The following is a 72,089-nucleotide window of genomic DNA, read 5'->3' as shown; positions in this document are numbered from 1 at the left end:
GAAAGAAAAGAAACTTAAGTGACGTGTTACTTTAACAGACATAGAAAATTCTTACTGCCAAAAGATGTATCTGTGGCCAATTCTCAGAAGTAAGTTGCAAGAGATCTCTCGTAACCAGCGCGAGTAAAACACGTTAGAGATAAAATAGTTCCATTTTATTCCAAACTCCGAGATTTAAGAACTTTATATTTGACACAGATGACCGAACTTTTAACAGTGTGAAAAATAATTGTGTTTGCTCGCAAACGAAAAAAAAACCGACTTCAATTACATCAACTAGTAATACAACGTAGATCGACGAAAAAATAGTCAAGTAACAACGCGTTATCAAAGATTTCTCAAAAAGCAGTTATCAGATCTCGATAAAATTTATATGTGACCACATGATAAACATCAGCTTTCGATTAAATTAAAAATTATCAAAATCGGTACACCCAGTAAAAAGTTATTGCGGATTTTCGAGAGTTTCCCTCGATTTGTCTAGGATCCCATCATCAGATCCTGGTTTCCTTATCGTGGTACCAAACTAAGGATATCCTCTATCCAACAAAAAAAGAATTATCAAAATCGGTACATCCAGTAGAAAGTTATGTGGTATAATACAACGTAGGTCGACGAAAAAAGCATCAAGTAAAAACGCATTATTAGATATAACTCGAAAAGTAGTTGTTAGATCTCAAATAAATTTAAATGGGACCAATTGGCACATAAAACCTTTCGATTAAAACAAAATTTGTCGAAATCGGTCTACCCGGTCAAAAGTTCTGATGTAACATACATAAAAAAAAAAAAAAACAGTCGAATTGAGAACCTCCTCCTTTTTTGGAAGTCGGTTAAAAATCTGATTTATTTTACATTTAAAATGTATATATGTACATATCGATGACCTTAAGCCAACTCTAATAACGCTAATAGCGCGTATTGTAAGATAATAAAAATCACTAGTTTCAATTGGCAACGTAACTACAATTAATTGTTAACCGCGAACTTAATATTTTTTAATAACTTAAACAATTACAATTTGAAATAAAAGAACAAAGAACTCTCTTCTCATTTACAAGTTTTTATGATACTAAATACAAAATCCATACTACAATACGGGTCACTTAGCTTGTACTCGTATTATTATCAATTTATCCTATAACTTGAAACGTATTCGCCTGCACTCATACTTTATCATTCAAATCTTTTAGACCCTAACCTTTGTTACAACACAATAGGGTTATCCGGATCATCTCTAAAGAAAGGTCCCAGTTGATATCAAAGGTCTCGAAATACATCTATAACATCCAAAATATTATACAATCAAAGATAAGCAAGATTAGTGTCTTTTGTCGTAAACCAAACAATTTTACAGTCTAGAGTTATAGCAAGCTCGCCTCAAAACTTTATACGGATGCTTAAAATTAACAAAATATGTTTGAAATATACTTACCTAAAACGACTAAAGTATAAACGTACTCTAATCGTGCATTTAAACAAGAGGATCAAATTATAAACATATTTGCAACAAAACGTCACAGCTACCAAAACATCTCTAAGCAAACGCTTCGCTTTGCTTTACCCTATAATATCCCACTGCTGGACATAGGCCTCTTTTCCCATGTAGGAGACGCCACGCTGCACCAATGCGGGTTATCGGATATATTCCCTATTATAAGTTACGATCGCTATCAGGTGTACATGATAACAACCAGAACCTACGATTTAACGTGCTCTGCGTGTGCGTGTGTGACTGCACAAACGCCTAGACCACGGCAAAAATTTGTATGGCCAATACAAATGTTTGTCATGTGCGGGGACCAAACCCGCAACCGTCAGCTTAACAGCCACAAACCTGCTGTGACCGTTGCGCCAACGCGTCGTCTTGTAGCAAGACATAGTTTAATTTTTCTTCAAGCCATAGCTAAAGCTAGAATTGACGATATTATTAATTGTTTAACTGAAACATTTGCCCAATTATAACCAAATATTACTCATTGTGAACATATTGTTCATGATAAACAACAGTGCAACCAAATTACGTTCGTATTTTCAGCATTGAATAGTAAATAATATACAAATAACAAATAGAAATTTGCACTTAAGAATTCTACAATATTCAACTTTAAACTGTAACTATTGTATAACTTTTCAAAATTAGGTACTTAAAAACAAAGAATATTTTTCTATAACGAGATATCGAAGTAATAATTTTAATATACTTATAATTTCAAAACTGAAATCAGCTTCAGTCACCCGTTTATTATTTAAATGAGTATATGTGAGTTCAAAGACGAAATGAAAAAATCCAACAGACTCGATTATTTCGCATCAAAAGTCAAAAGACAGGCAATTTAAATTCGCAAATGTTTATAAGAACTTTAACTGTAAGGTCTTATAACCTTTAAATTTAATATAATCTTCTTAGTCGTTATAAAACCACTTTAAAATTTCATTTGATTAATTATAACAGAAATATAATCAAAACATTCATTTTAACAGCTACTGAAGAGCTCGTCTCTTTTATTGTTAAAACGTATAAATAATTAATTTGTCTACTTAAGTTGTGAAAAACAACATTTCAATTTCAATCAAAATGTATGCTACATGTTCACGGTACTCATCGGTTAGGATAAATGAGGATAGTATATTAACTGTATTATTCAGTTTATTAGTTCTCGATTTTCAATCGCTTCCAGCCACTTTGCGTGTATAATAATTCTACCAAGCTAAAGGACATCCTCCACTACGCTTAAAAAGAATTTGAATCTAGATCATATTATCTCGTTCAATAGTTGTAGGTTCTGACACGTAGATGTTCTGTCTACTATCTTATAATCTTATGAATAGTATCGGTTTATCGTTTGGAATTCGATCCTAGAGAGAAACTCAAAGCATAGCCAACTCTGTAACCACTTAGTGACCACAAACAAGTAGAGCAGATGCACTACCAGTAACTACGTCTTCGCTTCAAAGGTAAAGTTAGGTTTAGGTTTGCCTGATGACATTCATTGACGACTTTAGTTTTCAAGCTGCGACAAGATATCTATGATAATGTCTTTGACGAGAAAACTCGGTCTAGTTTACAGAATACTGATTTTAAAAAAATAGTTTTCCATTGATTTCTTGGTTTCTAAGACCCGTAATAGTTATATCAATATTAACTTGTGGCTGAGTTTTTATTTTATGTTTGATCTATTTTATTTTTGACAAATACAACCAATAAGCAAAACATAAAGACCAATACATTTATTGGATTTGTTTTATTATGTCACATTTGAGACGTGAAGAATGTAAGACGAGGTTGAATATTAGAAAAATCCCGTCAGCTTACTTTCTTTTACGATCTCATCGCTATCACAGCGTGATAAGTAGCAAATGAGCGTTCCGTGAGAAAACCGTCATATTTTTTTATTGTGTAATATGCTACCCATAAATATAAGCATTTTATCTGTATTTACTACTTTATGTTTACTTCTATTTTATAGAACAAAAATACTACCTTAAATTCTATATATAATTACATACTCGTATATTTAATGAGCAGCGTACATAGTACCATTCAGCGAGTACCATCTTGAAAATATAAAATGGTATAATGAAAAGGGTGCAAGTGGTTGTTTTCGAATCCCACTCAAAGTAGATGTTCAACTTTGTACTTACATTTGTTTCTGGTCTGGGAGTGTGTTCTAGATTTGTCCAGTATACAACGCGTGTAACCAACGATCCCAGTTTTTGTCAATAGTACATGATTATGTATGGAAGAAAAAGCTATACGCTATTAATAATATTGGTTGTTTATAAGGTAATTAATCAAACACAGATAAATTAAAAAAAAATGTAAGCTCAAATAATTTACAAAAAAATAAAAACGATGTAGCAGTAAATATGTAAAGTCAAAATCGTCGGAAATTGCGTATAAAACGTACATAAAATAATTTAATGAAGCAGACATACGAATTTTAAACACTCGTAAAACACAAAAGAAGTTAAGCTTTATTATAACAATGTAATATAACATTTAAAACCTCTTATAAATTTGAATAAATCTTCTGAAAACAATAAAAATTATGCCGTAATACGCTTAAAGTTAAGTAATTTTCCTGGGTACCTTCGTCAACGCGTAATATACTCTTGAAGGATTAAGAATGTCGCTCAAGACGGACGCAACACCACTGAAACTAAATAAAACAAAGGAAACGGAAAAGATTCTCGGTTGGTTGGATTAGTGGGTAACACATCACATAGGACATTTTATCGCCGATATACAACTATGGACAGGCTGGAATAATCAATGAGACGGCCACTATTATCACATTTGAAATATTGAGACTTTAGTTAGTAGTTAAAAATCGCGTAATCGTCTACATTAATACCGACGGAATCTAAATATTACTATCACGTGCCTGGGTGGACTTAGCACTTGATATAAAAAGTACTACATAAACCAAACATTTTTTTAACTACAATGACATTGTTATAAATAAAGTAATCAATCATAATGTAACGAATAAATATTATAATAAGTGTTACTTACAAAAAAAAATAACAATGATCGAAATAAAAGAATCAGAGTACTGAAATAAAAGAAAATAAATAAATCTTGACAAAACAATCACAGTATCATTATATATTTTATTTATCATAATATTTATTTAGAACGGCAGTAAGTAATATTGTTGTTGACTATATGTAATTTTGTACCTTTGACTAACCTATTTATATTATAGTAACGCTTAAAATAAAATACACAAACGTTACCACTTCTCAGTTCTCTTTTTCCTTACCGCTTGACTGACTCCATTCTTTAAATATCCTGCCCTCAGACTGTCTTCGAGTTTGTATTCTTATTTTATCTAGTAACTAGTAGAAAAGACATTTTCTATACAATCTATATATTTAATACTGTTCTATATATTAATACGTGAAGCAAAAACTTTGTACCCCTTTTTACGAAAATTGCGCGGATGGAGGAGTATGAAATTCGCACACTCAGTTTTTATATAGGGAAGGAGTGCAGAATGCTAACATTTTTTTGAAATTATGCATAAAAATAAATTAAATAAATAAAAAAAAAACATTACACACACTTCTATGTTTTTGGCACACACACACGCTTATATACTCATTTGTTTAATGTTCAAACTTTTAATTTTAATTAATTATGGTCTAGTTTCTACCAGTGGGCGACCACTAGTTTATATATAATTGTGTTTGCTCGCAAACGAAAACAACCGACTTCAATTACATCGACAAGTAATACAACGTAAGTAGACGAACGAAACGAACGAACGTAGAACGAAAGAAAGTAACAAACGTACACTCGTCACTATGATTTTCGAGGGTTTCCCTCGATTTCTCTGGAATCCCATCATCAGATCCTGGTTTCCTTATCATGGCACCACACTTGGGATATCTCCTGTCCAACAAAAAATGAATTATCAAAATCGGTTCATAAACGACAAAGTTATCCCCGAACATACAAATTATATATATATATATATATATATATATATATATATATATATATATAATTAAGTCGATCTAACACTAAATTTATTAAGATTATTTTGAGTATTTATAGGCAGAAGTACAGACGTCATTTCGTCAACGTCACGTCAAAACGAACTCTGGAGAAACGTTACTAATCGAAAAGCAGTATATATTCTGGGTTAATATATACCACATATATAATTTGGCTATTTCATAGTAAAATCCGATGACTTCTCAAATTATTAAAATCAAATATAATATTATTTTTACATAAATAAACGTTTAATAACCAAATTTCATATCACTGAGAATACACAATAGCGTTGAACATTTCTTAACACACAGGAAAGACACTCATTCGATTTAATGTATCAATCTAAGTCCCGACTTGGCTACCTCAAAAGGTTCCCATTCTAAAAGGATACTGATTGCTGTCATATTTAATTACGTATTTTTACTTGCTATTTTTATTATGCGATGTTTATGGCTAGTAATATCTAGCAATTCTACCAACATACTAAACATTTTAAAAAAATTGTGGTAATTATAAAATTATATTATTTTATAAATATATGGGGTAACGATTAGTTAATGGTGGAGTAAGGTGTATAAGAAGGCAACATCAAACTAAGACAAATAGATGTGTAACACGACAAATAAAAACAAAAAAGCTGCGTGTGTTGTAAATTCATTCAATCATTCCTTCATTCATTCAGATTTAAATTAATTTCGCCAATGTCACGTAGAAGTGTTGTAAATTCTCACTCAAAGTAGACGTAAAATTGTTTTCCATGTGTATTGCCATTGATTAAATAATACTTATATATTGAGATCACTAAACTTTATTTCCAACTAAAATACCCGTATTACATTTACGTTTTAATTATATTCAGTCACAGATGGAACGGTGCAAGTTATGCAAATGACCTCTCGACATTTATGTAAGTAGTATATTTAATTTTTTTGTCTGTATTTGTTTATTGTAAATTATATAATAAAAATAGGTTTAGTATTATTGAACAAACTACTGTTTTCTCAATTCTACATAGTTATATAATGTATTACTATATAGAATTATGATAACTGGCTGCACCTGACGCGTCGCTCACGTTCCTAAAAATTATTCAATGGATGTAATTAGTATTTTAGACCCCTACAAAAATCTTCACAAAAAAGTATTTAATAACAGATTATATGTACAATTTTCTTGTATTTATACAACAGTTAACAAAACCGTACATTCATTATTCTATCTTCCATGAATTGTCTTCCTTCAAAGCCTTTTATTTCTACGCCTATAGGTATGTTTTAAGCATGTGTCGGTAAAAGTAATCACGTAGTATTAGAATTCATCGGTTCTCTTGTCATATATGTGTTTATGTATAAAAATAAAATCCGATAGTAGTTATTTATTATTCATTTTATTATAACGTACACCTCACCTGATGGTAAGCGATTACCGTAGCTTATAGATGTCTGCAACACCAGAAGCGTTACAAGCGCGTTGCCGACCCTCCCCAGGTGACCTAGTCGTCACCTTACTCACCACAGGAACACATCAGTGTTTGAAATTAGTATTATTTAGCTGTAGTTTTCTGTAAAGATATTTACAGCTGTGCCTTACCACAGTGAAATATTTTACTTACGGATATATAAATTAACTTAAAATAAACATAAATTGCGTCGAGAAATCAATTCTAATTTATTTGTAGATTTAGCCTGACCTAGGATGATAGTTCGCTTTCAGTAATTCGTATTATTTTTTCTAACAGTACGAGTAACTTTGGTTCAGTAGGTACTTGTTGTTACGGTATTTTCTCATATATTTTTTTAATCATAAAAATGAAATCTGTAACATTTCCGTGTCTTTGAATGAAATTATAACAGTTTTATATTTCTATACATTATGAATAATCACACGATGGAGGAGTAACCGGAAAAAAAGGTGATTCCTCAAGCAAAAAAAAAGCTTTAAAGCGTTTAATGACTTCAATGTGACTTTGTTGAACCATTTTAGGAAATTCCTTCAAAAAGAGATGGGGAACGTACAGTGAACAAGAAAATTGGTGTTAGGTTTAGGGACCTGGAGCATCGTTATAATGCAAGAACGCATAGAGTATGTTGGGGGACAAGTAATTTGAAACGGGATCGAAGGTAAGAGGGTGAATTTGGATCATGGAATATGTTATAAAGTAAAGAAAGAATGTGCATGTCACGGCGAAACCGGATTTGGAGCCACTTAAGTTCGGTACGAAATTGAGAGATTCGATAATATTAAAAAAAAACTTTCAAATATAGTTTATATTATTGTATACTTTAAGTTTGAGGAAGTCTCATATTTATTAGTCATTTTTGAGCAATAGCCAACTTATGCCTATGATTCACTCATTCTCTCGACATGGCCAAACCATCTGAGCATACCTTTCTCAATCTTTGTCACTACATCTTCTTTCAGACCACAACGTTTCCTTATCTCACTATTTCTTATTCTGTCACTCAGTTTAACTGCTATCATACTTCTTAACGCTCTCATCTCAACTGCATTTATGCTGCTTTCTTGTTTTTTCTGCCATACCCAACTTTCACTTTTTCTAAAATATTACAAGCAATTGAAAGGACTGAATGGAATTTGAAATATTAGGCATATTCAATATATTTTTGAAGTATTATGAGCACTGGTATCGAATGGGAAAGTAAGCCCAGATTTGATCACGTTTACCTCATAAAACCTTACGCCGACGCCCAATGGCTTGTGAATATTGAGGTTGAGATTTTTTACATAAAGACTTACGTTCGTTCTCTTATAATATCGATAATTACTATCTGAAGTATCCCTACTGAATAATATTAAAAGTGTATAATAATTAATGTTCATGTAAAAGCAGATACGAATATATAAATTTAAGATTTGCAACCAACAAAAATAATTTTAAACATATTGAGACTGTTCATAATTTAAATATAAGTGGATAAAGAAAGTATATGCAAGCATCAAATATATATATATGTGTGTGTGTTTTAAGCATTTTAAAAGCTACATTATTTTTATATTATGTTTTCTGACGTAATATATGAATGTTTTACTTTATTAAAAGAACGTAATTATGAAAGTATTGCTGTTGTGCTCTTCTGTCAATTTAGATTCTACTCTATCTAATTAATGAAACAACATCTCGATCCATTTACGTACGTTATAGAAAAATTGAAATATCAATATTTTTATCAAAGGGTCATCCAGTTTCAATTACTTACCTTCTTATTTTGTGGAACGTTTTTCAACTCGCTAATAGGTTCTCATTACGCGAACGAAATGAACGACATCAAAGCAATCAATCACTCATTTTTCATACAAAGCCATGACTTTAGCAATTTTCGGTAAAGGTAAGAGCAATTCATTATTAGCAAACCTTTAAATTACATTATTACGCACCAAAATGCTACTCTAAGCTTTTTATTACTTATTTGTATACATATTCAAAATGCTTGCTAGACAACTAATTAAAGAATAGAATTTGTTTTAATGTAGTGTATATAAGTATATGCTTCATTGTAACCATCAAATACATTTCGGTTAATTGAGTTTCATAAATTTTTTATCTCTTAGTTTTTAACAAAATAAAAAAAAAATCTCATTTAAAAACATGATAAAATAGATAGTATCAATTTTCAACATTGTTAGGCTATAGTTTTAAACCTAAACAAATAAAAATGATTAAGGTCATTAAACATATTTCGATTTATTATTATTTAATTTTTTTTTTTTTTTTTTTTTTTTTTTTTTTAAAATAGGCAAATTCTTATTCAACTTCTATTAAATTACTGAAAAGATTTACAGAAATATGTATAAATTATTACTTATTTATAATGAGTATTTATAATGTAATATAATATGATTTTCTACCTCCAAGTGTGAAAAGTTCGGTCATCTGTGTCAAATGAAGCTATTTTAAATCTCATCGTTCCGAATCTGTAAAGAAAATAAAACGGAACTATTTTATTTCTTATCGTTTTTTACTCGCGCTGGCTACGAGATATCTTGTGGAACTAAATTCGTAGAATTTGCCGCAAATGCAACTTTTGGCCATAGAGGAATTTCCTGCGTCGCTTTCGAGTTAAATATATATACTTATTTTTTAACTTTTTCTGGCTAGTAATTCCTAAATATATATTTTATGTGCAATCTTTATAATTATCGGTTAAAGTGTATATATAATATAAACTCGAGAGCAAAGAAATCGCACACCCCCTACACTTTCATTTTGACCGCAAGTATTTTTTTAATTTAATGTTGTTTGCAAATACAACTTGAATTAAATTGAAGTACACATTGTTAGCTTTCTAAAAACCCATTATGTGTAGCTTTGACCTTCGAAATCATTACAATAGCAACAAAACAATAAAATTACTCAAATTCATTCGTTCGGGTAGTTCGGTTTGTAAGACTTTGAGCAGGTATAAAAGGTTAAGGGATGATTAAAATGACATCATTTACATTTCAACTTGCAGTCAGAAAGGTCCTTTACCGAATACGTCATCATTCTGAACAAGAAAATGGATACCACACTAGAAGCAGCATCTCAAGTGGTTGCACAAATTGAAGCTGGACAGAACCAAAGTCAAGTGACTCGTCGGTTAAATTTGAGCAGATATGCTGTTCGACGTGTATACGAGCGATATCAACAAACTGGTAGCTTTACCAGGCGACCAGGATCAGGCCCAAAACGTGCGACAACTCAGCCCGATGATCGTTATCTTTTGACGACATCACTGCGAAGTCGCCGGTTAAATGCAGTTCGACTCGGACAGCAACTCCAGGAAGTTAGAGAAGTGGAAGTTAGTCGGTGGACGGTTAAAAGAAGACTAGCCGAAGGAGGCCTGATAGCGCACAGAGCAGCAACTGGCCCAAAATTGACCCCAGTACACAGACAAGCGCGCCTTCAGTTTGCACGAAATCACCTAAATTGGACAATGGATCAATGGAAGACAATACTGTTCTCTGACGAAACCAGGATTTGTCTCCATGGTAACGACGGACGGAGTAGAGTCTATCGAAGATCTGGTGAGCGTTTTTCTCAGTGTGTGAACTTGTGTTCATCACAGGGGCCGATACCGACCGTCAATCGGGAAAATTGACTGCCCGACGTTACATCGAGGAAATCCTGATAGAACATGTTGTGCCTCTTTCCGCATTTATCGGCGCAAATTTCGTTTTTATGCATGATAACGCAAGATCACACACCGCCGCTATAGTACGCCAGTACTTGGAGGAGGTTGAAATACCCGTTATGGCGTGGCCTGCTCAAAGCCCTGGTCTCAATCCTATTGAGCACTTATGGGATGATCTAAAGAAAAGAGTAAGGGCAAGAAACGCACCGCCGACAGGTCTAAGAGAGCTCCAAACCGCAATCAAGGAAGAATGGGACAGCATACCGCAAGTGTTTGTAAAAAAATTTATTTCTACAATGAAAATGAATGGAAGTGGTTATTCAGGCTAGGGGGGGCAATACCTCGTATTAACAAATCATAGTCTTCGAAAAAATATTGTTTTTTTAACTCTTTAATACCTGCTTAAAGTCTTACAAACCGAGCTACCTGTAACGAGTGAATTTGGGTCATTCTGTTGTATTGTTCCTATTGTAATGATTTCGAAGGTCAAGGCTATATCAAGGCATAATGGTTTTTTAGAAAGCTAAAAATGTGTTATTTTAATTTAATTTAAGTTGTATTCGCAAACAACATTAAATTTAAAAAATATTTGCGGTCAAAATGAAAATGTAGGGGGTGTGCGATTTCTATGCTCTCGAGTGTAGTATTAAACGCAGTAGTAGTAAGTGTAGTAATTAACGCTATTTAAAAATAGGGGTTGGTGGTAGAACGGTGAAAATTTAGGGTTCTATGTATTTTTAAACGCCAAGTCATAATAAAATAAAAAATAAATAATTTATCTAAAATTAAAAAAAAATTCGGGTGGACTACCCTTAACATTTAGGGGGATGAAAAATAAATGTTGTTCGATTCTCATACCTACCCAATATGCACACAAAATTTCATGAGAATCGGTCAAGCCGTTTCGGAGGAGTTTAACTACAAACACCGCGACACGAGAATTTTATATATTAGATTTATATAACTATATATTTTTTTTGTAAACAAAGTAATAAATATAACGTAAACTCTATAATTTGAAAACGCATACTGATGTTGTTGGATGGAACTTTAATCAAAACATTGTAGAATCGGAAACATACATTTTTGATAGCTATGCTTTGCTTGCCTGGTCTGAATTTTATTATTCTAGTAGGTACAAACTTGTGTTCCTGCACAAAGAACAATGGCTGCTTACGTGACATGGTTGCTATATGGTGGAGATATTGTTATAACAATAGCAAATAAAGTAAAAAATCTATATATTTTATGCATATTTTGTTTCTATTTTTGTCTAGAAATTATATAACAAAAAAAGGAGGAAAGAGGTAGATTTTGCAACCGCCACATCACTGTTACTTCTAAGCATGCATCGATGAACATTCCAGGGTGAAATTGAAAAATTGTGCTTGCACTTGTTTGATTTCTCATGTAAAAACGACGTCCATTATAATTACAAGAGCTATTAGCTTATTTAATATCTTATACTATTAAACGAGCAATTCTTGTATATATATATAGAATCTGAATCTCGGAAACGGCTCCAACGATTTTCATAAAATTTAGTATTTAGGGGGTTTCGGGGGAGATAAATCTATCTAGCTAGGATTCATTTTCAGGAAATGTCGTTTTATCCCTGTTTTTAGGAATTGAAAAAAATATCGTTAGAATACGAAGGTAAATTTCGCATAAGTCAATGTAGTTGCAATAGCTCGGTGGGAAATCTGCCGCTCGGGATCAACCGAGAAGATCATGGTTCAAATCCCCATGTCCGTGATCAATTATTTTTTCTTTTTCTTTTTCTAATTGCATTCGTTATTTTTTATTTAAATAGACTGTTCTTATTTTTTATTATTATGTCGGTAAAATCGAAAAATATTATTCATATTTTATCAATATGTAATTCGTATTTATACTTTATGATTTCCAAAAAACACGATTTACTAAAAATACCGAGCTTAGCTCGGTCACCCGGGTACTTTTTTATTATGTACAATGGACTATTTTTTAAATTAAATTATAGACAGAACAAATATATATATATAATAACAGTATAAAGAATAAAACTATTATTGAAAAATATATTCCATAAATAGACAAAGTTAAAACACGTTCCAAAAGATAAAAGACGACTAAGTATTCATGGTTGTCGACTCAGCTGATAAAAAAATTAAGATGCAAATGGTTGCCAAGTTCTGTAGATAATCCCAAAAATGTATTTACTCCATACATATACTAGTTAATAAAGGTATTTAAAACTTATGCAAAATTACTTTTTGTTTTTCTCTACATAATAATGTGACTTCTTAAGCTTTCCACGTATAACATGTTTCGTTCTACGTCGATGAAAAAAGTCTAAATATGATAATAACTAAATCCGGTGACTGGATCCGGTGATACATATTTTGGGATAACAATCGCTATGTTGTAAGAGGTGGCGTGGTTCTTATGTGTACGAATCCTTTTACACTTAGATAAAAATTGATTGATATTTTTAACAATTTAAATTAGTTTACGTGTTTTTGCTGAAGGTATTCGACCCTATTAAGAGCTGAAATGACACTGTAATTTCTTACTTATTTCACAGTGTTATCCATTATTTTATTCGCGCGAACGTGCGCAATAAAAAAATTCGTATAACAGTTATAGAAATATTGATATACTTGTTAATATAGTTTGTTTTGAAATGGAAATATTCATTGTTCTTTCTTTTTATAAATACTCGTAGGCATAAAAATCCACTACTATTTTTTTCACACTTCATTAAGGATTATGTTAGGATTAAAATAAGGTATGTCGTTTTGACGTCATCCGGATGAATAAAAATTTGATCGTATCCGGCCGGGTTAAAACTAGACCGGATTGCAATCCCTAATCATTTATACAGAAGGCACAGAATTAATATATCAAGAACCGTGAATTCTTACATAAAATTAATAAGCTGAAATTAATAATTCCACATACATTTCTACTTACCTTACATAATTTAATAAATCTTTAGTTTAATGGAGTTAAGAGTTGCTTGAAACGGTTCTTATACGATAACACAAAACCAATATCTCGCGGTCTCGTTTTTGTTTCTCGAAACTTGACTTTGACACACTCTCGTGTTTCTAAACAAACTAACAAAACTCAAGACGTTGATTTAAAAATGTGTTTGTGTTGTAGGTAGCATACGTCTTCATTACAAAGACGTTGAAGTATTTTTTTATAATTTATTTATTTAAGGTCGTTTTTTAACAACTAAGGTCATTAACGACCACAATTTATAACAAACAAAATATTATATTGTACTAATTTATGAACAATCATTCTAGGAATTTTAATGTTTGGTTACAACTATTTTCATTCAAGCAATCTTTAAGACAATTGGGTAAGTTATATACTTGTTTTTAATTATTATATGCCGTGCATTCTATTAAAAGATGAGTGACACTTATATCCTGCCCACACTTGCATTTAATTTTTGAGTTTTAGTTATCAAATGCATGTGTGATAAGTTAGTGTGTCCAATGCGTAGTCTCGTTATTATAACTTGATATTTCTGTTACTGAATGAATTGAGGATTTATCGAAAATAGAATTTCTTACATGGATCAATTTACTTGTATTACCTACGTTGAAGTATTATATTTCGAAAGAAATACAAAAAAGTATAATAAAGGCTACATTTCATTTTATCTTTAACGTTATTCTAGATTGCCTAAATTTCGAAATAATTGACAAAGATACAAAAATGTTTACTATAATAACATTAACATAATTTCCCAAAACATTTATTTACAAACTCATAAAACGCGACTGTTACAAAATCCTTCTATAATCTATATACGCACTATGTATACCTACATATATTTAAAGAATCATATCAATGTGCATTTAAGTCGGTAATTATCTGAAACACAGGTTAAGTTGCCTACCTGACGAAAAGTCCAGATACTCTTGTTAGAAATATACACCAGTAAAAACTTATGACATCTTTTTTAATACTGAAAAAATACAGTGAACTGTAACAATACGTATATTCATATTTATGTATAAATACCTCTTCTCCTATTGAAGAGATATACATAACAATAATTTCATCCATTAAGTTATTAAAAATATTAAAAAAGGTTATACAATGTGCATGACTATAAGATATGCATTGTTAGCGAGAACGAAATACATGTGAGTAAGAAATTTAAATGAAACCAACAAAGATATGAACACGGTCTAAGTTAAACAACATTGTTGTATGCATTGTGCACGTAAAACAAGACGGGCTACATTAATTGAAGTATCTTAGCTCCACAACAGTTACAAAGTTACATTTGTCATTAAATTTAATTACGTTTCTTACAATTTATATAAATATTATTCCATACATTGGTTTAACACTTTGTTGCGATCTAAAACTTCATTAAATTGATAACACAGTTGTAAATAATTAAAATATATATTTTTTTTTGTTTTTACCATCGAATGCAAGCAAGCGAATAAATATGCTTCTAGCGCCCTTACTCTGATTAACTAAAACAGTTGTGTGTTATCTGTGGTTGATTGCTCATAGCTTAACTTTTTAATAAATTTTGGCAAATAGTGTGTCTTTTGTTTTGAATAAACCACATATATCAGAGACTACGTTTTAAGAAGCCCGTCAATAACGGCATCAGCAGAACCTACGACATAGCAATTACGTCATAAAATAAATAAATAGAATTTTAAGCGTTTGAGATCTCAAACGAATTAAACCACGCTTCAGTGTCTATATTTGTACTATATGCTTGTTATTTTATTCATAAAAATATAAAAGGAAAAAACAAACTTGTGTTATGCCACCACATTGCTGCAAAATCATTCACGAGAAACATTCATAAGATGGTGTGTTTGATGTATATCTGCACTTATTAAATTTATATTGTTATAGGACTGGAGTTCATAATATGTAACTGTTGCAACAGCCAATACATTGAATACCAAAGTATCATCACCAAGACATCTTCATCAATAGACGAAAATCAAAGTTTTATCACTTTTAAATGTAGGAAACTGCAACATCAAGGTCGAACCTGTGCAAAATTCTAATGCGATAGGAAAAACAAAGAATGAACATTTTTTGAATATCATATCAAAAATTGACCGCTCCAGTGGGATTCGAACCCGCGTCTCCGACTGACCGTGTCGGCGCTTTAGCCAATTAAGCTATGGAACGATGTACCCACCAGAGCGAAATTCTTGATATGATGATTTTTATTTTCGGTTTAATTTCATTTAATTTTAGATTCCCTAATGTGTGGGTAACACAAAAATAAAATCGTACATATTAACAAAGAATGAAGTTAAATGAACTAGCCCTGAGATCCAAGAAATTAGTGATATTATGATATAAAATAATAACGTAAGCCTTCTTGTGGACGTAACTATTGCAAATGACAAGATCCTCGTACAGGGGCATATCAGTATCACATGGCACATACACTACTCTGAACTAAATAGTACGAGAGAAATTTTACAGGCAAAGTCCGTCTGTTAATATAGTTTAATAGTAGTGTATATAGTAATTTCTTTTTCATAAACGGACAGATAAGTCCTTCGACATAAAAAATAACATACTCTAACAAGTTAAATTAGCGTATTCTTTTTTATGTGTTTTAAGCTATTCATAAAGCGTTAAACATTAATATATCTTGATATCGTTAACGATTAACAATTGTGGATTAAGCATCCTTATTGTGTCTTCTCACGACAATTCAGGTTTCAACCAACTCTATCAATATTTCTCACAGCAAAAACAATCAAGTCTTACAGGAATAATAAACACTGACCGTTTGTAAAAGTTGATGATATGTATATAACTACCGTTTCAAAATTAATCGTGTCAACATTACTAACAATTCGTTTGCTAATTGTCATAAAAATGTTTTTGTGTTTTTTTTCTATGATCCTTTACATATTATTTAATATACGTTCATTTAATCATTTTAAACAGAGTTGACAGTGGTATAAATCTAGGTTTTTTTTCTATTTATCAAACCATTTTCTTCTACTTTTACAAAATCATTTTTTCTATATAAAAGCTTTTTTGTGTTAGAAAATATGAAGTGACAGTCGCGCCGTACATTAAACATTTCTTTGTTTTTGATAGATATAAAAGAAATAAAATATCAAGTATTTTACACTACTTATAATACTTAAACTTGAAACATTTGCTTTATTCTTATAACTGCGTGTATTAATACTATTATAGTTTTTTTTTATTTATTTACCCGCTAGTTTGCATGATTTTCCAAACCGCTTCTTTTAACTATTTCTGGTTTTGAGAGCCTGTTTATAACCAAAGATGGTATTAGACATTCTGAGCAATCTCGCTACAAGAAATTCGAGATTATCTGCGTTAGTTTGTAAAATTACTTTATCGTTGCAAAGCCTTGTCATTTTCGAAAAGCTTATGCTTATGCTACAAATCAGTGGAAGGAAAAATATTTATTAAATTAATCAACCGTGCCGGTGTCGGTGTGCGGATAAATCAACAATGATTTTTGTCACACGGTTAAATGCTAATGTTCTTAGTTAAGATTCTTTTGTATTTTAAATAAATAAATTTATTATAAAATAAAAATAATAAATGTGTGTCAGCTTCGACGCACGACTGGAATTTACTCCTTCAGATCGACTGTCTAATAAGGCATAAAAAAGGCTTACTAGTTTTAAAAAAAGATTAATACCATATCAAATGATAAATAAATGAATCAAATAAAACCTAATAGGGTTCCGATAGATGGCGCTACGAGAAACGTAACGAGGTCATTCGTTCAGTAGATTTTATTCCTCATATTTTTTTCATCCCGGGGCCATACTCGTATATGAAAGTCGATTCTTAAAGAGTAAAGTCCAAAAAACTAACCAATATTAACAACAACATAATTGTATTAGACCAAGTGTTCAATCTCAAAGTAGATAGATAAATCTGCGTTAAGCAACTTGTATTAAAAATATGACTTTCGTAGAGTAGTAAAGTTACATGAGACGCTTAATTAAATGGCAGCGACGCCATATTTCAGTGATGTACAAAATATTCTATACGTCACAGACCCTGTCGCAATTTTAAAATATTAGAAAAATATATATTGCTTAAAATGAAAATTATCACGAAATTTTTAGCAAAAACCTAGATCATTGCCATAAGAATAATTTATAAAACACAAAGTTTTTGTAAAAAAGAGATTGTTATTTATTATTATTGTAACGAAGCTCCTTACGGCAAGCTTGGAGGCGATAGAGATTTTGCTGGGCGACCGAACTGAAAAAAATGTGAGACTAAAACCGTAAGAAACATGTATAACGGAAGTGACGTAATATCAGTCACACGACTGTATAATATGACGTGTGTAAAACCGAACTCATTTAACATTAACAGCTATAAATGTTTGGAGTTTTTTGGTGAAATAATAAATTAAAATAGCTATCGTTGGGGTGTAGTTTCTATTTGTATAGTCCATTTTTACTCCTAAATGGTAAACAAATAGAGCGTACTTCCGAACACAGAAAATTAGAGTAATAGTGTAATTTAGTAAAGAGACACAAGAAGCAAAATAATGAACAACTACTAATAAGCCATAGATGAGAGTAAAATTCATTTTATATTCAAATATTGTTGAAATTATTTCAAAACCTGATAATATATTGAATATTTTTGTTAAGAATTACCAAAATTGTGATGCTTCTATACTATCCGAATGAACTTCGTTCCTACCTGGGTGCCCTATGACATTACATAATTTTTATTATTATTACGATGATGAGCTAAACAAAGTGTACATCAAATACATTTAAAAAAAAAACATTCCATTATGTAAACCATTAAAGTAATCTGAGTGTAGTTCCCTTTATTAGCTTTTAAATGTTACAGAAAGAGCTAAGCTCTTTCTTACTTAATGGATAAAGACAGTAGCAAAAACCACCACATTACTCCAGTACATATTTGGAGATATACATGTCTTGAACTTTTTATGGGTCAGTTGGATTTATTTCGGAAAATATCACATCATCCTAAAACTTAACTTTCAAATACTAGGAAAGTTGTATTCCATAACCAGAAAGCACTCTGCGAATAAATTTTGCGACTAAAAGTTTTATAAATGTAGTCATGAAAAGTCTATCTACAAACGAGGTAACGTCCTAACATATGAACTGAAAAACTAAAGTTTGAAAATGATTCATTAAGAGGAAAGGGTACCGGGTCTTTCTCCATACAAACGTAGTCGACTGTTTTCTCCCTGGATAATGACACTAGATCAAATATTTTTGTGACATAGAACTCTTTGCTGCCATGACCATGCCCCTATGTTTTGATTTTTTTCATATTCTTATTATCATAGGAATTAGGAGACTTCAAAAACTCGAAATATTGCATAATTTTTTGTACATTTTCAGACACTCATTAAAAAAAATATATGCATATTTTCAAAAAAATGAAAACATAGGGGCATAGCCGAAGTCTTCTTTTATTTTCTAAAAAAAAATTTTTTTTAAAATTGCCATGTTTTGAGGAGAAAACAGTCGACTACGAAACACTGTTTTGGTCAAAAATTATATACCTAAAACGGTCTGAGCTGCAGTTGTCCCTTTCTTGTTTTTTGGGGGATAGGTCTGGGGGAGGGAAGGGTCAAAGCAATACGTATATACGCCAGCGAAGTGATGCCTCATAGTCGACAATTATATCGATACACTAGTGATGTAATTTTTAGTCGATATTTTCTAAAATTCGTATTAACAAAATTAAATAATTTCTCTTTTCATAAATACAATAAAACCATATTTGTATATGCGATTTTTATTGTAACACTGTGCAAACCTGGGCGAACAAAGGGTTTCGCTAACAAATAACAATGATAATTATGGTAAATAACTGTGTTGTTTGTTTTTGGTATCAAATTAAAGGGCTCAATACAAGGATTTCAAAAAAGTATATTATGATTATTAATACCGTAATACTAATAAAAAATACAATAAGAAAGTTTAAAAAATTAGGACTCTGCTCTTTCCCATGCCTATGCCAAGCAAGCTGCGTGCCGCGCTTCTTCCTCGCCTTCTAGGCGAAAAACAACTTCGGGTTTTACTCTTCCCAATATATTTTTTTTTTATCAATTTCGGAATACTCTGTAAAAAGCTATGCATGGTCAAACATAAATAAATATAAGTACGTGGCGACTTTAGAACCTCCTCTGTTTTTTTTCATCGGTAAAAAATTGCTTAGTTTTATTTTCTTGACATTACTGAGGAGCAGATTATTAAATTTGGTCGAATCTATGTACCTATGCGATTCGTATTTGGACTTCGCAAATAGAATCATATTTCTGAATTGCGTAAAAAACTCAAGTGGCACCACTGGCGTAGCATTCCTTGGAACCCGGGAACCTTGGGGCCCTGTATCAAAATTAGTGGGGGGGCAGGCAAATGATGGGTAAAGATTTCTCACAAAAAAATGCTTGCATTGAATTAGAATAAATATTTATTGATTATAAGTTATAACTTCCTCCTAGAATAGACAATAGTGAGTGTAGTCTGCTGTAGCTGTTCCTGTTCCATCGAAATCCTTAGGTAATTTTTTATCAGTTTTAGTTTTGAAAAACATCAAGTTAATACCTCCGGAAAATTGGATGCAAGGCTATTGAATTTTATCAGTAATAATTCCATGAGTTCTTTAATGGAATGAATGTTTTGAATTTCGGATTTTAAGCTAATTTAAAGAGTTTGTAGTTCCAAGCTGGAGAGTTATTAGCCTTGACCTGAAGCAATAGATGCGGGGGATCGTTCGCTTCAGCCTGTGAGGCCAATACTATTAGTGAATTCCTATAAATCTTCCGCATCTATATGGGGGATTCACAGGCGCATAACATGAAGAAGAGATTCAACGCTGCCTCCAGGTCTTACAGGTAGTAAATCGTTAGGCCAAAGTTCAAACACAGCAGAATTGGCGAGAGACTATTGGGCTTTCCAAATGGAACCCGTGCCGTTTGTTTCTTACAAAAGCTGTCGAAGGTAACTTTTTTTAGTCTACACTTCCATCATTGCGCGAACCTGAAGGCTCTCTGGCATATTATGCGAAAAAGTAAGCGAAATTCTTTGCACTCTTTTTGCGTCAAATTCAACTCTTGACGATGAGGGAAAAGCACCACCGAGCATTCCACGGTGCGAGCACGCGATGCGTAGTGTGCACTATGAGCAGTGTCGTTTGTCGTGTTCTGCATTCTTTCGATGTCAAGAAGTCTAATGGTGCTAATTGTATCCACCAGTGGTTTGCAACCAATGTGCGAGCTTCGTGCGCAATGTTTCCGCATACATTCAAAGTGTGCAATGACCTTGCTAAAATTTGGGGGTTTTAAAGCGTCTAGTGTCTAAATATTTTCTCTAAAGGCCATGGGCGACGGTAGCCGTTATAAATCAGATGGCTTCGTCTGCTTGTGTGCCCCATTCTCATATAAAAAAGATTAATTCATTGTTCATAATGATTAACTGAATCCCGAAATAAACGATACAGAATGTTATCAACAATTGGGCGCACGCTTGACTCGAATAAAAGGGGATTGCTTTTCAGACTTCAGTCATTTCTGAAGTGAAAACTCTATAGGTATGTATGACAGTTTTTTTATTCTTTTTTCTAGGAAGCACAAGATTAAGTGACATTGTGGATAACATTTTACTAATTTTTGCTTACACATCTTAGGGGCTCTGTAAATAGGGGGCCCCGTATCATTGATACGGCTGATACGGCAGTAGTGACGCCCTGAGTGGCACCCAATTCCCTACTGCGGGAATACGTATATTCTCAACTTACTTTACTCTATTCTTTTTAACCCTGTTGTACCTGCTTATCTAAAAGGACGATTTAAATTTCTTAGTGATTCCAATGAACGCAGTCTTCGTTCTGAGGAAAGCTTACTTCTTGAATTTCCCTCTCACTCCTCTTTCTTTTATACTAAATCTTTCACTGTTCAAGCTTTCACTTTTATGTATGTTACTTCAGAACTTTTGACTGAGTGGGCCGATTTCAACATTTTTTTTTTAATCGAAAGGTGGTGTGTGTCATTTGGTCTCACTTAAGTTTATTTGAGATCTAACAACAACTTTTCGAGTTATATAAATAATACGTTTTTACTTGACTATTTTCGTCGACCTACGTTGTATTATACCGCATAACTTGTACCGATTTTGATGATTTTTAATTTAATCGAAAGCTGATGTTTATCGTGTAGTCATATTTAAATTTCATCGAGATCTGATAACTTCTTTTTGAGTAATCTTTGATAACGCGTAGTTACTTGACTATATTTTCGTCTACCTTTGTTGTATTACATGTCGATGTAATTGAAGTCGGCTTTTTTCCTTTGCGTACAAGTCGAACTCGGTCCACCCAGTCAAAAGTTCTGAAGTAACATATATACAAAAAAAAAGAAAAATACAGTCGAATTAAGAACCTCCTCCTTTTTGGAAGTCGGTTAAAAATCAATCTGATACGTATTATTTTCTGTTGGTGTACAATAAAGTGTATTGTTATGTTATGTCATGTTAATCAACCACTCTTTAAAAAAATTCAACCGATTACGTAATTTGCCTATCTAAAAAAACATAAATAAAATAATAATTGAAAAAGTCGCCTTCATGATTTTTGTAAGTGTTACAGCACATAATGTTTGAAATTTGTGTGATTTATTTAGCTATATTTTTGTAATTATTAAATTTTTATCTTGTTCCAGCCTTTTCAATTGACTTTCTAATAGTTGTTTTTCACGCAGGCGGCTTTTCTTGTTTTTTTTAATTATAATATTATTTTTAACCATTGTTATATCGCCGCAATTATATGTTAATTAATATATATAACCTATACCCATGTATTAATAACTGCGACAAACATGAGACATTACAAATTATATAGGTACTAAGGCAAACATTTTATACTATGTATGTACTACATTACATATATATATGCTATACTTACACTTATACTATGTACTACATGTATACACTATAATTATGCATGTATTTCATTACCCATTCTTACACACATCTCAACCATGTAATTACATACCTAATTCATAAATAAAGTATCTAAGTATTTCGATAATTACCCACAAAAATATAGACATGTATCAAGTCACAAATAGTATCCAAGTCAAAATAATAAAACATAATAATAAGTAGTTTACGAAATTCAATAATAGTAAGCCGAGTCACAGCAATACGAAGCAGAACAAATTCAATAAAACAAGCCAAATTCAGAAAAATAGCACTATGCGCTATATGTACTCGTAGTCAATCACAAACGAAAGATGCGAATACTAAAATATCGTCAACAATTAATAGCTGAATAGCCGGCGCACGCACACTAACAACACGACAGTCACACATAGAAAAAACGGAGCGGAGATGGCGCGGGGCGCGGTAGCGGCATGCAGCGCGACAGAAACATTTTATTCAAATACCTATTTTTGAAAAGTCTCTTCGGTACCCTTTCCTCTTAAAGTAAGTACAAAAACAATGCTAATAATGTAGTAAAAGAGTGAGATTGCCTCTGAATATTTAATCGCTCCCGGCTTGTTTTTTTTATTTTTTTTTTATACGAGCCCCGAACTCTGTTTTACATTTTATACAAATAACAGTCTTAGAAATCATTTGCCTAGGAGCAATTTTTTATCGAATACCTAATAATTTTATTTTTTACGTTTAATGAAACAAAGCACCGTTTTGTTTTACCATTAAAGTATTTTAGTAACGAATTAACATTACAAAAGATTCAATATTTCATAATAAATTCAATTATATGGGAGCTGATAACGATATTTTTGTCATCTATTTGAAATACATTAAAATATTGATAAGAGAAATAAACAACGCCTATAGCACAGGATACTGTAGGTATAAGGTTTCTTCATAAACCAAAGTGAACACAATTAAAAATACAGAGCGTAACAATTTAAAGAGAATCAACAAGCGAAGCCATTTCACTAAAAGTTCTTTCTCCATAAAACGTTTTGCATTAACTCACTAACGCTGTCTGCAAATCTAAATGTAACCGCAGATTTTAATTTAGCCCTGTACGGTCTTACTTCAGGAAGTTAATGTCGAGGTTACTGAGCGGGGCTTAAATTCTAACCTTTGATAGTAATAAGCTGTAACAAAACCTTGACAACTTTATTACTAAAAGCACGATGAATAAAAAGAACATTTAATTTTGTAAAGTTTTTTAAAATATGTGACATATTATAATCGTAATCGTTAATTACATTTGTTTTGATTTATTTCAAATATACCCTTTTTTAACCGACTTCCAAAAAAGGAGGAGGTTCTCAATTCGACTGTATTTTTTTATGTATGTTACATCAGAACTTTTGACCGGGTGGACCGATTTCGACAATTTTTTTTTAATCGAAAGGTGGTGTGTGTCAATTGGTCCCATTAAATTTATTTGAGATCTAACAACTACTTTTCGAGTTATATCTAATAATGCGTTTTTACTTGACGCTTTTTTCGTCGACCTACATTGTATTATACCGCATAACTTTCTACTGGATGTACCGATTTTGATAATCCTTTTTTTGTTAGAAAGGGGATATCCTTAGTTTTATCCTTAGTAGTTATCCGTGATAAGGAAACAGGATCTGATGATGGGATCCCAGAGAAATCGAGGGAAACTCTCGAAAATCCGCAATAACTTTTCACTGGGTGTACCGGATTTGATAATTTTTAATTTAATCGAATGCTGATGTTTATCATGTGGTCACATTTATATTTTATCAAGATCTGATAACTACTTTTTGAGTTATCTTTGATAACGCGTAGTTACTTGACTATTTTTTCGTCGATCTACGTTGTATTACTCGTCGATGAAATTTAAGTCGGTTTTTTTTTTTTAAATCTAATTTTACTGCATTTTTATTGAGTAACAACTCCACTTGACGCGCATTAAGATGAAACATACACAACTACGAGTATATAACCTAACCTTATTTACTGTAGCATATTTGGTGAAATGGTGGCACAGATGAACAAATAGATAGACAACCAAAAATTCTGATAATAATGTGTTGGCTTCTATTATGGTCTATTATTATGGTCTTATAGTAAAGACCATAATAATTATTCGTTATCTTAAACATATATCTATAGCTTTCATGTACATAAAACAAATGCATACAATTTTATTAATTTTATAGAAGATTGACCTATCGAATATTTATAATTATAACCATCCATATAAAAAATCAAAGATCAAATAAATAAGTTGACATAATTTTAATTAAGTGCGCTATTAATTTAAAAACACATAAAAAATAAAAAACAACATCCTCGTCTCTCTTGTGTATCTTATAGCAGGTATAAAAACCGACCCTCAACGTCGAGGGTAGAACATAAAACGATTTTAAACCCCTAGACCAGGTGTATCGCATTAATCTCGGCCTGTAAATTCACTTTGTGTTTAATATCATAGTAAATTAATAGGACGTGATTTCGTTCGAATGTTATGTTCGTATTGTAAGAACTTAATGTGCTGAGGAAATTATCTTTGGACTGAATCTAATTTTATTTAACAATTTTATTATGATTTATATAGAAAACATTTTTTTTAATAGATCCATTTATATACTACGTGCTGTGTGGCTACGGCACCAAAGAATATAGCCACCCCCTATCTTCCCGTGGATGTCGTAAGAGGCGACTAAGGGATAACAAGGTTCCACTACCACCTTGGAACTTAAGAAGCCGACCGATGGCGGGATAAACATCTTACCGCTGGCTTTAAAACACACAGGCCGAAGACGGGCAGCAGCGTCTTCGGAGCGACAAAGCCAGCCCTGCGGTTCACGCATTTCTGGCGCGAACTTGAGATGATGATGATGATGATTTATATACTACATATATTGTTATTTTTGTGTTTCCAGGCAGGATAAATAGAGAGAGAGAGAGAGAGAGAGAGAGAGAGAGACCATCTAAGTACCGAATAACTATTTTTAAATATAATTATAAACTATATACGAAAAAAAATATAATTCAAAATTGACATTCAACCAGTATCCTGAGCGCCATTTAGCTATAATGTTCAACGATCTGTTCAGCCACTCCGCTAAACGACGTTTAGGCGATAAGTATAATGGCGTTGTTCAATAAAAGTCCTGACCGTTAGCTGTGAAATCTACATAATAGATATTCATAGCTTCTTACGCGAAGGTACTATTAAAGGCATGTGTATTATATACAGCTGGTTGACGAAAGCATTGCAATTATAAACTTTATAATAATGCATATGAAGCCGATAGCTAATTCTTAAGAAATTAAAAAAAAAACATGTTAATATAGTTTTTAAAATTTACAAACGATTTATATTATTTACGCCATCTTTCCTCCTATAGAATGAAAATAGTTCTACCGCAACAATAAAATGCAGTGCCCAAGGATGTTGTGTATTTCAATAAAATGAAATGGTGAATAAAAAACGAAAGAATAATGAAGAAAAAAAGCTGTGCGTACTTAAGTACGCGTCTAAAAAGGTATACTTGATTGGGAACCTAACTTCACGTTGCTAACTTCTTCGTTGACTAGCTAACTTCAAGGTATCGGTTTCTTTCGTGACGGTGTGCGCACGCATCGTAAAAATTTACTCTAATAATGTTTCCCTAACGCGCCAAAAGAAGTATAACTTTAATAATAAAAATAATTTAAACGAATAAAGAAAATACAAACCCTTAAAATTACTGTCACAGCCACAAGCTAAGCATGCTGCTTTATATCACTCTCCATCGATCAATATATGCTTAAATAGAACATGATCCTTTAGCTACTCCTTTTAGGAGATAAAAAAAAAATATTTGTCAATCTCAGCCTTCAATGATAGTTGTAGTTAAATATAGTCAGTGCAATCAAAATGTATCTGTTTATGCCACATTCTTTCTTCGTGGATGTTCCTCTATGGGTTCCACTATGGGTTGGCGGATATATTCCCCACTATGAGTAACGATCGCTATCAGGTGTGTATCATAAAAACCGAGACCCACGAAGGTGACCCACAAAGACAGACATCGAAACCGAAAAGAAATATTTATCCCGAGCGGGAATCGATCTCGCAAACCGACTGTGTTTTAAGTAACCATTAACATCACTACACCAGAGCGGCTGTATAATATGTAACAAATGTATAATGTACAATAATATTCCTATTATTTTAAAAGGTTGTTTTTATGTATATAGCATTTTTTAATGAATTGACCCAACGTCTCATTGTCTCTACCTGCTGACAAGTGGGCTGATGCATTTCTTGCACAGATAATCGTTGAAACGATTTAACAGATACAATATGTTATATAATTGTATGTACTAAAAAGTATTTATATTAAATTATTAATACTAAAAAAGTCCTTTATAAAAATTCGATTTACCTCATTATATTTAATCTTACCTTAATGATACGTAAAAAAAGTTATCCTACAGAAAGTTTTTAAGATTTGATTAAGCGATACATTCGGTATATGGAAGTTCATCCACAGTATGTATATAAATTGGACTATAAGAATGCTTGAATCATACTATATAAATGATCACATGGGTTTTTGAACGACTAAAATGAAGATGCAGTGTCCGGATTATCAGAAGGAGTGCCTGAGCGCGCTGCGTGAACTCTGAAATATCGCTGGCTTCCCGGATATCCGTAAAAGCCTACTCGGAACGAGAGGAAAATATTCTTGATAAACTCTATTTCTTGTTTTTTCGAACTAGTAAATATAGAAAACTAAAAACTACATACAAAAATTTTTTGACATAAATATATTGAGAGAAAACATAGTCTAAACCAGACGGGGTTAAAAAAATCTTTTAAAGTTTTGTCCAAATGTTAAAATAACGTATGTTAGGAAATGAAAACAATGTTTAAAATAATTAACATATATCTTAGTGGTTTTTAATAAGAATTTTGTATTCACTTGTTGCCTTTTTTTCTATAGAAATATGGAACGTAGTTATTTATTTATTTATTCTTAATGTACACCGAAATGCAGACACAAATAAAGAAAGATACAATTCAAGATGTAAAAAGGCGATCTTATTGCTAAAGAGCGGTTTCTTCCAGATAACCTTTGGGTACATGACACGATACAGTAGCAGCATTTAGAAGTGTGGGCATATTAAGGAGGAAAAATCAATAATAAATGACGTTAAACAAATTGTATACATATTTAATAGTAAAAATACTTATTATAATACTTAAATAAATTATATTATAGTTATGTTAGTTTGCGTGTGATAGATATATATGTACTTTACGTGAATTTTAGACGTATATATTATATAACAAGTAACAGTCGTTTAAGCTTAAATGTCTTTAGTCAAAAATTTTGTCTTTTGTCGAGGGTGCAATGTCACTAAAAGAATGTTATGAAATAAAAAAGTGCAAGACGTTCCCGACGACGGGTGCGTTTAATTTTCTCTAATTATGTTACGTAATTTTATCGATTTTGTATTAAAAAAACACAATTAGGTGTGCGTGTGTGTGCGCGTTACTGTGCATGAGCGTGTACATATGCATTCTTATATTTCAATGTATATAAACAATTTGAAGAAATAAAAATTAATAAAAATTAATTTTTAAACTATTTTAAATTCATATTTGAACATATTTTATATATTTCAAAACTCAATTAACTCTATTGGGTTTTGGTTGATTTCTTTGCATATGGTAAAGATATTCTTAATGTTTTATTATATTTTGAAATAATGATGATGATGATATAAATTTGAATCACAGATCATCTCATGATAATTAGAAAATATCAATCATAAAACCATTAAACATATCTGTAAATGCACATCGTATAATAGTAACGGTCTATTTATTATATAGTTATACAATTTATTTTAAAAAAGTCATGAGGCGCAATCAAGACTCACTGAAAATCAATATTAATGTTATATAAATATGTCTTTTTTTCTTTCAAAGTATGAGCAAAACTGAAATAGATCCAAATCAAATTACGTTACTTATCATCGCAAAAATTCCTTACACGAGCAAATCAGGAAGTAGAAAGTATGCTTAAAAGCCTATAAAAACCTTAATAAAAGAAAAATATTATGCGGTAAATGATGTTTTATCTGTTTGAATTAATGTAACAGTCCCGTTTCCACGACATCACAGAGTTATTTCGTCGGCGTCGTACAGGGAATTGTGGTTCGCTGTTTCACATTAAATAGTTAGTCATAATTGTTTTACGCGATTGTTTTTTGTCGCTAACGTTTATTATGTAATGCTAACTATGCTTAATATTTTAGCTCAATTAGTTTGAACAGTTCTATATATACTGTATATACTGTGTATAAATGAAACATATGCAATAATATGAACTACGTTATTAAATATATTCATTGAAAGCTATCAAACCAAGAATTGAAGTTGAAGTTAAAAGTTTAAGTTAAACGTAGCTGCGTATAAATATACAGCTAATAAGCAATATGGCTGATCTTCCATCAATACGAAAAATACAACATGAGATGAATATAAAATAGAATTATTTTCTATCTTAGAACTCGATAACAATTTAGGCCTATATTTTAGTCTGATCTTCAGATCATGTTAACATGAAGAACACTAGTCTATCGTAACAATTGCTTACAATATTACACAAAAAAAAATGTTGTGGTAAGTAATTAATGTTTTAATTTAACGTAGATAATGATGATTGCTCGCAAACAAAAAAACCGACTTCAATTACATCGACAAGTAATACAACGTAAGTAGACGACAAAAAATTAACAAACGCACTAGTTCTCACTACGATTTTCGAGGGTTTCCCTCAATTTCTCTGAGATTCGATCATTAGATCCTGGTTTCCTTATCATGATACCACACTTGGGATATTTCCTTTCCAACAAAACAAGAATTATCAAAATCGATTTATAAACGACGGAGTTATCCCTGAACATACATATGTACATATACATGTATACGGTCGAATTGAGTAAACTCCTCCTTTTTTGAATTCTATTAAAAAATGACAAACAACCAAGGATATAATCAAGCACCCTCTTAATTTCAATATTCGGTTGAAACAGATAATTGAAATTTGTAAACTTGAAATTAATTGTTGAATGGCTTATTTTGTTTTACTAAAGTATAAATAAAATGATTGTGAATTTAATATATGTAGATTGCAGGTAGAAACATTATTTCTATATGTATAAAATAGGGGGGTATTTAGAACTTGCAATTTGAATGTGAATAAACGGTCATCCAAGTGCTAACGTCGCTACGGTACGTTACGGTACAGTAAGCTACGGTAATCGCTTACCATCAGGTGAGCCGTTCGCTTGTTTGCTGACCTAGTGAATATTTTTCATAGTATTCAAAAAGAAAAACTGTTACAACATTGAATAGATATGCAGGAATGCTAACAGAATTATGAAAATAATATCCTAGCGTGAAAAAATTGATATAATCTTTACAGTTACCACTTGAACGTAGGCATTTTCTCATCACATGAATAATTGAACTGATATTCCAATATCGGTGCACTCGTCAGAACTTTTTTCATGCAACGCGAAGCTTTCAATAAATCGACTGTTTGAGCGGGCTTAATGAGAATTCATTGTTTACGGTACGTTTAATTGTAAATATCTTTAAAATTTAATATTACAAATGTAAAACACAAGTTGTAAGATTTTTTTTAAAGATTGTTTTTTTGAGATATGAGTCTAATGATTATGCGATGTAACGACACCTGAATAATAATAATAGATATTATGATTTAAATAAAAAGTACTGATATTTCAGTTATATAATCATGTGTAACGCCAAAAAACGATAAATTACTTTTGAATTTAACTTCGATGTCGAATAACTTTGAAAGGTGTGAATTTAATTAAAAATGTTAAGAAACTTTTTTTGTAAGGTATTAAATTTACTTTGAAAATAATTATTTTGAACCATAAAAATATTGACATATTTATATGGTTACAAAAATCCAAAATCGAAACGCAAAATTGAAAAAATAAATCAATGTTTAACATTTCCTTTAAGAAAACGTAACGTTCAAATTTTTTGGATTAATAATTGACGAGTTTTACACCTCTTAATATTAATTATTATTAAAGGCTCAAACTGTCACGATAATGTTTTTTTATCATCGTTTAAAAAATACAGTCGTTTCTTTTGGCCCAGTCTATTGGGTATCTATAATCATTAGAAAGACAAAAACAAGAAATATTAAAACAATTATGTGTCTCTAAATATTTCTTTAGGATTATAGTACAAATACAGGAGTGAACGTTTGACAAATTTTTATCTACGAGTACCAAGATGAAACATATACCAGATCTTAGTCGTTCGTTAAAATTCGGCGTAATACGAAAACTTACAAACAAGTAGACAGGCAGACGAAAATTCTTAAAAGCTTTTGATTCTATTGCTTATACAAACCCTTTAATTCTTTTTTCCTAAATTTAACTTATTTTTGTAGCGTATATAGGCACTAACTATACTTGCATAATTTAAATTTCTCTCTGTAACACATATTATCATTTTTTTTATACTACAAATTGTATCCACAATATCTCTCCTAAGCTGCTGAAAGAAGTATAATGAGTAACAAAAATGTATTACTATGAATATCACATAAATTCTAACACAAATATAAAGTTACCTTCCCTTCGAGACTAATTTTATGTACGGCCTACTTTTGACATTACTTTACTCAAAATCGTGAGCTGTGTTCGCAATAAATTATAATGAATAAATATTTTTTTCGCACTCAGAATACATTATATAAAATAAGGAATCGTAATTATTGTAATTTTTACATATATTTTTTTTTTCTTTACTTTCCTTCAGCCCGTGGGCATTTTACTTCAGATCAGCAGTTCCAAAACTTTCTAGAATCCCTAGGATGGTTTGACAATGAAGCTTTTTGATGTTATCTTAAATATATTAATTCTTAATATATGTAAATTGTTTGTCCGCGATAGACTCCTAAACTTCTTAACTGATTTAAATCAAATTTGGACACCGTGTACAGTTTGAACCAACTTAAAAAATATATTGGCTATATTTTATTTTGATATATGTAATTATTATATTTAAGAAAAAAAATAAGGTGATACGAAATACGCCCAGGTCAGCTAGTAAATGATATATACATGTCGCAGAGTATGAATACGGAATGTCAAGTGTTTGACTTGGGTGTATTCAGATAATGTCAGTTGTCAATTATTAGCTGTAAGAGTAGTGGGGTGATCGACGCGCCACCTAGCACATCGTTCGATAGTCACCTACCCTCATTTATTATATTACTCGAGTTATTCGGACGTGTACTAAACGAACGGTGCAACCGCCGCTAAGGCAGTCTTGGCTCTGGCTTGGCACGATACACTTGTTGTATCCTTGTAGCTTAACCTAGACTCATTCAATAATTAATTTGTGCAAACGAATTAATTGTTATCTATTACGATTAATTTGGCTAGGCGGGACGTATAACTCGAGCAGTGAAGGTGAGCGTTGATGCGCATCTCAAAGGGGGCCTCCTTAAACCTACACCTAGGTCGCAAGTCCTAGGCACTGCTCTGAGTTACTCCCTCTGCCACACGATGGATTCGGCACCCGCACGGTGAATCGTGAAACCATCGAATACTAAGAAGTTAGTCTTCGCCCCCTTAACTAATAACTATCCCCCCTTCCGTGCTGCGTCATCTTTCTGTTAAGTGAATCCTGTGTTATAATAATTTGGTGATATCATTGAATTGTGTTTATTTGTTGAGTCAACATTACCCACTGAAGCCCACAGTAAACTGAGTACTCTGAGACGATGAGAAAGAGAAATATACCTTCAAGCCGAAAATTATACCTTCCTCTTCATCTCCGACATACATATTATACAATACATATGTTTTTATATATTTTTTAATTCATCAACATATATATATATTTGCGTATCTCAATTTACTCTATCTTTATTTTTAGCTAATGGATTTTTTTTTGAAAATTTTTGGTTAATAGTATACAAATCAAATTAGATTTCTTTCATTTTATAATGAAACAAAATGCCCGACGTTCTGGATACTTCACAGCAACCATGGTAACGGGAGAACCATTTATTCATTTTATTTCAATAAAATATAAGTATTTTTCAAAATCTTAAACTAACTAGAAATAAAAGTAAAGTGTAATAAATAAAATAAATCATAGTAGTATCAAGTAAGTGAATTATTTTATTGCACAAAATTAATTTTGTAGAATGCAAAATATATATCCATTTCACGATAATTAAACGTTATTTATAGCCATTTTATATAAAAAATAAATACTGATCGAACTGACATTTTCCATAATTGAATTGTTTGGAATAAACGAAAAGCAAATACAGCGAGAGTCGTTTTATTTTCGGATCTCATCGTACGGGAGTAACAAAATAAGAATTTTTCTAAATCAGTGTCATCTTATCTACCATTACTTAATTTTACATCTAGTCAATAAAATATTATTATTTACCATTTACTTGCACATTCCTTTATTTAAATTTAAAAATAGAACAAAAACACAAGTTGAAGAAAGGAAACAGTACAAGTATGTTTGCGCTGCTATTTTCCGTCGACTACGATTTTTAAGAAAATACATGTATGAAATGACATGTATATTTTTATTAAAAAAAATTATTTCAAAAGTAACGATAATTCCAAACTAACTACGAGTGCATCAACTAAACTCGCCTAAAGAAAAATTTAAAACTCGAGTTAGTAGCTCGTGCCCACAAAAGCTAGAATTTCCTATTATTCGCAGATTGGCAAGCTGCCAATGTTTGTAAGAAGCTCTCGCTAAGACTCACAAAGACACCAATCTACGAACTTGCTAGAAACTCTCGTCACTGTTATATTACGCAAACCGCTAGTTGCAGTAGCATTTGTGTTTCAAATTTTATTTGTCATAAAAATTTTCTTTACGACAGTTGATTTCATAAGAGACAATAAAAAATAGCTAATATCTAAGTCTTAAACAATATTAGCACTTTTAGCCAATTCGATAATGAAAAGTTGACAGTACCAATTCTATATTTAGTTATTAAAAAAAAAATAATAAATAACAATATTAAAAAAAACTGTCTTTTTGCGTGTAAGATATTAATTAAGTTAGCATAATTTTGGTCGGTGGACTCACGTCTGCATTAGGGATACTAAGATAGCATAATTAGTTTTCTTAGTGTAAGCTGCAGTAGTATACCAAGTAAACGATAAAAAAAAAAAAAACTCAATATTTAGTGCCAAACAAATGCCTTCTACCATACTTTAAATAAATAATACTTCGCTCGCTCGCTCGTTTCAGCCTATCCCAGTCCAATCCAGCTGTGAGCTGGACCTACACCTCTCCAAGTTCGCGCCATCTTCACGGTTCTCCGCAGTCCTCATCTCGACAAGGCGATGAGGAACGAATATATTTTCACACATTATAACCGCAGTATTTAACTGCTTCGTAATTCTAATTATACGACTATTGGAGCCAACAAAGAAAGCTTATGTAATAATGTACAATACACGCATATAATATTAAAGATAAGCAATTAAAAAAACTAACTTACATTTTTTTCTAGGTTAACGCGCTTGTTAGCGTCCTTTTATGTTACTTCATATTCATGTTTTTTCTTGTTCTAGCCCCCACTAGAAGAATTTAATTATTTTGAAGAGGAAGGTTTTTATGATATTTTAATTGCAGTAATAGCTATATAGTCGTAATAAATTGAATGTAATTATAAAATATAATAAATAAGTTCCATTGTGTATGTGTAAACTGACTATTTTTAAAAAAAGGGTATTCTGGAAAAAGTAAAAACGTGACGTAGACACTTCCGCGAATTTTTATTTAAAAAAAGTAATCTCGATTAACACAGTAAACAGTAACAAATCGATTCTCAGTGCATCTAAGTGCTGAAAAGTCAGTACAAGGTTGCTTTTGTGTCATATGTGTCATGTTTCTCGCAGCTATAGTAAAGATTGATGACTAAAGTTTTCCAAAGTGGATCCAGTACCTACAAAGCCCAAATGTGGACACTAATAGCTTCAAGGATAAACAAACATACGAGAACAAAAAGCGTTTAAAAACTAAACACGCCCAAGAAAATTTTTATGAATGATTGGCTCAGTTCCGCCGTTCACCAAACTTTAGGTATCCATTCTACAAGACCAACTCATGAATATCTCATAAGGTTTTTCATGTTTCTTTCGTGTAAAATTATGTTTATGAGTGTGAAAAATCCGAAAACTTTGAAGGGAGGATATTATCGCAGTTTATTTCTAAAATATTGCAGTCCATATAATCAATACAAACTTATTTTTTCTACTAAAATAATAATTGTTTTTTTTTTTTTTTTTTTTAATTAAGAAATGGTAGATTTGTTTAAAAAAAGTAGTATGTAATATAAAATTACTCTTGATGATTTATTTGTAAAACTAGCTGTACCCGAGATTACATTCACGTGGGAGATTCTATTATTCTATATTAATATTTTTTCTACGGCGTTATTCTGATCCCGTGCGATTTATGGGATAAAAAGTATATGCTGATATGTGATCTTTTTTAACTTATTTAAGTAGTTCCAGAGACAGATATACACACAGACATTTAAAAAAAATTGTAATCCTCATGTACATCTTATACATATAATAAAATGGTAGGAAAGTCAAACCTGTACATTAAATATTTTTTAAAAAGAATACTTGGGGTGTGATCTACAATCGATACCGAAGCCAAAAATATAGTTTTTAGAATTTGTGTCTGTTTGTCTGTTTGTCTATTTGTCTGTATGTATATCCGGGATAAACTCAAAAAGCACTGCATGAATTTACTTCAAATTTGACACGAATATTATTAAGAAGTCGGATCAACATATAGGCTACATAATATCACGCTATCACCTACGAGGAACGAGCAGTGAACCTTTATTTCTTCAACGCATTCTGTAACAACGTGTAATCTAACGACACATGTTTGAATGTTGTTGTTATTATGTTAATAACCATGCTATAAGCTAGCTTCACACTATAAATAAAGACATTCTGTAGTATATTAAGTATCAGCATTGCACCCGTGCGAAGCCGGGGCGGATCGCTAGTAAAAAAATAACTATAAAGACTTTGACAACACACAGTAATCATTTTGGTACGCAGAATGTAGTATTTTAACTATATTTGTCTATTTACTATTTATGTATTTTAGTTTATATGTTTTGTTAATACTTTAACGTTTTGTAATTTTAGTTGTTTTTGCAAAAAAAAATCGTACTTAATAGAAAAATGATTGGCTATTAATATTTATCGGGGCGGTTGGTACTTGGTTCAGCCCTTGCGAAGATTAGCCCAGCCAAACAGAAACACAGACAGACATTTTTTTAATCGTTTGTTTGTGTTTTAGTATTGTGAAAATAATTATATACTCAACTAAAACTGGATGTTACTCCTTGAATGCGTGTTACGAACTTTTATGATCATGGAACTGCTAATACCAGCAAATCGTTCAAGGATTAAGTATTTCTTGCTTCGGAATTACTTTCACATTTCTGTTGTATTATTTCAGAACTCTCGTGATCAATCTTCTCAATAAAGTTTCTTATTTTCTTTCTTTCTTTCTATATTAATATTAAAATATAGTAGTATTTTATAGCTAGTATTTTTGACAATATATGTGCATATATGTTCGTTATTGTATCTGAAATTATTTATAATAACCAAACAATTTCAAAGCCGCGATATTTTTGACGATGTGTTGGCGCAGCGGTCACAGCAACACCTGTTGCGCTGGCGGTTGCTGACTCAATCTCGGCCCAAGGTAAGACATTTGTTTAGGCCATGCAGGTGTTTATCGAAATCGCAGCATTATTGCTGTAGTCTGGGAGTTTGTGTATGTAAAATAGAAATATATGTATTTAGGGAATAAATTCCGTTGAGCCTGAGGCGTAAATAATAAATATTTATTCATTTAAAGGATATGGAGATATTTTTTATGATCTGCTTTCTTTAAGGATATGTGCAAAGCACAATATTATTTTGGACTCGGGATGTACGAGGGTAAATTATCTTTATGACGAGCATTTACATCTTAAATATTTATAGTGAAATATATATTATTAGGGATTCAAATTTTTTGTTTTATATTATGGTTAGGTAAAGTTATATTTATCTTCTATCACAACTATTTGTAAGTTACAGATATTTAATAAAACTATTATATTGTTTATGAGCAATTTAAGTTAGGTTATTACACACACCAGAAGCATCTCAAACTCCTTGTCTAGCCCCCCCAATCCTCCCAGGAGCTTACTCACCACAGGAACACAAGTCTTCTAGAAAAAAGTATTATTTAGCTGTAATCTTCTGAAAGATTTCCTAGTTGGACGGCTCTAGATTTTAAGTAGGATATAACTTGCTTTGCCCTACCTCAGTGTATATTGTGTAATGTGTGTCTTTTAAGCACTTTTTCTAATTAAAACTTTATTTTAATATGTATTTCGTGTAAGTACATGTTATAAGATTTTGTTATTTTCCATATAATATACTCACCAAGATATATTTGTTTGTTCTTATTGACAAGAATAAATATCGCGTGCAATTAGTGAAGAATCGCAGTTTCATCGCGTCTCAATTGTGTGGGCAGGCGGAGACGGAAATTTCATTATAAGAATGGCTGCAGAGTAAGCGACGTACGTGTGTGGCGTGCGACACATGTGTGATAAGCGACGTAAGTGTGTCACCGCTATACACGTTTAGTTCAAAAGTTTTATTTTCCTATTATATACAGACATACGATATATATAGATACCCATACAATTTCGTACAGTACAATTTATTTCGTGATCAAACGATCTAAACGCTTCAGCCTGTAATATCCCACAGCTGGGCATATTCCTTTCCATATGTAGGAGAAGGATCAGAGCTTAATCCACCTCGCTGCTCTAATGTGGGTCGGCAGATATATTCCCTTCTATGAATAACGATCGCTATTAGGTGTACATGATAACAATTGGGACCGACGGCTTAACATGCTCTCCGTGGTACGGTGGGGAGATCCACAAGGACTGCACAAGCACCTAGATCACGACAAATATCTGTATGGCCAATGCCCATATGCGGGGATGGAAACCGCAAGCGCCGGCGCAACAGGCATAAACCAGTGATTTCACCATTGCGCCAACGCGTCGTCAATGTTATAATTTGTTGAAGTTAAAGGGAATTGGCACAACATTTTATTGAATGAACACAGAATCAATACTGTATTTGACTTAATTATTCATACGTAAGCCATATAATTAACAGAAAATTTGACCCTGAGAAATAGAAAGTACCAGCACTGTTATCGATACCTATATTAATATTGAGTAATAAAAAATAATAAATATACTACAATGTAACTATACAGTACACTATAAGATAATAAATATTTATACACTCATAAACACATGCAATCAAACTCTCCGTATATCTATAAATTAAAAATTATTTTGTTAATAGACATATGATAGTACTAATTTTAACTTTAGTAGTTTTTAGTTTTAGATCCTATATTAAATAACTAAATAAATAAAATCAACGCGCAGGCACTCAAAAATGCCCATGGTCACCGAAAACACAATAAATGTAAATAAAATAAAGTATAAATAATTTATCTAAATATTAAAAAAAATTGGGGTGGACTAGCCTTAACATTTAGAGGGATGAAAAATAGATGTTGTTCGATTCTCAAACCTACGCAATGTGCACACAAAATTTCATGAGAATCGGTCAAGCCATTTCGGAGGAGTTTAACTACAAACACCGCGACACGAGAATTTTATATATTAAACTAGCTGACTCTGCAAACGTTGTTTTGCTATATACCTGCGTTATTAACCTTTTAATACCCCCCCCCCCCCCTATAAGTTGAGGTATGAAAAATAGGTGTTGTTCGATTCTCAGACCTACCCAATATGCACACAAAATTTCATGAGAATCGGTCAAGCCGTTTCGGAGGAGTTTAACTACAAAAACCGCGACATTAGAATTTTGTATATTAGATTTTGAGATACAACAAAATATTTTATAAAAAAAATTATATTATGTGCATAAATACGTTTATAAATGTGAATAAAATTATTTAGAAATTATTTTAGATCTGAAAATCTATGTGAGGCCAAGTTTGCGCCATAAGCAAACGAAGACAAGTGCAAAAAAGACGCTTTCTTACTTGTATAGCTCGGCAATCATTTCATACATAACTATCATAAAAATGTTTCTATATATAGCCTTTGGAGTTGAAAAATACATACAACCCTAAATTTTCACCCTTCTACTAGCGTTTAGCGGCAAGACAACGTTTGCCGAGTCATCTAGTATATTTATAAGTTTAGGCTAGGCTTTTTAAATCAGTTCCTAAAGCTAAAAAAATACAAATTTATTGGTAACCTCTACAGTATTTTTAATTTTTGAGTATTGTTTTACTGGTCAAATACTCAGGGACTTTTATAAATATCTTATTTATTAATTTTCCTACCATGCTGGGGATTTATACTTTATTTCCTATTTTTCATGAGAAAACAGTCATTCGCCACAGACGTACAGGCTATTAAATAAGCTCATTTCTGAGTTTTACGACTATAACGAAATAAACGAATATTATTTGTTGCCGACCTTGTTACTAAATAAAAATTGAATAATAATGTTCAAGAAAATGTTTGTCAAAAGGTTTTTTTTCGTCATTAATGCTCAAAGTCATTTTATTTTTCTAAGTATTTTTTTCTAGTCTAAGCGTCTGTCATTGTGTGTATACCCACGGCATCAGTTTCAGTATTAATCATAAACTATTCAAAAATGGAATATTTACCATGTTTTTTATTTTCATTTTACGGAGCTCGATATTTCGACATTAACTGCGAATGCCTTGTTCACGAGACTGAAATTTGCAGTAGATTTTGATGGCTTTAGCAGTGTCCATACCGGACTACCTCCTTTTTCACACGTTTGCTACGTAAACACTGGTCACCCACTACTGAGACAAGACACGCGCACGGAGACAAGACAAATTCTAAAAGTGTTACGGGCTAATCAATATAAGGAGTGCTAAAAAAGTTAAGTAATTGCTGTGTTGACCAAGGTAATAAGACCTTTAACTATTTTAATACACTTAGCTATCGCTGGTACGATAACATTCAAATACATTTAATGAAATTGAGAATTCAAATACAACGGACATCGTTAAAATATTTCTGTTTTTTATATAATTTATTACTGCAATAGTAATAACCACAATAATATATATATTTATATACAATGATAGGCTTGCGTTTGACTACTGTTTTACCTGATAATAAGTGAAAATGCTGTCTAAGATGGAGCACGCTTACCTAAAAGGAATCTGTTCACTCGCAACTTAAAGATATAGGTTATAGTTTTCCGGAAACACAGACGATGATAATAATTTATTTATTACAACTTTTCATCGACAAAATTGTCACCTTGGATGATCGATGTCGGGATAGCCATCTAACCGCTGGCTTTGAAACACACAGGCCGAAGATGGGTAGCAGCGTCTAAGGTCACCAACCTGCCTGCCCAGCCTGGTGAATATGGGCAGCACACATGAGTTCACGCATTTTGGCGCTAACTTGTAGAGACCTATGTCCAGCAGTGGACTGCAATAGGCTGGAATGATGATGATAATGATGATGAAATATACAAGAGAAACATCAAAATTATATAGCCTACACTATGTTTATGTAAATTTTTGGGCATTCTTAAACCATTTCAAATGATTAAAAAGTAAAAGCGAAATAGAATGAAAGATTTTTCTATATTTTTTACCCAAACAGCCTTTGAATATTTAAATATTAATGAAGTAAAAATTTGAATCAATTAAAAAAATGCTTTAAGCTTAGTTATGAGTAGTTGCTGCAGATTGGGCATGATCAGCTAATATTTATAGACTCGTTTAGTAGACAAAAATTACATACATACGTGTTTGCCAGCAAACACAACATAAGTAGACGAAGAAAATTAACAAACGCACTAGTCGCCTCTACGATTTTCGAAGATAAACCTCAATTTCTCTAGGATCCTATCATCATATTCTAGATTCCTATCACAGCACCACCCTTGAGATATCTCCTTTCCAACAAAAAAAGAATCGACAAAATCAGATAGCTTCGTCGTTCATTAACGACGAAGTTATCCGCTAAAACACATAAAAAAATTAAAATATATACAGTCGAATTAAAAAACCTCCTCCTTTTTTGAAGTCGGTTAAAAAAGCGTTTCGTCCTACTGACGATAAACGAATAGCGTAGCTTATGAACGCCTGCAAATGATAGGACAGGCCATCGATGGCCTCTATGAACTGCTCGAGGCGAGTGAGGCGGAACTCGGGAGGTTGAAGGCTCGAGTGGGTGAGGGGAATGCGGTAGGGGTGGGACCGTTATCTGATGATTCCGGCCCCGCACCTGCAGTGGCCCTGAATCCCTCGTTGAGCCAGAAGCTCGAGGAGCATACCCGCCTCCTGCTCGAAAAAACGGGCAGCGCCTGAAAGACCTGCAGGAGCAACTCAGTAAACAGGAGCAGGTGGTCGCAGCGCAGAGGTCATATGCGAGTGTGACTGCGGCTGGATCTCCGCCGAGGGGACAGGCCGCTCTACACTCGCTGGTCGTCTCGTCCACGGACGAGACAATGACGGGGCGAAGGATGGCTGGACCAAAGTGGAAAGGGTGCGCAAGGCCAAAGATAAAAAAGTTATCATGACCTTCAGCACGAAGGAAGAGCGGAGCAAGGTTAGAGAAAGGGTGGAAGAGAAAGGTAAGGGCCTCTTGGTCGAGGAGGTCAGCAACAGGGACCCGCTTCTGGTTCTGAGGGGCGTCCTCTCAGTTAACACTGACGAGGATGTGTTGAAGGCCCTAAGGAACCAGAATCGGGAGCTGTTCGATGGCCTCGACCAGGAGACAAACAGGGTTCGGGTTCGATTCCACAAAAAGGCCAGGAATCCGCATGCGGGCCACGTGGTGTTGGAAACCTCGCCCACCCTCTGGAATAGGATTGTCCAAAAAGAATATGTACATATCGACCTCCAGAGGGTTAGGGCTGAGGACCAATCGCCGCTGGTCCAGTGCGCGCGATGCCTGGGATATGGCCACAGCAAGAGGTTTTGTGCGGAGTTGGCGGACGTGTGCAGTCACTGTGGCGGCCCGCACCTCAAGACTGACTGTGTGGACTGGGCGGCGGCCGTCCCTCCCTCGTGTAGGAACTGCAGGCGGGCGAAGCTGGACAGCGTAGATCATAACGCGTTCAGCAACGACTGCCCGGTCAGGAAGAGGTGGGACGACCTAGCGCGATCGACAGTCGCATATTCTTGAGGGTGCGATGGTCGGTGCGGTGGCATGCGAACGAGTAGTCTCAAGCCCCCTGGCGAGATACGCGCGGGACGGTCTGCGTGGGTCCTGGCTTCGGAAGAAACTTATATGTTTGTTGCGGAACAAGACCCGCGCAGAGCAAGAGGGGAGCACGTGGCCGCTGACTACCGCACAGAACTCCTGCAACCAGTTGAACAGGGCAGCTTATACTATAAAGGGTCTGCGAACTTGGTGGCGAGTCCAAATCTAAATATAACACGACGGTATTTAAACTAGTCGCTCTTCAATAATGAGGCAGGCAATTATGCTATTGCTATATAATAAGTATATAGGTAGATAGCATAGGTTAAGTAGTTAATTTTTAGCATTGGAATAAGTCATCAGTTTTTTTTTGCAAATAAGTTTTTAGTATTTAGTTAAAATTTAAATGTAATAAAAATTAAGATAAGGACTAATCAATAAATGTTAGCAAGTAAGTACATGTATAAATTAAAAAATATATAAAAATTTGTAAAGATACGTTAAGTATAGAATTAAGATCCTATAGCATAAGAGTAACAAATTGTAGTATTAAAAGATTGTTAAAATTAAAAAAGTTTGTAATGGTAATGATAACATCACCAAGACAAATAAAAATCATAATGTACAAAAATAACAACTAAAAGAACAGCCCTGTTAAATAAAAATAATATACAAACTGAACTGTGTAATCATTTACCTATAGAATTAGAAATGATAAGTAAAGTAACCAAGATAAAATAGGCCAAATAGTAGTGGGGAACCCACCCCGAGTAAGAGAGAGATGTATGAAAGAAAGAACAAGTATGCGGCATGAAAGTACGAGAGGCATGAAAGCGAGAACTGGAATGAAAGAGTAATTGCAGAAAACGTGCTCCGACCCCCATGTCGGAGGTATAGAAAAAAAAAAACAAAAAAAAAACACTAGGAGTATAGGAGTAAAAACACTAGGAGTAATACAAGTGCACTACCGACCGACGTGTACATTCAGGGTCGCCTTGACCATTTCTCAAAGATCTGGTTACCAGAGGAACACAATTCTTCTGAAAGTATTAGTACTTAGCTGAAATCTTCTATAAGGTTAAAGTACTTCCCCAGTTCCGCCTGCCCAGCGTGGTGAGTATGGGCAACACACATGATTCGCGCATTTTTGGCACGAGCTTGTGGAGGCCTACGTCCAGCAGTGGACTGCAATAGGCTGGAATGATAATGACTTCCCCAGTGTGCTGCACCAGATTTTGAGTAAGATATTTTCTGCTGTACTCTACCACAAATTTAATAAATTATTAGCTACTCATCTCATATTACTTCATAGAACCTGTGGTTTTTGTTCCTCGTATCTATTATTGATACATACAAGACTAACTCTTTGATACACTATCACTTAACGACAGAATGATCTCTAACATAGCCTTAATGCATGTGTGTGCGTACATTGTATTATCGCGATATATACGTGATTTGTCAATTATATCTTTCTTAAAGTTAACAAACTTTCCTCAATTAAAAACAAAATTCCAAGGTTATAAAAAGTTTACGACTATTTTCTGTGATAAAAATATAGTATAAAAAGTATTTAAAATTTATTATTTTTATTGTAATTGTATGTTATTTCTATAACACTGTTGTGCTATACATTTAAGATCACAGCAAAATAATACTGTTTTCAAGCAGTATTGTGTTCCTGTTGATGAGTAAGGTGACCCGAGCTCCTGGGGGGATTGGGGATCCTTACTCATTGGTTCGGCAATGCGCTTGCGATGCTTCTGGTGTTGCACGTGTCTATAAGCTACGGTAATCGCTTACCATCGGGTGAGCCGTACGCTTGTTTGCCGACCTAGTGACATTAAAAAAATACATAGTTTGGCGATAAATACTGTTACATTAAAAATAAACAAAATATTACAATTGAATTTGGAATCTGTCATTTTTATATAATTGTTCATTTTATTATCTCATTTTTGAGCCAATACGTGGTAAAATATTTTATGATATTAAAATGGGGTGGGGTGACAAAGAGAAACGAATCGCTGTATTGCATTACACAAAGTAGGAGCCAAATACAATTTTTAAAACTCTCCATTCGATTGGTATTTGTCAAATGTTTGTATACCGAGCTATTGATAGGTACAATAAAATCTCCCCTATTTGTGACAGAAAAATATCTGGACGTCCACGTAGTGTTCGTACAAAAAAGGTGATCAAAGCAATAAGGGAAATAATATAATATAAAAATAGTATCGAAAATAGTAACGTAATTGTGTATTGTGTAATTGAAATTATTTTTAAACATAACTTTCGTTGAGTGATTTCGCGATTATTTAAAATTTAATTTGAGTAGCTTATCAAGCTTATCATGGATAACAAAAGGTCATAATAGTAATGCCACACATATAAGGGATCAGCTTAACCCGTTTTCAGTCCAAGGTTACGTTTGGGTAGTATTAAATGCCGTAGTTTATACTTATTTTATTTTATTTTTTATATTTATTGGTTTATAATAAGCATTTATTTATATAAAAAAAACTATAACTTTATTTTGAACAAATCACCAAATATTTCATAAAATTTTGTTTGCTCAGAAATGGAAAAAAACCGATTTTAAATTACATATGAAATAATGTGAAGAGTACTAGTATTAGATTTAAAAAAAATCATCAAAATCGGTACATCCAATTAAACTACATAAAAATAATTGTGTTTATTATTAATAATAGTGCTCTTACACAAAAAAATGACTTGATTTTCATCGAGAAGTAATACAATGTAGGTGCTCGTAAAAAATAATAAATTAAATACGCATTATTACGGATAACTCAAGAAGTACTTTGACTAGTACTTCTTGAGTTTATGATCTTAATTAATTTTAAATGTGTGATCCCAGAACAAGCACCAGCTTTCGATTTAAAAAGAATCATCAAAATCAGTACTCTAAGGAAAAGGCTATGAGATAACATATATTAAAAAATATATACTGTCGAATTGAGAATTTTAACAAAACGGACAAACAAATTCGTTTATACAAAATTACTGTAAATATAGATAAGTCATAAACAAAGTTATATAATGTATGTACAACAATGTCCATAAAAATAAATTATATCGTCCCATAATTACAGTTTTCACAGTGTCATATATAAGACGTTCTTAAAAACACTTTTTTACAGTTCTGTCATAGCCAGTATTACGCTCACACGAAGAAACACTCTTGATTGTCTTGAGTGTAAAATCAGGAAATAATACTGAATACACAACCGTAAGTATTTAAAAGTTTTCTTTCTACAAAATTTAAATAAATATTCGTAAATATATAAAGCTATATGTATTGTTGGTTAAGTATTATTTCGAATACATTTTTAATTAATTTTCAGTATAATCTAAACATTAATACGTGTAACAAAAACTTTTTACTCCTTTTTACGAAAATTGTACGGACGAAGGAGTATGAAATTTCGCATACTTATAACTATATATAGAGAAGGAGTGCAGAATCCTAATTTTTTTTCCTATGCATAAAAAATACATTAAATCAATTTTCAAACAACATTACACACACTACATGTATTTGAAACACACACGCAAGTATACTCTTTTATTCATTGTCGAAGTCTGTGGTCAAATTGAGAATAGATTGTATATTGTTTGTCTTTACTGAATGTAAAACATAGCCATAAAAGATGCATTTATTATAAATATTATTATATATAATGGTCTAAATTCGACCACTGGGCGACCACTAGTTATAGTTATTAAATTTTCTCTCTCTTTTATATGTTTTTTAAATTCTTCTGTTGTGTCCGTAGAAAGTCGCTGCCTAAAATAAAGTTACTAAAACAAAGAATTAGATATCCATTAATACTGTGTAATATGAGTCTTAGCGAGAGCATAGCTTTGAATATTATAATAAATTAAAATAAATATGTGAAATATTAGTCCGTGCACGTATAATTTGATAGTTCCAAATTAATAAATGCATTTCCTTTTAGTTTCTTAGTGATAGAAAAATCGAACTTCAGGTGAATTAAAGATAATTTGTAGAAGAGTATGTATTTTGGTTTAAATTCTTAAATTGAAAGCTTTCTATATATTTTGAGGTTTGAATTATTTGAACTAATACTTACTAGTAGTTATTACATCTTTAACTTCATTCTCTTGTTAACAAATTCAAGATCTTGAATTATTTAAGCAACAATCTTTTTAATATCTCCTCTATAAAAAATAGAAAATAGCTGAAAATGGACTACTCGTTAATGATTTATTGATTAATGAACCTTAGACCAAATTTTATTTTCATTTCCTCTCCCAATATAAAGTAGTTGATAATCCTTTCCAGTGGTGCCCTAGTACAAGCAATAATAAAAATTTGTTTGTTATCCTTAGGAAACTCACGAGTGTTGAAGGACTCCAATATACTATTACACAACCAGACTTGCAACATCAAAGATAAGTCAAACGAATCAAAACGCTGTATAATGACGTTGAAAATGAATTAATCGCAATTTTAAACGTATTAAAAGAAGAAACTAGAAGAAACATCTGCAGCAACTAATCGAAATAAAACTAAAATTCAAAATAATTGTAAAGAAAGTAGTACGCTTCATAATATGAACGGATCTGGTTAACCTTGCGTACGAGTATAATCATAGCAGTAAATTTTTGTTTCTGAGTCGTATATTAAAATTTTAGCAATGGAAAAAGTTGAAAAAAACAAAGAAATACATACGGCTTCACTAAGTGAAACATTACAATCATTTGAAAAGAGCTTGGGATTTAAAAATAAAATAAAATGGAATAACGTTATAATTATCGTTCTATACCATGTCATAGGTATTTACTGGAGTTATAAGTACGCTTTTCCAGCGAAATGGCAAACCCTAGTTTTTGGTAAGTGTTGATAGTTGTTTCCAAATTTATAATATATATATATATAGATATATATATATATATATATATATATATATATATATATATATATATATATATATATATATATATATATATATATATATATCATTTATAGGTTTATGCCTTGAATTAACTTTTAAATTTTTGTACTTTTTTTGGTTACAAATAATATCTATAATAGGTATATACATTTTAATTTCAGCTCTAGCCATGTTCGTATTCAATGGTGTAGGTATTGGGGCAGGAGTTCATAGACTTTGGACACACAGAGCGTTTAAAGTGAACTTACCTTTTCACTTAATTTTACTCGCTGCCTATGCAAGCGCTGGACAGGTAATAATTCTATTAAGCCTAGAAGGTATTATAAGGAGCAGTAGTATTTAAAATTTAAATTTTGGTACAATATTTTGCATTTTTTTTTTTAATAAATAGAGACAGTTTTCAGAATAAAACTACCTTATCTACGTCTAACACTAATCATCGTAAAGTGTTATAAGTAGGATTTATATTTAGTTGACAGCCCGAAAAATGACATGTTTTTCGATATTTTTTTGGGTGGGAAATGATTGTAAGCCAGCTATAGAGCTGTTCAAAAAACGCCTTCTGCGGTGACCACTATATTTATACGCCGTTCCACTAAAACCAAAACAATTAAATGGATTACTTTCTTGTATCTAGTCCTTAATCAAAGAGTTTCATAAAATATTCATTAAAAATATAGTTGGCTATCGTAGATAAAAGTCTGAATATTTATTTTATTTTATCTTGCTCCTCGATTATCTGCTCACTCGCTTAAGCCTATCGCAGTACTGCTGGACATAGGCTTTCCCAAATTCACGCCAAATAGACTCTCCGCAATCCTCGTGTAGCCTTTACTTGCGATCTTACCTAGATTGTTGATCCAGCTGGCCGGGGGGTAACGTACAATGGTTTTCCAACACACAGTCCTCACTCAATTTTACATTATATACATAGTACATTCAAGACCTATTTACTATTTTCTATCTACTATTTTATATTTATATTTTTCTCTGCTACTTTGTCTCCCTCATATTTTGCTGTGAGGTTACGGCAGTAAGAATGTAGCCACCCCCTCTCTTCCCGTGGGTGTCGTAAGTGGCGACTTAGGGATAACACAGTTCCACTATCACCTTGGAAATTAAAAAGCCGACCAATGGTGGGATAACCATCCAATTGCTGGTTTTGAAATACACAGGCCAAAGATGGGCTGCTACGTCCTCTGTGCGACAAAGCCAGCTCTGCAGTTACCAACCCGCCGGCCCAGTGTGGTGAAAAACACGGGAGTTCACGCCATTTTTGGCGTGAACTTGTTGGCTTGTTGGAAGCCTATGTCCAGCAATGGACTGTATGTGGTTGAAGTGATGAGTGATGACCATGTCTCCCTAAAGTTTAAAAGAGTTTGGTTTCTTCAATGGAAGAATCCTAAAAAATATCTTGTAAATTTCCTGTTTCAGACTTATTACTGTACGATGACTCTGAAATTTTGCTCATATGAGCTTTAAAAAGACTTAAATACGTCCCAGTACCACCAGTGCTGTGGTACTAGTAAAAACCATTAGTCTATTTTGAATGGACTGAATTTTTTAGAGGTTTTTGAAATATCTTACTTTAAAAAATCGTTGAAAACAAAAAATCAATTATTTTGAAATAACTAACTATATGTGTATATAAAACGACTCTTAAACTTAAAAAAATACATATAAAATTAAATGACAATGATTTTTATCGTCGAATTTAAATAAAAATTTGTAATATTCTATTTGATCAAAAATAAATATGACCTAAGAGCATGCGTTTGTTATATGCGAAAGTTATTCGTAGTACAATTTTATCCCATATTTGATAACCACCAGTAGTAATTTCTTATTAACTTAGTTAGGAAAACAAACAAAAATTTACATAAAATTTCGTACACACAGAGTTAATATAGAGAAGATGTGCAGAATGCTAATATCTTTTTAAAACTATGCATAAAAAATATATAAAAATCAATTAAAAAACATTACACACACTAACATGTATTTGACACACACCCGCATATTATATACTATTTTTTTGATTGTCAAAGTCTGTCGTCAAAATGAAAATTTTTAAAAAATGTTCTTTATTTTCACTATTTTTTGTTTTATTTTTTAATTTAAATTTTTAATTATAGTCGAATTTCGTAAGTCTTTTTTACATTTAGACTACTGGGCAACCACTAGTATACATAAATACGTATAAGATTTATTGATATGTCATAGAAAAATTTAGATATCATCAAAAAACTTTGTTTTTAGAATTCCATATATGAATGGGTTCTCGACCACCGCGTTCACCATAAGTATAGCGATACAGATGGTGACCCACACAATGCCAATCGTGGCTTGTTTTTTTCTCACATCGGATGGCTAATGTCGAAGAAAAACGAGCATGTATTGAGTGGTGGCAAGCAGATAGACATGAGCGACATAACCGATGATCCGCTGCTACGTTTTTATAACAAGTAGGTAGTTTTTATTACATGTCACACGTCCGCTTTCAATCAAAAAAGTGACCAGCCACCGAACTGACACCTGACTGACAACTCCATCCGGTGTTTACCCGCTCCAAAATACAATAATCGTAATAAAGCTGGTAATTCATTATTAACGTTAATAATTTCACATGGCAACAGTATCAATAAAATCAAAATTTAATTATTTCCTTTAAAATATAGCACGCGCCGTTATATATATATATATGTGTGTTATGTTATATAATATATGTTAAATACGGCGATCAGGCGTTTGATTGTCACTGAGTCCGACTTGAATGTTTGTGCAAATATTTATTTTTAATAAATATGTTTATTCATATGTATTCACCCACCGTAGATCGAAAGGCAGATCACCGTAATTTTGTGGATTATTTCCTGACCCATCACACTCAGTCTTCAAAAAGCTACAACATGGAAATTATGCCACTTTGCGCGTGAATAATGCGTCAGTTCGTGTAAACCCGCTTCCAACAATCTGGTAAAGAAAACAGGCCCAATCTTCACTTCTATATCTGCTTGAATAGTAAAGTTGTAAAATGCAACTGGACGTTTACTATGACCTCAAATCGGTATCATAGTTATTTATAGATATCGGAAGATACCATCCAAAATCTCCTAACTATGCTGACAGCCTCTTTCTGCTATGAGATCTAGCTATTAGCGGCTGATATCATGAAGTAACAACGCACACAACAGTAAAAAACGATAATTTTATTTTCTCAGCCTCTATCTTGTCAATCAATGAAACTAGATCTTTGGAGTTCATTCCAAAACCCTTGTGAGCAACGATGACACTCAAGTTTATCGTATAGCACGTTGTTACCGTTGTTTTTACCTTTACCTTAGTGGTTTTCTTTTACTACTCATATTTTTAACTTTGTATGTAATGTGTTTAGTTCCGTCATAAAATTAAACGTTGTAACGAAAAAAAAATGACAGCCTGTCGATGCTATGCCATGCCATAATATATATGCCCTATCCGCGACTATGATGCGTTGCATCCCTTACGATGACATTGAAGTGGTTCATTAAATAAAAATAGACACTGATCTTTGTAACACAGATTTTTCTAGGTTAACGATTAGGGGATAAGTCTTTTAATTGCACATCTCTGTATATTATAAATACACACAGTATAATATACATATTATATACACAGTATAATATATATATTATACAGCGATAATGTGACGTATAATTTATTTTTATTTTTTCATTTCAGGTATTTCGCATATATGAAACTGATATTCTGCTATATTCTACCATTCTACATTAACGTTTATTTGTTGGGTGAAACCTGGCAATGTACTATAGCGTGGCAATGGTTTATACGTTTCTTGTGTGCGTTCCACGGTGAACTAACGGTTAACAGCCTCGCACATACATTTGGATCTAGGCCTTACAACAAGTAAATATTTTGAAACCTATTGATATTGCTAAGGCCCGTCATCAATTCTGTGTCCATTGAAAATTAGCGTTTTTGAGCTGAAAACTTTGATGACTCTACAAGTTTATAACAATCAATATTACTTTTAACTATCCCATTATTAACAACATAATATTTTTTTATACGACTAAGTTAGCAGGCAAGTGTACCTACAGCGGACCTGACGGTAAGCAGTTAGCGCAGCCAATATACGCCTGCAACGACAGAACAATCGCAAGCGCTTTTCCAAAGCGATCGTATTTTGACCCTATCACGAGCTCTGGCCACCTTACTCGCCAGAGGAAATACTACTTAAGAATTATTCAGCTGTGATCTCATGTAAGGTTAAGGTTCTTCCCTAGATGAGCTGAGGCATTTTTTAAACAGAATATTTCCTGCTGTGCCTTACTACAACTCAGTACAATATTAATTCGAAACTCAAAATAAATTTTTAGGACTCTTTAAGTATACTAGTATTATCTGTATTTATTGTTTGTAATTTTTTCTATATAATTAAATATTATAATATTTACATTATGGATCTTTTTTTTGCAGAGAAATAGTACCTACACAAAACAAATTCGTATCACTTGTAACATTGGGCGAAGGTACCCATAATTTCCATCATGCGTTTCCATACGATTATAGATCAGGAGAACAATTTGACTACTTCAATTTTAACACGTTCCTAATAGATATGTTCAGTAAGATAGGTTGGGCGTATGACTTACGAGCAGCTACGCCAGCTATGATCGACTCTGTGTCGCAAAGACTGGGTGATGGAACCCGCATAAACCGATCACGGATGACTCATGCTGAGACTGAAAAGGAATAATTGAAAAATATGAGTGAAAAGAGCAACGCATCAGTAACCGATTATCAGAAACCGATTTATTTTTCCAGCTTACTTTTCATTACTTTACTTATGGTTTTGTTTTTACATTTTAACAAACAGTTTCATTTATAATATGTAATAAATAAAGGGTTTTCTTAAAAATATTATGTCAATTCGTTTCTGTCAATCTAATATATAAAATTTTCGTATCGGGATGTTTGTTACCAAACTCCTCCGAAACTTCAGGACCGATTTTTATGAAAGTTTGTGTGCATATCGTGTAGGTCTGAGAACCAGTCAACATTTTTTTTTTTTGAAAATTGAAAAATACATATAACTTCAATTTTTCACTCTTCTACAACCCTATTTTTAATAGCATTCAGAGGCAAAACAACGCTTGCCAAGTCAGATAGTAATTTATAAAATAGTTATAAATACTTTAAAAAAATTGTAACACAAATTAACTCTTAAGAGGAAATTGTATTTTTAAATCGAGAAAACGTAGAGAACCGTATATCGACGAAAACATAGTCAAGCGAATACGCATTATCATTACATAGTATAAAACAAAGTCGCTTACCGGTGTCTGTATGCTTAGATCTTTAAAATTACGCAACGGATTTTGGTGCAATTTTCTTTAGTAAATAGATTGATTCCAGAGGAAGGTTCATATGTATAACACATGCATAACATAGTAGAGGAACACTGATAGTTTTTGCAACCGTGCGAAGCCGGGGCGAATATAAATTAAAAAATACTTGTTAGATCTCAATTCAATGTTTACATGAAACGCACCACCTTGCGATTAAAAGAGAATAATTGAAATCGGTTCACACAGTACAAAATTCTGAGGCAACATAGATAGAAAAAAAAATCAGACAAATTTAAAACCTCTATTATTAATTTAAAAAATCGGTTCACACAGTACAAAATTCTGAGGCAACATAGATAGAAAAAAAATACATTAATTAATTTTTTTAAAAATACATTCTTCTTAAAAATACATTAAATTAATTTAAAAAAAAAACATACACTGACATGTATATTCCCTACTATGAGTAACGATCGCTATCATGTGTACATGCTAAGTTAGCATACATGTTGCAATGTCCGTCCAATTTCGTGCAATAATATTTACTTGATAATTCATAATGGGTAACGTAAACCGGGTAATAAATATAAAATTACTAGCTGTGCTCGCGGCTTCGCCCGCGTTGAAATCAGTGTGAAACAAAGTTTTCCCGGCAAACTTCCAGTGAAACTCTCATCATAATCGGCTTAGCCGTTCCGCAAGCCTATCTCTTGAAGCCATTGGTGAAACCGCATGAAAATCCGTTCCGTAGATTTTGAGGGAATCGATCATATAACGATAAAACATAAACGTAATCGGTCATACACTTTTGGGGGCTTTGTTTTATAATACACTAACTGTTGCCCGCGACTACGTCCGCGCGAAGCGCGCGTCGCGTTTAACAAAATGGTTCATTGAATTCGTCAGAATTGTGGTATGAAATAATGTAGTAATAATATAGTATTGTAGTGTAAATATGTTTAAAATATACTGCATGCAATTTAGTTTTTAAACGGTTTTATTTAGCTCACCCCGTTTGTTTTATTTTTTATTCTTGGGTCAAATTTAGTAATTCAAATTTCACCCTCTTCCTGTCAACCGATTAATCTGAAATTTTGTATACACTTTGGATTTTGGTGACAATACAATTATGTTTATTCATTATCATTATAAATTCAAGATGGCCGCCGCTACAAAATGGCGGATAATTTATGTTTTATTAATCCCATCAATATGGGTATCAAATGAAAGGGTTCAACAAGCAGAATACAATATACTATAAAAAATTGAAATCCAAAATGGCGGCCGCTACAAAATGGCGGATAACGTAGGTTTTATCAATCCCATCAATATGGGTATCAAATGAAAGGGCTCAACAAGCAGAATACAATATACTATAAAAAATTGAAATACAAGATGGCGGCCGCTACAAAATGGCGGATAACGTAGGTTTTATCGATCCCATCAATATGGGTATCAAATGAAAGTGCTCAACCAGTATAATCAACGTACTATATAAAATTAAAATCCAAGATGGCGGCCTCTACAAAATGGCGGATAACTTAGGTTTTATCAATCCCATCAACATGGGTATCAAATGAAAGGTCTCAACAAGTAGAATACAATTTACTATGCAAAATTGAAATCTAAGCTGGCCGCCGCTACCAAATGTCTGATAACAATTTTTTATCAATCCCACCAATATGGGTATCAAATAAAAGGGCTTGACAAGAAGAATACAGTGCACTATACAACCTCAATATTTAAGATGGGCCTTGCAATAATGAAGCACTAAATGAATTAAACAGAATGCGAAATAGAAACTAAAAACTAGAAAATAAAAATAGGTAAAAAAACTTTTTAAGTTAAACGGTTTTATGTTAAACATACATTGCAATGTTTAAGATAAATGTACTAAAAACCAAAAAATAATAAAATAGATACAGTCGTGGGAATTATAAACATATGCATAGACTAGACTAAAATAAAACCGTGGGGCACGTCAATTGTCTACAAATTATCGACTTAATGTGCGATAGAAGAATCGTTTAATTCGTCGTTAAAATAGGCAGTTGGCCCGCAGACGGTGAGGAAATTACTTACTATTTTCTTGCTCATGGAAATTCCAATAGTTATACACTCCATGTAAATAAAAGAGATGTTTCAACTAGTTTATCGTTGGACATTCACACTGCTGGCTGGCGAGGAATCGTTTCACTGCTCGTAGTTTGTCTTTAATCGACAAAACATATGATAAAAGTACTACTCGCTCACCACTATGAAACCCTAAAACTCGCTTATAATCGAGCTTGCTAGCTTGTTTCCACATTCTAGCCCTACTTATCACACGTCCATCTTTGTCGGTTGAACAACTGCCTAATTATAGTGTAACATTACAAAACAAACATTTTAATCAACGATTGTAGACAATTGACGTGCCCCACGGTTTTATTTTAGTCTAGTCTATGCATATGTTTATAATTCCCACGACTGTATCTATTTTATTATTTTTTGGTTTTTAGTACATTTATCTTAAACATTGCAATGTATGTTTAACATAAAACCGTTTAACTTAAAAAGTTTTTTTACCTATTTTTATTAATTTGGTTCTACGTAACTATATATGCCACGGAATAGTGTAACGCACTCTCCTCCGTGACTCCGTGACAACAGGGGTAAATAAATAGTATTCTGGTAACGTAAAGGTTAGATATTGTAAAAATTTTTTTTTTTTTTTGTACTACTTATAAGTGATAAATATAAATATTCCTTGAACACATAGGGTTGCAACGCGGTTATTTTGCTTTAAACCGACCCTGCTGTATAAGTTTCATACAAACTATCAACCCTAATAATTAAACCCCCTTAGCGGTGGAATATCGCAAAATCCGTTCTTAGCGGATGTCTATTAATTATAATCTACCTCCCTGCCAAATCTCATCTTTGTCCATCCTGGATGAATGGACCATCCAGCAGTTTTTGAGTTCTCGTGATGAGTGAGTTAGTGATCTTTCTCTTTTTTTTATATATATAGATTACGATGCATTATTTGAACACCTTCTCACCATGTATAGAGCATACATTTTAAATTTCAAGTCTCTTACTTCAAAAACATAGGACTTTTATATAAACTTCCGACCCCCGTTTTACCCTTTTAAGGGTCGAGTTTCGTAAAATTAATTCTTAGCAGATGTCTACGCCTTATAAGAATCCTACTTGACAAATTTTAAGTTTATAACTGTTATATTTTCGGAGATTTCGTGATAAGTGAGTCAACCTACCATCCCCCGTTTTAACCCCAAAAAGGAGTTGATTTCTAAAAATACATTATTTGGATACCTTTTTACTATCTATACATACATTTTAAATTTCAAATCTCTTACTTAAAAAACATAGGACTTTCATACAAAGTTCCAACCCCCGTTTTACCCCTTTAAGGGTCGAGTTACGTTAAATCAGTTTTTAGCATATGACTACGCTTCATATGGAACCTACCTGCCAAATGTCAAATTTGTAGCTGTTATAGTTTCGGAGATTTCGTGATTAGTGAGTCAACGTAACATCCCCCATTTTAACCCCAAAAGGGAGTTGATTTCTAAAGATACATTATTTGAACACCTTGTTACCATCTATAGAGCATACATTTTAAATTTCAAGTCTCTTACGTCAAAAACATGGGACTCTCATACAAACTTCCAACCCCCATTTTACCCCTTAGGGGTTGAGTTTCGTAAAATCCGTTCTTAGCGGATGTCTACGTCCTATAAGGAGCCTACTTGCCAAATTTCAAGTTTGTAGGTGTTATAGTTTCGGAGATTTCGTGATGACCTTTCGCGTTTATATATATTATAGATTATAGATTAGGTAAGGTAACTTGTTAATAAGCGTACAAAGTGGAAACTAGCTTACCTCATTTCCTTATGCGTAATTTTTTTAACTAAATCTCATCTACAATTACGAGCTCAATAAAATAATAAAATATTTAATTCAAATAATAACCAAAATTAAAACGGAAGCTCTTAATTAGTAAGCTCTATTAATATCATAGTTAGCACTAAACAATGCATTGCAATTTCTTTAACGGTTGTTCTTATATATAACTTAAAAATAATTTTGATTTCATTTGAATTTTATCTTGTAACAAAGCTTTCGGTAACACAAATAACATGAAAAATAATCACCTGACTTACCTTTTACAGAATTTCTGAGTTGATCAAAGAAAGATATTGTTGTAACAGAAACTCATTATGGCGGAGGCGTCTTCTGACCTACTTTTTCATAACTCTTTAGTTATGCTTACGTACATTCAAGATTTTTTTAAGGAGCAATTGACATTTATCTATACTTATAAAACATGAAATTTATCCGTAACCTTTTTTACAACGTAATCACATAATAAGATATTTGTTTTTTGTTTTTTTTTCTACCTCTATGAGAGGTACTAGACCGGATACATTTTAAAATTTTCGGGCTAATCAATGAAAGGAGCGGTTCCGGAAAAGATAAGTAAATGATAGCACATACTTATTAACCGAATTTTATATAATATATGCTGTATTGCTTTTAAAATAAAAATAAAGTGGTACAATTTTTGTTTACAAAGGCGGACTTATCTCTAGAAGACATCTCTTCCACCTAACCTGTAGTAGTGAGATATAATGTCATAAAACGTTCCAAAACGTGCAGTAGTGCTGTTTTTAGTAGATATTTCATATAAAATAAAATAAATAATATATAATAAAAAAATAGAAAGTACTTGCTAAATCCAACAAAAAAAGTAAATAAATCAAAAATAACACAATATTTTGAGAGACAAACTTCTTAGCTTTCCATGGATTCGCCGTGCGGGTGCTGGGTCCATCGTGTGGCAGAAGGAGAAACTCAGAGCAGTTCCCAGGACTTGCAACCTAGGTGTAGGTTTAAGAAGGCCCCCTTTGAGTTGCGCATCAACGCTCACCTTCACTGCTCGAGTTTCCCGCCCTGCTTAGCTAAATTTGGTAAGAACCTGGTAGTGCAGCCTTAGACACTCGTTCTAAAATAGAATTTACTGCGGTTCTCGACAGACCAAGGTCTTGCAGTAAATTGTAGAGAAATTTTGCTAGTATACATCTCGCTCCTACTTCTACCGCGTATAAATTAACCACATAACTATTTTTGTTTAGCTCATTTGTTAGGTCGTAATATTTATTTAATTATATTATGTGGTCTTCAGGGATGTTGGTTTTCCACGGTACAGTGAGCTCTACAAGTATTATATGTTTAATACGTCTAGAAAAGAAGAATATGTCAGGTCTGGATGACGAAACGCCAACATCCTCTGGGATTTTATAGTGCTTGTCATACGTGTCTATTAAAAAGTCCAATCAGATTGTACCTATGATTGAGAAAGGCTTGCTTTTAAAGTTGACAGTTATATAAAAATAAAAATTATGAAAAAATATCAATGAACAGCAAGTAATCAAACTGAGTAGTATATTTAAAAAAAAAAACTAATGATTCTAGAATGGGCCTAGCAGTTTCCCTCTTCCTGCGTAAACGTGACAGGAATCGATTGCGTGAAGTCTGGTATTCTTGAAACTATGGAAGAGCAAAATTTTCCTTCAGGATTGAGTCTCTATGCGATCCAGACCATATGTAATAAGCTCCACTTGAAATTTGAGTATCCCAAGTGACTTCCAAAAAAAATAGATATCTATTCATATAATAAAACTGTAGAGGTCAAATTTCTGTACATGCACATTTCTGATGTAAGAAGTGAAATAGAACTCATTTAGACTTTTTTCAAATTTTTTGTTTCTGTTTGTCTGTCTGTTTGTACGGGCGAATCTCTGAAACGACAGAACCGATTTAAATAAAATTTTGTATGGTGGTAGCTTATATCCTTGGTCAACATATAGGATACTTTTGATCCCGAAAATTAAAGAGTTCCCATGGGATAAATAAAAATACTTTAATTACTTAAACAGCTTATTATACAACTTATGCACCTAATTAAGTATTGATATTGCCGGCATCATCATACAATAAAATAATTTATAAAAAAATACATCGCGTTGGGGGACCGCTCCTACTTATTATATAAATTTTAAAATTCTCGATTCTTCAATACTTTTATTTTCTTTTCTTTCTTTGCTTTTTCTGCTTCTCAGGGTGCTCATCCTGGTTCGTTCATTTTGTAAACGTGCTTCGTGCTCTTCTTCCGATTCATTTCTTCGATATTCTTTTTGTTTCCGCCGTTTCGCTGCAGAACTGGCAAGATCTGCTGCTCTTTTACGTCTAGGCATTGTATTCTGTAATATATAATATAAACATTTATAGGCAAATATATTTTTACGTAAACGTGGAGTACGTTGAGACAAAGAAAAATATTTATTTAACCTTCAAACCGTCGCGCGATCTTTTGTTTACGGCCAAAAGTATATAGAAGGCATCAATTCAAAGTCGCGCGACTGCTTGAAGGTTAAGAAAATTACAATTAAAAAAAAAAAGAAAAAAAAACATTAGAATTGATTAAACACACTATTAAAAATACTCACATTTGATATTTCATAATAAAGGCTCACAGACAACTTTTTTCTTCTTCGCTTCAAAATCGAGAATTAATTAAACACACTATTAAAAATACTCACACGTGATACTTCAAAATAAAGGCTCACAGATAACTTCTTACCTTTTCGTTTCGAAATCGCTTATTTCGCTGTTCAAATCGAACTAACTCTGGCAGACAACACCGGGCTCTTATATATTCAGAGAGCTAGGCTCTAGGATATTCGAAAAAATTTAAGAATATTTTCTTTCTCACACCTTCTAGAATGTTCTCGACATTGTTATCCGCCGTAACTATAGGTTCTGCAGCTGTAGCATACGTAGTAAAAGCGCGAAATTTAAAAACTTAAATTTTAAAATGTTTTCAGAACTAATTTGAATAACTAAAATTATCTCGCTTTAACTCCACAATATAAGTTAGCTAATAAATAAATAAATAAAGCCTTTATTCACTGACCAACAAGCACTACACAATTTTAGTTTTTTACTATTTTAGTAACCGGTTCTTTTGTCAGGTTGTCCTTCGACATAGGCCTCCCCTAGTTGCTCCCACACTTTTCTTTCACGAGCTAATCTTCTCCATCCTTTAGGTAGATCGTCATCCCATCTTTTTATTGGACGCCCTCTTTGCCTCTTTCCATTTCTAGGGTACCACTCCATAATATTTTTGGTCCATTTTTCCTTATTTGTTCTCATAATATGTCCGATCCAGTTCCATTTCAGTTTTTTAATTGTTTTGCTAATATCACTCACTTTTGTCTTGCTTCTTATTTTAGCGATGGTCCACCGGTCTCGCAGCTTTATATCAAGCATACTTCGTTCCATGTGACGTTGGCAACTTACAAGTTTTTCGTTGTTTTTGTACGTAGCAGGCCAAGTTTGACACCCGTAGGTAAGGCATGGAAGAATGCAGATGTTGTATAATTTGCTTTTAACAGTCATTGGGATTGTTTCGTTTTTAAATATTTCTTTCAAAGACCAATAGCGTTTCCAAGTGTTGCTTATTCTTCTGTCCATCTCCTTTGAATATTGGTCTTTTGTAGATATGATTTGTCCTAGATATACGTATTCGTCGACATATTCAATAGGCTCTTGCCTTAGTTCTATGTTATGTTTTATCGCATTTGTCATTAGCTTAGTCTTAATTGGATTCATAGATAAGCCTGCCTTCCTGCTTTCTTGGTCCAGTTGATATATCATAGTTTGAAGCATTTCCGGAGTATCAGCAAATAGTACGATATCGTCAGCAAATCTTAGATGGTTTAGGTTGGTTCCATTTACATTTATGCCAAAGTGCTCCCATTCAATATTTCGAAATATATTTTCGAGAACTGCTGTAAATATCTTCGGCGAAAGTGGATCCCCCTGTCTGACGCCTCTTTCGATGGTAAACTCATCTCCTACTCGTTCTAGTTGAATCTACGCTGTGGAATATTTGTATATTTCTTTTATAATTTTTATATATTTACTTTCTATTCCTTGGTTTTCTAGCGTCTTCCAGATGTAGGTGTGACTCAGTGAATCGAAAGCCTTACTGTAATCTATGAATGCCAAATAATAAGTTTTGCCATACTCATTACATTTTTCAATTAACTGTTTGACTACATGAATATGGTCAATGGTTGAAAAATCAGAGCGAAAACCCGCCTGTTCTTTTGGTTGATTTGCGTCCAGTTGCTTTGTTATTCTTCCAAGTATAACTTTTGAGAACACTTTATAAATATTAGATGTAAGGCATATCGGTCTATAGTTGTTAATATTTGTTTTATCTCCTTTTTTAGGTAAAAGAATTATCGTCGACTTTGTCCATTGAGTTGGTATTTGTTCGGTAAAGAGAATTTCGTTGAATAAGTAGGTCAAGGGCTTAACAATTGTGGTTATTGTGTCCTTCAATAGCTCATTTGAAATTTTGTCGTCACCAGGTGCTTTACCACTTTTTTGTGTTTGAATAGCTTTAACAACTTCTGCTTCTAGTATGCATGGTATTTCTTCTTCTAATTCAAATCTCTTTTCTCTTATCAGTATATTTTTATTCTTATTTGTGTATAATTCTTTATAAAATTTTGTTGCCTCTGTAATTATTGACAATCTTCCTGTAATCTGTTGACCAGTTTTCTTTTTTTGACTTTTGATATTAGGTATCCATTGTGTATATTCTTTTAGTTGTTTCAAGCCTTTCCTTATCCCTCCTGTTTTTTCTATCTGTACCTTTAATATATTTAGTCTTTCTTCTTTACGGTGTCTTCTTATTGATATCTGAATTTTCTTGCTGATGTTCGCTATATTTTGGAAATTATCTTTACGATTCTCCAATAGTTTTTTTCTCTCTTCCATTAATTTTTTTGTCTCTTCTCCTAATTTATCCCTTTTTTCTATTTTTGTCCGTAATCTATTCACTTCTTTCATTGCTTTTTCCAAAAAATCGTATTTTTCTTGTAAAGTTCTATGCGTCTTAATTTCTAATAGTGTTTTATTTAATTCATCTAAGTTAGTTTTTGATAACGGAAACGAAGTGCCTATATTTTTATTTGATAAGATATGTTTTCTTGAATTCCTTTTTTTGCATTTTATAATTCCTCTTACCATTCTATGATCTGTATTAAAATTGAAAATATTTACTACGCTGACATCACGGAATATTTGTTTTTCTCTTGATAAAATGAAATCAATTTCGTTCATATGCTTGCCATTTGGAGAAATCCATGTCCACTTTCTCATTTTTCCCTTTTTAAAAAAACTGTTCATTATTTTTAAATTAAACGTAAAACAAAAGTCGATGAGTCGTTGTCCATTATCGTTTCTTTCTCCGCTACTGTATTTTCCTAACACGAATTCGTCTTTGTTTGATTTGCTGCCTGTCTTGGCGTTAAAATCTCCCATCACTATTACGTTTTTATTTATCCCTTGCAGTACTCCAGCTAATTTTTTATAGAATTTTTCTTTTACTATTATCGTATCTTGTTCTGTAGGTGCATAGGTTTGAATAATAGATATCGGTTGTTTGAATGCAGCTAACTGCATATTGAGAACCACAATCCTGTCTGATATTCCTTTAAAATTTAGTATTCTGTTTTTCAGATATTTTTTTATTAAAAATCCTACTCCATACATCCCTTGTGTCTCGCCATTGTAATAGAAAATATATTCGTTATATTCTCTTATTTCTTCTCCTGATCTTCTAACTTCGCATAATCCAATAATATCCCAGTTTATTGATTTAAGAGCGTATTCCAATTCTTCTAATCTGTGGTCTTCCATTAGTGTTCTGACGTTTAAAGTTGCAAATATTTGGAAGAGAAAAGAGATACTAAAGCAGAAAAGGAACTTAAAGGAGGTTTATGTCACGGAAGATTTTCCGAAGGAAATACTGGAAAGACGAAGAGAATTGCAACCAAAGCTTAAAGAAGAACGGGCGAAGGGAAACTTTGCATATATCAAATATGATCAGTTGATAGTCAAGGAAGGAAACATAAATAAAGAAAAAAGGAAAAGAGAACAATCTACGTCTCCAGAAAATTATAACTATGCAAAGAAACTAGTGAGCGACACTCCGTCAATAAAAGAAAACATGGTAAATTCATTCAAGATAACAGGAAATAGATTAAATTCACTGTCTCAAGAAATTCCCAATCAAAATAAGTAGCAACAACGCACTAGTAACCGGAAGCAGAACAACTCCAACCCGGCTGGTCCCCGTGGGGTTGTTAGACCACCACCCCCTAGAAATACGTCCTTTAGCATAAACGAGAAGAACAAAATTTATAAGTTAGCTACTGCTGTATAAATACATAAAATTTAATAATTTTACTATAGTAACAAATGTTATTTAAGACTTTATTGAAATTGGAATTTTAAATTTCGCGCCATTACTACATATGCTGCAATTGCTCACAGCGCCTTTCGAAATGCAACACAAATAAATAATCGTTGTTCTGAATGAAGTTCAAATACTCGACAACAGATAGCTCCACTACACTTAATTTCCAAGTTGAAGGGTTAGAAAAGCACTTATATCTTTAAAAACACGCCCTTTAGGTTAAAACGGGAACTTTCTTGTTCGAGGGGGGATAAAGGGCCATCACACTATATAGCTCCCTTTATCGTGCCGGGACTCCTTTTTAAGTTTATCGGCACGCACATTTAATCAACTTAGTTTTATTATTAAAATAATGATTTTGCAAAGTGCATATGATGCTATTTCATTTGATACTTGATTAAAATTACTGACATTCGGATTTCCATTCTCATTTTCTCCCCACCACATACATTTGCAGATATTGGGTATTTTCCCCACTTTAACCCCAGAGTTTTTTCAGAGCACAACCGATTTTCATTGTACACATTATTTTGTAATGTGCACGTGATGCGCTTTCATTTGAGACCCCACTAGATTATATTTGCAGACATTCGGTTATTCTTCCCCACTTTCACCCCCACAACTTTTAGACGACTCAACATATTTTCATCAAACATATCTAAAAACACTTGCCCATAACTCACCTTTCATACAAATTATTATTAAGTATTTCATCATTATATTAAATAAACTAGATGGCGCTGATAGTATTCTACATAGCGATGGTGAAATGTTACAATTCACTGCAATAATCGACGCTTCCAAAATAATGTTACCGACTCTAATTCGTATTAAATAAACTAGATGGCGCTGACAGTATTCTACATCGCGATGGTGAAAAAAAATGTTAATTAAGGCGTTCGTTTGTTATTCTTTCGTAACAAAAACAAATCTCAAGAGCGGACGCAGCGTGTTGCATGCATAGACCAAAGCGTCAGCTATTTCTCGCACGGCCAGCTCTATGTTGGTTTCTCCCGTGTAAGTCAGCCAACCAGCCTATTTGTCCATGTTCCGAATCAGTTTACGTTGAATGTCGTCTATAACGAAGCACTATAAGGTATTTCGATCTTTAAAATTTTAATTGAAGGAATAATAAATACCACGCAGACGAAGTCGCGGGCATCAGCTATAGTAGTATAAAAGTAGGACTGAAACCAGGTGGTAGGTTTTTCTAGAATTCAATCATTCTGGTGTTAAATGATGAAAGTGGTTGTTTTAAATGATGAAAACCGGGATGTCTGGCGTGACCTTTGGGAGGCCTATGTCCAGCAATCGACTGCAATAAGCTGAACTGACTGAATGAGCAACTAAAAAGAAGTTGAGCTCACTTTGTTTAAAGAGATTCATATGATACTATCGAAATGCAAAAAATAGGCCAAAGCTTGTAACTAATTTCGTATTTTCTACTCATACTATGGAAAGAATAGATATATAAAAATTATATGAAAATATTATTTATTTGGCTCACGACATCGTCTAGTTAGTTTGGACCCGGTTTACGTTGTTTTAGTGACAACCATGTTTTTTTAAAGCGTCAGTAGTTATAGATAATTAATAAGCTACTAAAACAGCATTCGAAATTCGTGTATCTTTCTCACATAGCGTTTTTAATTATATATATTTCAATTTTTATTATGTTTAAGTTTTAAGATATCGTTATAATAAACTCCAAAGGGGTTGAATCTAGGGTCGGCAACGCGCTTGCGATACTTCTGTTGTTGCAGACATCTATAGGCAACGATAACCGCTTACAGTCAAGTGGTATGCTTGTTAGCCGACATAATCGTATTAAAAAATGTTTATATTATTTTTTACATTATAAAGATGAAAAATAAGCGTACGGACCACCTTACAAAAAACGAACTCCAATAGATATATTCCTCTGAGATCTGGCCACCTTACTCTCTCTCTTAGAGCACAACACTACTGAAAGTAGTATTATCTTAGCTGTAACCTTCTATACTATAACTGCGACAAACATGAGACATTACAAATTATATAAGTACTAAGACAAACGTTTTATACTATGTATGTACTACATTACATATATATACTGTTACGAACACACAAAGAAACTAGCGTCATCTAGCGGCAACCATTGAAACCACGCAAAGACAGGAGACCGCATGAAACTCTCTACTCAATACTAGATGGCGTTAGAGGAGCAACTGTGGAACTATATAGAAGTATAGTCTCGAAAACCGGGTACATGCGCGAACTTTCCAGAATGGCCTGGGCCTCGTCTCGGCCGATATAATAGCCGCAGCGAGGCGAGCGAGTGCAGTTCAGTTTGAGCGATCTTCGAGGCGACTTCAAGAGTGAAAATAGTGATCAAGAGTGATACCAGCGAAACCTACGACATTGGCTACGACTGAGGACATCGTGAGTGCTTAGTGTTTGAACCTAGTGCTTTGTGTTGGACCTAGTGCTAGTGAATAAAGTCTTGAAAAGAGTCAGCAGGTCTTTCTCTCCAAATCATTCGAACCCTAACACGTAACAATACTATACTTACACTTATACTATATACTACATGTGCTCGCCCAGTGGTCGAAATTCGACCATAATTAATTGAAATAATAAGTTTGAACATTAAATAAAAAGTGAAATATATGGTAATATGTGTAAAGTTTTTTTACAGGTTGAGGTACTGCTCAGTTAGGCTGCTCCTCATTTTGAGCAAGATATGTTACTATGTCATACCTCAATTTATAATATAATAAAGGAAGAGCCGGCTATTTCGTTCGATTATACTACGAAAACTACTGAACTGATCAGAATGATACTTATATCAAAAGATATAATATATTTTGGAGAAGATTTTAGTATGTGTTATGTTGGTGATTACTTATCGTGTAAAAAAATAAAATACATGGCAAAAAAACGTCTGCCGGGACAGCTAATATTAAGATATTATTAGTTACTCATCTCATGCACATCAAAATTACTCCACTTTAAAACATATGAAGGTTTGTTGTTATAATGACTTGTAATATGCTCAGTACACGTGTGTAATATTGTATATCCGAGGTTATATTACCTGAGGCAGGACCTTTGCAGTCTAATAGCGAAGGAGGCCGTGTATCACGTGCGTTTTATTACTGAATATAAAAACCTTTCGGCAACCTTTTACTTTCAGACCCAATAGAACCTGGTGTTTTTCTCGTATCTATTATTGTTGGAATATATAAGATTAACTCTTTAATACGCTATCACTTAATGATAGAATTAGCATAACGTTAACACATGCTTGTACGTTCTTATTGTTGCACGTTTTACTAATTATAACTTTGTATTATCTTCCCTCAATTAAAAAACAAAAAACCCAAACCTATAAAAACTAAATTACAGTTTTGTGTCATAAAAATATAATATTTAAAATATTAATGTAGTTGTATATTCTTTTATAGCGTTTTTTTTTTTACATGGATTCCTTCTGGTAATTTCACGATTATTTGACATGTAATTTGTATAGTATTCTTTAGTTCCTTTAGTATCCTTTAGTTATCCTTATCAAGTCTTTTTAGATACCGAAAAGTTGAAATATTAACGACTATTTTGTAACTTAAAACGTCTTCAGCTTAAGATTGTATTTTTATTGTGTTAAATGACATAGTTTCTCATATTTTATTTGTCAACGTATAATACTCCACTGAAATATTTATATTTTTACTGAGCAACTACTACTTTACGTCAAACATATTATTAAATATTTTCAAAAACAATTGATTAACTAACAAAAAAACGAACAAACAAATTTCTTTATATTTAAAATTACTATAAATATAGCCAAATCATAAATAGACAAAGTTATTTTATGCTGCTACAACAATGTTTATATATTAATTTAGTGATTGATTTTTATAGCGAATGTGATTTTATGATTTTATCCTATAATTACAGTTATGTATGATATATAAGATCGTCTTACACATACATTTGTAACAGTTTCCATAGCGAGCGATACGACAATACGAAACGACACTTGCGGCTGTGGAGAAATTATATCCAAAATCAGGAAGTGTTCCTGATAAACACCTGTAAGTATTTAACAGTTTAGTTTATAGAAAACAAAAATAAAATATTGGTAAATATACAAAATTGTAAGTACTGTTAAATATTATTACGTATATTTATAGTTTTTAAGTTTTTCCTTTCCTTTTGTTATGATTTTTGTGAAATCGTTTATTTTTGTCCATGAAAACTCGCTACTAAAAATATGTTATTAATTAATAACAAAATATTCTATGATGACTTAATCATATCGGCGTTAAAGAGCACATAACTATGAGCGAAATGTTGAATGCTGAAGAAAAACGCGTTTGTGCTTTTATCATAAAAAAAGTCAATAACTGAAACCAGACTATGCGTTAATGAGTGACTGGTTGATTGTTTAAATAAATGAAAGCGATAGCGAGTAAAAGTAGTAACATACGCTAACTAGAAACTTCCTTCGAGCTTCGCCCAATTATAGGCAACAGGAATACTAATAATTTGTTTGTTATTTTTAGAAAACCCACGAGTGTTTAATAACTCCTACATACTACACAACAAGACTAGTAACTTCTAAACTAAATCAATTGAATTATGACACTACATGACTTAATCGTAATATTTGTTTCTTTGTTGTAGGTATAGTAAAATTGTAATAATGGATACAGATAAAAAAAATAATGAAATACATACGGTTTCACTGAGTGAATTATTTCAATCATTTGAAAAGAGTTTGGGATTTAAAAATAAAATAAAATGGAATATCGCTATACTGATAATTCTATACCATGTCTTAGGTATTTACTGGAGTTATAAGTACGCTTTTCCAGCGAAATGGCAAACCCTTGCTTTTAGTAAGTGTTAAATTGTAATACCTAGTTACTATTTTTTTTTATACAACTAAGTCGGAAAGCTAGCTTACAGTCCGGTCCACCTAACGGTAAGCGATCACCGTAGCCTATAGATGCCTGCAACACCTGAAACATCGTAAACGCGTTGCTGATCCTACTCCAATCCCTTCAGGATCTCTGGACATCTTACTCACTACAGAAACACAAATCTGCTGGAAAGCAGTGCTGTTTAGCTGTGATCTTCTGCAATGTTGAGGTACTTCCCCAGTCGGGTTACTCCATATTATGAACAGGATGTTCTCTGCTGTTCCCTAACTCATTTAAAAAAAAATCTAAAAAAAAGATTAAACTTTTTAGGGGTATGTGTTGAATGACATTGACGAGAATAACAAACGTTTAACTTGCTTTACTTTTTTTAGTTTACAAATAATATCTATAATTTACACATATTAATTTCAGCTCTAGCCATGTACATGTTCGCTGGTTTTGGTCTTACGGCAGGAGTTCATAAACTTTGGTCACACAGAGCATTTAAAGTAAACTTACCTCTCCACTTAATTTTACTTGCTGGCTATGCAAGTGCGGGACAGGTAACAAACCCTTTTAATCTATAAAGCCATATTATTTTTGTACCATATTTCGCTAATTTTTATATTTAAATACTTTTTTTTTTTGATTAACTACTTAATCTATATTTAATTTTTAAACATAAATATTTTTCATATCCAAAGTTTAATGACTGACTTACTTAATTAGCGATTTATCTAGTAAAAATTTATAATAAGAGTATATGAATAAACATGTCTAGATATTATTGATTCGTCATTATATTAGATATCATTGAAGATGTTAACAATTTGTGTTTTAAGAATTCCATATATCAATGGGTTCTCGACCACCGCGTTCACCATAAGTACAGCGATACAGAAGCTGACCCGCACAATGCCAATCGTGGCTTGTTCTTTTCTCACATCGGATGGCTAATGACAAAGAAAAACGAGCTAGTATTAAGTCGTGGTAAACAGATAGATATGAGCGACATAACCGATGATCCACTGTTAAGATTTTTTAACAAGTAGGTAATTTTTATCAAATCACATACAATAGTTTGGTATTTGGTATTATTGGTATTTTACATATTAATAACTGTTGAAATGAAAAGAAAGATTTTATTGACGACTATTGAGACGGTGATCTATGTATATTAAAAGTACACGTAGAATGTAATATTTGATACAGCGATCAATGTGACGTACAAATTTAAAATAATTTACCTGTGTAATTTTTTTATTTCAGGTATTTCACATATTTTAAACTGCTATTCTGCTATATTTTACCATTCTACATTAACGTTTATATTTTGGGTGAAACCTGGCAATGTACTATAGCGTGGCAATGGTTTATACGTTTCTTGTGTGCATTCCACAGTGAACTAACGGTTAACAGCCTAGCACATACGTTTGGAACTAGGCCTTACAACAAGTAAATATTATGAGCCTTATTGATATTATTCCTGAATTCTGCATGTATTTAAAATTAACGTTTTTAAAATGAAAGTCTTAATTATTTTATTATTTATAACATCGAACATTCCGTTGTTGACTGAACAATATTTCAAAAACAAAATTAATTAGAATTTTAAACTTTTTTTTATTATTAAGTGTGGTTAATTGTCTATAACTAATTTATATAGTTTTTTTTTTATATATAGTTCGTTTATTTTTTTTTTAATATTGATTATTACCATATTTATTTTACTGTTTTTTTTCAGAGAAATAGTACCTACACAAAACAAATTCGTATCACTTATATTATTGGGCGAAGGTACCCATAATTTCCATCATGCGTTTCCATACGATTATAGATCGGGAGAACAATTTGACTACTTCAATTTGACCAGGCTCATTATCGATTTTTTTAGTAAGATCGGTTGGGCATACGACTTAAAAACAGCTACGCCAGCTATGATCAAGTCTATGTCGCAAAGACTGGGCGATGGAACTCGCATAGACCGCTCCCCAAATGTTGAACCAGAAACAATTAATTAAAAATATGTTTTATATAGACTTCGAGCTAGAATTGAAACGTTTACTGACAGTGGTAGTCAGAAACCCTTTCAATATTCTTAGCTGAATTCACGTTTTTTACTTACGGGCTGGTTTTTATTCGTTAATACAATTTCATTCATATTGTGTATATAATATTGGGTATTAATTTATTATATAATTTGGTATTTAAACTATGGGTTCAATTTATTTATTACTAGCGACCCGCCCCGGCTTCGCACGGGTGCATTGCTGATGCTAAATACACTACAGAAATACAATATATCTTTGGAATATACACTACGTTTTTTACTTTAGAAACAAAAGATAATCAACGATCATGAAAAACAAAAGATACCTATTCTATTCAGTTTTTCTTTTTTTAACTGAACTACCTCAACTTAAACTACGATTTTAATTTAATTAAAAATACTTTGCTATTCGTTCGACTAAAAACAAAAGATAATCAACAATCATCAACAACAAAAGATACCTATTCTATTAAGTTCTTTTTCTGAACTTACATACCTCAACTTAAATTACGATTTTTGAAAATAATTTCCCTAATATTAAATTGATCTAACTCTAAATTTTAACCAAGATCTTAATAGAAAATTCCAATACAAAAATTATGGTTAATCTTATCTAACCGTATGTACTTATACTAATTATTACTATAAGTGCGCTTTAAAAATTAACCTTACAAAAAATGTAATTTATATTTTAAAACTACTATCATACAATTACTTATCGTAAGTTACTTATAATTACTGATACGTTGTCGCGCAGAAAAGCACTGTTTTATTATGTATTGTTATTTTCCTCGCTAGAGAGCTCCGATAATAAATGCATCCGATCGCTGCTAAATTCAAAATGCTATCGGGAGAATCGCAGCCTCCGACGCGCTATTTATAAGCACGTTGCCGCCACCGCCCGCCGGCCGGTACCACCGCAAACGCTACGTCCCGCAATTTTTAAATCTGTGATATCTATTAAAATATTCATTTAAATCATATGCTGTAAAGGGCCATATAGATCTATATTCAATCAACAATGTATTTAAGGTACTTAATTGGATAAGGATTAATGCTGTATTGATTAAAATCGCTTCGAAAATTAGCCATTATTTGTCGTAAAAAGTAAATGACAAAAAAATGTTATTGTGGGATATCCATAAGAGATAGGTATATACCATAGCGGAGTTTTCTGTAGACCTTTTCAATGTGTACAATACTTAGTACATTATTTTGATAAATCTCGTAGGGTTCAGCCTGCGTTTGCAATTTAAGCGAAAAAATTAATTATTATTTACGACATAACATTAGAAAACTCAAAAATAACAGTATTTCTCCACTATTTAATGGATGTTATTATACATATAAACCTTCCTCTTGAATCAATCTATCTATTAAAAAGAACCGCATGAAAATCCGTTGCGTAGTTTTAAAGATTTAAGCGTACATACATTTGCAGGGACAGAAAAAGCGACTTTGTTTTATACTATGTAGTGATATTACAACATATTTAAAACAGGGCTACCACAATTATAAAACTAATTAATTTTAAAATGAAATTATATATTTACATACAGAACAACATTCATTAATTGTTTTTGGATTTCTTATGATATGATTATGTTTTAGCTTTAGAATGTACCTTGAAATATAGCTATATAGTTATTTATAACATACCAACACAAAATTTTTGTGTGTATAGATAAAAATATTAACAATATATAACAACAACTATTATAATGCAGTTTATATAATGTTATTTTTATATTTTACATAAATATTGTAGACGGTGTTATTTAAAACCTAATATCAATAGCGGCTAGTTAAAATGAAGCTCTAATTTAAGAATATCTGTGTAAATAGTAGTAGGGCAGTAGTAATTAAATGGTTTTAACGTAATGTAGCAAATTATAAAAATGTGATAAAAACAATAAAATGACTTTTAAAGATAGTCTAATGGTTTTAATAATCACTATAAACATTAACATCATATATGTAGCTCAGAAAATAATTATCAAATTTTATATAATAAAACTACAAAGTAAACATTTATACATAACATAAAACTATGTACAATAGGTAAGATAACTTTTTACCACGCTTTTATTAGCTTGGGTTGTTGTATATATAATGGAATATTTGAACGTAATTTTCACCGATTTCCAGAAGTTTGATTAATTTGAAACTTTGCACACGTATCGTATATCAAGGACCGATGACAATGCAATAATTCAATAACAGTTTCCCAATACCCTTATTAGGACCGCCAGGATTAATAAATTATTTCGTGGATCCTCTGTAAGGAAGTAAGAGAGATAAAGCTAGCACGCGATCTGCGCATGCCTGCAGTTTTGGACTTATCACTCGGGCACTCGGCACAGCACAACGGAGGCAGATACTTTTTCAGGCTAGTTGCATTTTTGCCTTGTTTATTCCTTACTAGGTGTTTACCGCGCACTTTGCGTGGCGTAAGTACGCTTGAGTTGTATGTATGTATGTATGTTTGTATG

At 32.4% G+C, this 72,089-nt stretch overlaps 3 protein-coding genes across 3 annotated transcripts; 2 read left to right on the top strand and 1 right to left on the bottom strand.

Annotated features, from left to right (window-relative positions):
• The first annotated feature begins 46,602 nt into the window (after nucleotides 1-46,602).
• On the top strand, nucleotides 46,603-51,873 carry LOC123659102 (acyl-CoA Delta(11) desaturase-like). Its single transcript, XM_045594365.1, has 5 exons — nucleotides 46,603-46,885; nucleotides 47,109-47,239; nucleotides 49,207-49,412; nucleotides 50,668-50,853; nucleotides 51,427-51,873. Exons 1-5 carry the CDS (start codon nucleotides 46,690-46,692, stop codon nucleotides 51,704-51,706), a joined length of 999 nt encoding a protein of 332 aa, XP_045450321.1. The 5' UTR covers nucleotides 46,603-46,689; the 3' UTR covers nucleotides 51,707-51,873.
• Nucleotides 51,874-59,315: 7,442 nt separating this feature from the next.
• Nucleotides 59,316-62,081, bottom strand: LOC123659284. Its single transcript, XM_045594531.1, has 4 exons — nucleotides 61,933-62,081; nucleotides 61,032-61,890; nucleotides 60,471-60,857; nucleotides 59,316-60,242 (listed from the first exon to the last, which is right to left on the bottom strand). The coding sequence occupies exons 1-4, from the start codon at nucleotides 62,079-62,081 to the stop codon at nucleotides 59,316-59,318; spliced, it is 2,322 nt and encodes a 773-aa protein (XP_045450487.1).
• Nucleotides 62,082-67,314: 5,233 nt separating this feature from the next.
• On the top strand, nucleotides 67,315-69,759 carry LOC123659077 (acyl-CoA Delta(11) desaturase-like). Its single transcript, XM_045594343.1, has 5 exons — nucleotides 67,315-67,523; nucleotides 67,980-68,110; nucleotides 68,390-68,595; nucleotides 68,817-69,002; nucleotides 69,292-69,759. Exons 1-5 carry the CDS (start codon nucleotides 67,328-67,330, stop codon nucleotides 69,566-69,568), a joined length of 996 nt encoding a protein of 331 aa, XP_045450299.1. The 5' UTR covers nucleotides 67,315-67,327; the 3' UTR covers nucleotides 69,569-69,759.
• Nucleotides 69,760-72,089: the final 2,330 nt, after the last annotated feature.

Source organism: Melitaea cinxia, chromosome 13 (assembly GCF_905220565.1).
Source record: "Melitaea cinxia chromosome 13, ilMelCinx1.1, whole genome shotgun sequence".
NCBI lineage: Eukaryota > Metazoa > Arthropoda > Insecta > Lepidoptera > Nymphalidae > Melitaea > Melitaea cinxia.
The sequence above is the reverse complement of the archived record's forward strand: the minus strand, read 5'-3'. Positions and strand labels throughout refer to the sequence as shown.

Bases quoted from the DNA above. Each gene is read 5' to 3' on its own strand.
- LOC123659102 (XM_045594365.1), top strand. From the start codon at position 46,690: ATGGAAAAAGTTGAAAAAAACAAAGAAATACATACGGCTTCACTAAGT. The intron at 47,240-49,206 runs GTAATAATTCTA...CTTTGTTTTTAG, and splicing joins CCTATGCAAGCGCTGGACAG to AATTCCATATATGAATGGGT. The intron at 50,854-51,426 runs GTAAATATTTTG...TTTTTTTTGCAG, and splicing joins GGATCTAGGCCTTACAACAA to AGAAATAGTACCTACACAAA.
- LOC123659284 (XM_045594531.1), bottom strand. From the start codon at position 62,081: ATGGAAGACCACAGATTAGAAGAATTGGAATACGCTCTTAAATCAATA. The intron at 60,858-61,031 runs GTACAGATAGAA...TACACAAATAAG, and splicing joins AAAGACTAAATATATTAAAG to AATAAAAATATACTGATAAG. The intron at 60,243-60,470 runs GCGGGTTTTCGC...TCCACAGCGTAG, and splicing joins CAAATCAACCAAAAGAACAG to ATTCAACTAGAACGAGTAGG.
- LOC123659077 (XM_045594343.1), top strand. From the start codon at position 67,328: ATGGATACAGATAAAAAAAATAATGAAATACATACGGTTTCACTGAGT. The intron at 68,596-68,816 runs GTAGGTAATTTT...TTTTTATTTCAG, and splicing joins CTGTTAAGATTTTTTAACAA to GTATTTCACATATTTTAAAC. The intron at 69,003-69,291 runs GTAAATATTATG...GTTTTTTTTCAG, and splicing joins GGAACTAGGCCTTACAACAA to AGAAATAGTACCTACACAAA.